This window comes from Furipterus horrens, unplaced genomic scaffold, assembly GCF_987537825.1.
Source record: "Furipterus horrens unplaced genomic scaffold, mFurHor1.1.pri manual_scaffold_11, whole genome shotgun sequence".
Classification (NCBI taxonomy): Eukaryota; Metazoa; Chordata; class Mammalia; order Chiroptera; family Furipteridae; genus Furipterus; species Furipterus horrens.
Window position 1 is genome coordinate 801,478 of NW_028327181.1, and position 61,540 is coordinate 863,017.

General features: G+C 53.2%; 2 protein-coding genes and 1 long non-coding RNA gene across 7 annotated transcripts; 1 reads left to right on the top strand and 2 right to left on the bottom strand.

Moving 5' to 3' along the window:
• Positions 1 to 17,864: 17,864 nt before the first annotated feature.
• On the bottom strand, positions 17,865 to 22,160 carry RAN (RAN, member RAS oncogene family). Of its 2 annotated transcripts, XM_090291643.1 has the most exons (7): positions 22,068 to 22,160; positions 21,492 to 21,537; positions 21,215 to 21,299; positions 21,020 to 21,145; positions 20,010 to 20,197; positions 19,674 to 19,844; positions 17,865 to 19,582 (listed from the first exon to the last, which is right to left on the bottom strand). In XM_090291643.1, exons 2-7 carry the CDS (start codon positions 21,525 to 21,527, stop codon positions 19,538 to 19,540), a joined length of 651 nt encoding a protein of 216 aa, XP_090147769.1. In that variant the 5' UTR covers positions 21,528 to 21,537; positions 22,068 to 22,160; the 3' UTR covers positions 17,865 to 19,537. The 2 variants fall into 2 exon arrangements, with proteins under 2 accessions (XP_090147769.1, XP_090147771.1); XM_090291645.1 differs by lacking the exons at positions 21,020 to 21,145; positions 21,215 to 21,299; positions 21,492 to 21,537; positions 22,068 to 22,160 and adding an exon at positions 20,639 to 20,806.
• A 6,699-nt stretch (positions 22,161 to 28,859) lies between these two features.
• Positions 28,860 to 32,944, bottom strand: LOC149996697 (uncharacterized). The gene is made up of 3 exons (XR_016513934.1): positions 32,820 to 32,944; positions 31,493 to 31,686; positions 28,860 to 30,303 (listed from the first exon to the last, which is right to left on the bottom strand). It is a non-coding gene; the product is annotated as an uncharacterized LOC149996697 (long non-coding RNA).
• On the top strand, positions 32,318 to 55,462 carry STX2 (syntaxin 2). Of its 4 annotated transcripts, none has more exons than XM_090290682.1 (11): positions 32,318 to 32,445; positions 38,424 to 38,498; positions 39,539 to 39,638; positions 43,163 to 43,237; positions 44,320 to 44,393; positions 45,147 to 45,255; positions 46,962 to 47,035; positions 47,153 to 47,290; positions 49,389 to 49,499; positions 51,778 to 51,903; positions 55,015 to 55,080. In XM_090290682.1, the coding sequence occupies exons 1-10, from the start codon at positions 32,416 to 32,418 to the stop codon at positions 51,856 to 51,858; spliced, it is 867 nt and encodes a 288-aa protein (XP_090146808.1). In that variant the 5' UTR covers positions 32,318 to 32,415; the 3' UTR covers positions 51,859 to 51,903; positions 55,015 to 55,080. The 4 variants fall into 4 exon arrangements, with proteins under 4 accessions (XP_090146808.1, XP_090146809.1, XP_090146806.1 ...); XM_090290680.1 differs by lacking the exon at positions 32,318 to 32,445 and adding an exon at positions 33,339 to 33,357; XM_090290683.1 differs by lacking the exon at positions 51,778 to 51,903 and having other exon boundaries at positions 32,320 to 32,445; positions 55,015 to 55,462.
• Positions 55,463 to 61,540: the final 6,078 nt, after the last annotated feature.

The window sequence follows — 61,540 nt, forward strand, 5'->3', positions numbered from 1 at the left end:
CTTTTCTGATCATTCCTACAACGGCAGGGTCGGCCCTTTTAAAAAATTTCCCCTGTACGTGTGCTCAGACGTTATCAGGCAAAGGCGATGCCAAGCGATGCTAGGAATGCAGAGAATAACACCACTGCTAATCTGTTTCAACGAAAGATATTAAACCACCGAACAGTACGTCCTGCCGAGAGCACCTGGTGCAGGTTCCAAATCACGCCCCGCTGTGGAGCCGGCCAGGCCGGCCAACGTCCACTTGAAAACTGGGGTATGTCCTAGGGCCAAAGGTTCCCAATCCACGTGGTGACAATTTCAGGAAAGTCTTTCCAGGGTCAGAAGGCAAGACCTCCACGGAGTACGAAGCGCTCAGAAGGAGGGTCCGTGGGAAGAGTGAGTCCCTGATTAGAAGCCAGCAGGAGCCCATGAATGTCTACTGTGTGGCCTGTCCGCCTGGCTCAGCCCCGCGGGGGTGGCTGGGACATCGGGGGCAGCCTCGCTCTGGAGGTGCTGCTCCGTCCACAGCCTTTGGAAAGGAGGGCGGCCGCGGAGCTGTGCAGCCTCTGAGCTGAACATCCAGAGGAACACAGGCGTGAAGGCTTCTGAGCCGCAGGAGAGGTGGCAGGGTAACAAAGTGGTCACTCCTGGAAAATGAGGACAAAGACCTGAAACCACGACCTTTCCAAGATTCTTAACAATGAGCTTATTTTTAGTTTGCACTTAGACTTCTTTTGTCTCTGTGTCCATAACACAGAGCTCCTCAGCCGGGCCGACTATTACACCAGACGGGGCGGTGCCGAGTCTCAGAGATGTGGATTGCTTATCACCTCTTCTTGGTCACCATCTTCATCATCATCATCATCGAACACTGTCATCATTAGAGACGAGATCATGTTCATCACAGACACCATCATCATCATCATCATCACCTCTGCCATCATCCCTGAAGCAGACACAGCGCAATCACCACGTGCAGCGCGTGTTCTACGCGGTCACGCACAATCATCCACGGAGTCGTTACAACAACCCTAGTGAGGTCCATGCTATGTTTGAAAATGCTTCACTTATTGATTTGAGAGAGAGAGGAAGGGAGAGAGAAACATTGAATTCTTAGTCCACTTACTGATGCGTCATTGCTTGACCTTGTATGAGCCCGGACCAGGGTCGAACCCACAACCTTGGGGCAGCAGGATGACGCTCTAACCCACTGAGCTCCCCGGCCAGGCCTGAGAATGCTTGTTTCTTTAACCTACTTTTTCAAAACCTACTTCCTTGTCCAGCCCTGCGTGGACTATTTTAACAACAATCCCCTCTCGTTGGCCACAGTAATAAAGCATGAAAATCCCTGGCCAGTGTGCCCGGCAGTATCCTCACGGGGAGACAAATAGCACTCCTCACGCTTGGCTTCACCAGAGCTAACGTCTGAGGCGCCCGATGAAGAATTTTAAATCTGTGAATCTGTGTGGCACCAGAAAACAGAATCGACACGCTACAGAAATGTTTATAAAAACTTGCAGGGTGCGTGTTTATTTGAGGTAAGGGGAAGACCATGATGTAGAGGTGCTCAGATGTAAACTTCTGGCAGGAACTCAAGGCTGCTGAGCGCGAAGACACCTTCGCGTCTGAGGAGGCAGCCAGACTCCTCTGTGTGCCATTTGTCCAGGATGCTTGAGCGGAGACGGCTGTCACATTTCTTGCCAAGCAGGTGATGCTGAAGCTGCACAGACAAGAATTTCTGCCAGACTGGGGGGCATGCGGGGTGGCCACGTTCCCCAAGTCAGATATGAAGTAACACACAAGTACACACGGTAACCGTGACGCTGCCGGACAGCGAGGATTTCAGCTGTGCACGGACTGCTGACTGTTCTCGGTCCTTGGCAAGGTTTAAACGGTTCAGAGAAGCCAGACGTCACAGAGGAAGACAGAAGCTCATGGAGAGTGCTGAAACTGGAAGGACACGTACCAACAGAGTGACAACTCTGACCTGAAGCTCTGTCCCCAAGGGTCGCATGGCTGCCACCCCGCTGGGTGAGAACACAAGAAAATGCCCAGGGCCACAGAAGGGAAAGGCCAGCGGAGGCGGGCTGCAGGCACGGCTGGATCCAGGACCTTGGGTGAGTCCTGAGCACAGCTCTGCCCTCCCGGTGCTGGCCCCGCTCTAAGACCTGCTCTCAGGGGAAGATGCAGGAAGAAGCGGGAAGAAGGTGACAGCCGGGGTCCCGCTCTGACTCACTGCAGCTGTGTCTTCATACCAGTTTCTCATCAATGTCACAGAGAAACGGAGGTTATTTTAATCTCAGTCACCAAGGAAGGAAATGGGAGAGAGACTAGCAACTAATAAATCTAGGCAAGTGAATATCCATGAAAACGGGGACCTCACAGGGCAGCAACAGGGGCAGAATGCTACCATTTTTCCAAAAAGGAAGCCAGATGTGCTACAGACGCTTATGTGAAAATCCTCAAAATGACAGGGATTTTAGGAAGCCAGGAATGGCAGCAAGTTGTCAAATCGTGTGAATCCTAGAGGCTCCTGATTCCCCGAATGCTGCAGACATGGCTGAACTCACTGATGGACGCCACGTTTGGCAGTTCTGGGCAGTGGCTAAAAACATGAGCAAGACATACCGGTGCTAACACGGGAGGGTCTCCAAGACACATTGTGTGAACGTTTCAGAAGCCCTTTTGTACACGTGTGCGCACACACACACTTACACAGCCTTCCTCTGTACCCATGCATGGAGAGGCATATGGAAAGTTCTGGAAGGAGGGGCAGCTGGCAGAAGACAAGAGACTTCTGGAAAACAGAGGGAGGGGCCAGAAGTCAAAGAGGGCCTCTCGCCTGATGTGGGTCATTTCCCATCTTCGCCAGAAGAACGGACCCGACACACGACCTCACGGACACCCCGTTTCGAAGGTGTTCAGCACGCACATTGGGGCATCTCATTTGACGAAACCAGCCCCTCGCACTGAGGTTATGTAGCCAATTCTCCGCGCACCTTGTTTTCCGAATACACAGTGTGCCCTTGGAGATGCTCAGGAACTTGAGATCAGGGCAAAGAAGCCTCTGTCCTCGCAAACCACACAAACCAAACGTACCCGTTACTTTTGCTCAGAAGCAGAAAACAAAGACTATTCTTTACCAGTTTGGAGACTCTAAAATCGCAGATGAGAGGGTGCCTTATGCTCTGAAAGCTCCTGACCTCTATTTACGTCTATATTTAGTGCGAGGTTCTCTGGATGAGTAACTGCCTGTTAGGGGAGCCTCAGCAGCCCCGGCGCAGCACCGGCCTTCCTTGGGAGAAGCATCTATGTTTGGAAAGCCACACGCCCTGACTGCTGCTGCCTGGCTGGCGCCCACTGCCATCCCCAACCCTCGGAAGCAAGACCAGGCACGGAGCACGGTTCTTCGCTGGGGGCCGGGAGGAGCACACGTCACTACGACGGCCCACGCCTACCCCCCAGAGCTCACAGTCTGGTGGGGGACAGGAGGGACCGAGGGACAGGGAGGGAGACCAGAGAAGTAGGGGGAGGTCAGCAGCTACCGGCCAATGGCAGCCAGCTCAGGGGGCACCTCTGCTCACTGCAGAATATCACGAGGGTCACAGAGGCGGCAGGCTGCTCCCACAGCACCCTGGCACCAAACCCTTGTCGTTGTGTGAAAGGACGCCAACCTGCAAAGACGGTACCCAACTGGCTCCAGTCGGGTCCCCCAGAGCAGGGTGTCTGCCCTCTAAAGACGGGGCTGCCCGGCGAGGGCTGGTGCCCAGGAGGGCTGTGGAAGGATGGCCCAGGGGTGTGGGAAGAAGCTGGAAGGCACAGGGACACTTCAGAAAAGATGAGCGGCAAATGGCCAGTCCGCACGTGACCGATGGCGCGACACCAGTCATCGTCGGAAAAAGGCAAATCAGAACTGTGACGACGTGCACCCCACATGCTCCTGAGTGGCTAACGTCACAGGGACAGATGACCCCCAGTACTGGCGTGGGCGTGGAAGCGCGGACCCTCCCACGCTGCCGGGGGAGGAGCTGAGGCGCTGCGGGGACAGGGGGCAGATAGGTGTGCCGACGGAGGAAGGGACAGCGCTTGAGAGCCGGGGCCGCCGGGGAGGGTGAGGACTCCGTTTTTGCAACATCTTCTGATTTTTGTGGAGTTTTGACGAAGAAGCTGCAGATTCTAAATTTTGTGTAAAGCTTTCTTATTTCTCAACACTCACAGCGAATTCAAATATTCTGAAAAGATGGACACAGGCCGGAGGAGGCCAGTTGTCAAGATCTGTACTATCCAGCAGCTCACAAAAGGGATGTGGCAAAGAAATGAACACCACCCGGGTCAGAGGCCATCATAGGCATCAAGGGGCCCAAAGCCATGGCAGGCGATGCGTCCCCACCCCTAACCCGCCCGTGCTCGTGGCTAAATGACGCTTGCTAGAGCCGAAGGTCCCCTTGCTGCCTGCCCCTCCGGAGCCGCCCGTATAGACCCGTAGAGCAGCCAGGAGTCTCGGCGCGTTAGGACCCCCATGCCCGATGGCACCAAGCGGTGGGAAGCGGTGTTCTGTGAACGCTAAACCGTCATTCTCCACTCGGGAAACGGGACTGTCAGTGCCAAGAAAAGACTGCGTTTCTACCTCAAGCTTTTTCCGGAGAACTTCGCGTCCCCTGGCGGCGTGAAGTGCACTCGGATGGATGGTGGGAAGCAGTGGGCAGACGACGCCCGTCTCCAGCTGCCGCGGGGCCTCCACACCCAGGGCTGCGTTTCTGCAGCAGCTGAGACCCAGGCCCACGTGAGCGCGCCGTGGGAGGCGACCTCTCTGCATCTTTCTCAAGTGATTACAGTCCGTGCACTTTGCCAGAAGGCCACCGCCTGGCCCACTCTTGGCATCCCTCGCCCTTCATTTTCTCTTTTTCTTTTTCTATTTCTGCAATTAGGTCAATAGTGGATGATGGTAACTGCTCGTATCTCAGCCAGGCCATTTCCCTCTCCCGCCCTCCCCGGCCCCCAGCCTCCCAGCTTTTCCCAAAAACCCCTCCCTGTGGGGAAGCCCGATGTCTGACCCCAACTGCTCACTTTTACTGGTTGTGGGTCATCTGGATCCAAACTGCAGACATTCCAAACCCTCCCAGTGAGTAGTGGAGATGTCAGGTCCAGGCCCGAACTGGTGACGCTCACCCGGGGCCGGAAGTGGCGGGGCTGGGGCTTTGGAATGAGCGAGCCCAAGGCCTGAACCCCAGCTCTGCCGTTACCTGAATAACCCCTGCAGCCTGTCCCCTGGCTTCCCTCACGTGGAAAGAGCACTTACCCCAAAGGCGCATGCGAAAGATTAAGATTGTATTTGCAAAGTGCCCAACATACACTGTCAGCAAACACAAGCCCCCCACCCTGTCTCCTCAGAGCCGCAGAAGGACGGGGTTCCCCAATCGCACACACACGGGTCCTGTCCTGGGAGCTGACAGCGGCCACTTTCCTACCCATCCAGAGCCAGCCACCCTCTCCTGGCAGACCCTACAGCAGGCCTGCTAGTGCCCCCCCCCCACTTCCTTCCTGTCTGTATCTGGCCCCTCATGAGGTTACATTAGCCTCGTCACCAGGCAGGGAACGTGAGCCACCCTGACATGGTCCATTGGTCCCCTTCTGCTCCTGTCCAGGCCGGGGCTTTCAGACACCCATGAGGCGCCTCCTCTCTGTCTTTTCTGCTTGGAGGCAGGGGACCCGGGTGCACTGGAGCCCCCACAAGAAGGGCCTGGCTCCCCGCGTCATGGACAGGCGTCACCAACAGCGGGTCCCTGCCATCGAGTCCAGGACCAAAAGGAAGAAACTTTTCATTTTAAATTGTTTGCAGGAATGTGCCGTTGGGTGTGGGCACAGCAGAGGCAACATCCTACGCACCCTGGAAGCTGAAGGGGGCAAGATCCCCCAGTGCCCCAGGTGGGCACGCTCCAGAGCCCGCGACGCAGGTCCCACGAGTGACGGCAATGTCACAGCCTGGCCTCAACGGAGCCGCCCGCCATCCAGCCTGCCCGGCCCCGGGAGGGCTCTGCTTTCCACGTCTGACCCTCCAGCCCCCCAGCGATTCTGTGAACCCTCAAGATCCTTCCACAATTTCCGTCCTGCCCAGAAAGCCAGGCAGCCTGCGGCCCCCACCCCAGGCCCTGGCCAGCACGCTCGCTATCAGCGGGAAAAAATGTGTGCACAGAGCTTGTTCCCAGCCCAGCGCCGCCTTCCTCCCCCAACCAGATGTGAGGCCACGCCGCGGGGCACGCCCTTGGCGCGCCTGCCGAGCGCGTCTTGCGAAGTTACGGCCTGGGCCAAACAGCCAGGCCTGGTCATCACTTGGCAGAGGAGGACCCAGGAAGGAGGGGCTGAATTCCAAGAAGGTCGAGGCCAGGCTGCCTTCCGAGGGGACGCAGCACACAGGCCTCCCCGCTGACGGCGGGGTCTCAGGAGAGGGAGCCTGGAGGGACAGTCTGTCCCGCGACCCAGCCCCGCCGTGGCCCCCGGGACAGGCTTCCCGCGGTTGACCCTCATAATGCTCTGCCCCTGCACTGGGACGAAACCTCGCTCTCTACAAACTACACGTTGTAACAACAGAGCCGGGAGGGGAAGCGCCGCACGGGGAACGGCCAGCGGTGTCGTCGCCACTGTGTGTGGTGCTGGGTGGGCACCCACGACACGAGGAGGAGCGCTCCGTGCGTTACGTAAACGTCCGATCGCCACGCCGCACCCGACACTGACATGACGTCGCACAGCGACTGTAACTGAAAATAAATTTAATTAAAAAAAAGGCAAGCTCCTGGGTCAGACCATGCCAACGACTGTAGCAAGCAAGCTCGGCACAGACGGACAGATGTGTACTCCTGGTTCCCACACGCCCCACGCGGGGCCCCTGCGCACCAGATCCGGGGACCAGACGCTCTGGACGGCTCGTCTGCACCAGGCGGGCGGTAAAGATGGGAAAACGGCTGCTGCTCGTCCTGAGAGACCCACGGCCGCACCAGCTGCCCCGAGGGGCCAGGGCAGGAAACCCTGTGTCCACCACGAGGAGAAAGCAGAGGCCCCCCAGCGGCCCCGCTGCACAGAGACCCCCGGCTGGAGCGAGCGGACCCGCCAGCAGCCATCCTTGCGTGTCGCCCAGCAGGTCTGTGCTGGAGACCAGGGCACCAGATGGGACTGGCACTCTGGGCGGTCCCCTGTCCTCTCCTGGATGAGACAAGAGATTCGGGGACTTTTTTTTTTTTTTTAGGGCACCAAGATAATGAGCTGCGGGATGTTGGCGTGGGAGCCCCCAGGGTGACGCCCAGTGCTCTGAGGTTATGGGGAAACCTGCAGCCCTGACGTCTCCACCTCAGCCAACAAATAAAGAAAACGGGAGAAAGAAAACTCGTCACATGCCGCATAGTGACGTTTCGGTCAACGACAGACCGGAGACACCAATGGACCTGAAAACCCTCATCACCTTGTTACGTTTGTGACATTGTGGCCATGGTCACATGGTAGCAAACCGTGTGTCTGGTGACGCTGTTGCAGACAAACCTTCTGGCTGCCGATCACGTCAACGCCTGGCAGGTGCAATGACGGTTGGGGGCTGTGCCGTGCAGGCTGGTGGAAGTCGCCCTGCAACGTTCGCAGGACAAACGTGTCCCTGTCATCGACTGGCTGTGACTCGTGCCCTAGTTCAAATGGTCTCCTTCACGGCCTAAGGTGGCTGTTGGCAGTAAATTGTTGCCCCCGGAGTCTGTTTCCTTCTCTTTGGGGGTCTGTCGACCCTCGGGTCCTTTCTCCAAGTGCGGAAAGGACGAGAGAGTCCCAGAGCCAGGCACAGCCAGCCTAACGCCTCCAAGACGGGACGAAGCCACGGCACACACAGTGTGTGGGTACCTGTCCCCACAGCCACCCCGGCACCCGTGGGTGGAAGGCTCCTCCGCTCTCCTCAGAGCTAAATCACAACCTTGTCACCATTCCCAGCCCGCACACGTCAGCGTGGGAATTCATGTCCCGCTCCGGTGAGACCCCAGGGTGATGGGGACACGGTGCCGTCCCTGACCACTGTGTCACTTTCACCGGGGAAGGAACCAAATAGTACGTGTGGCCGTCTACGGGGGTTTCCAGCTTCTACCGGCCCTTCCAGAAAAGCAGTGTCAGAAACCCGGGGCGACCCCTCCTCTGCAGGCTCACGGTCACCGCCTCCTGCCCTCGGCTCTGCTGCCCCCGTGTGGAGACTCCAGCCCGGCTCAGCTTCTGTGGCCCACGTGACCTGCCCATGCTTTGCAAGGCTGAGTGTCAAATGCAGACATGTCACATTCACTGTAGTCCCCGCTTCCCCGTAAATATGTAGTGCTCTTGCATTTTCTAACCGGGCAGGATGACCCGGGACTCAGGGGGGAACCCCCACGTCCTGCCAGGTCCCTGCATCCTCTCCAGGCTCAGGCCCAGAGTGTTTCCACCCTCATGGTGTTCCACTCACAGGGGCCTCCCAGTTCTTCCAGGAAACCCACGTGCCTCCTGCCCCAGTGCCTTTGCACACACAGCTCTGTCACCCAGGTGGTCTGTGCCCACCTCCCCCTGCGGCGCCCACATCCCACCAACCCCGCTCGTCCTGCAGGCCTGTCAGGAGTCCGATCCCTCTCAGGCCCTGACGTGTGCGCAGCCCCCGGCCATGACCATGGCCGTGAAAGTTGGCAGTTGTCATTCCCGCGATTCCTTGTGTCTGAAGCTAAAATAACGGTTTCCTCAGTGCTTCTCTCTGGGCTCTGGGACAGCCAGGCCCCTGACCCAGGGTGGGCACTCGGTGACCGTGAGCGGACTGAGACCACAGCATCCAGTGTAGCTGCAGAGCCAGTGGCCGCAGCAGCGTCGGCGGGGCTGGTGGGAAACGCAGAGTCCCCGGGCCCCCAGCCCCACTGGGTCCGCGCGGCTGCTGGACAAGCTCCCGGGGGGGCCACACTCATCGACCTGTGAGAAGCACTGACGTCACCTCCAAAAAGCATGAAAAACCCGGGAAACGGCTCAGCTCTCGTCTGGGTCCTTTTGCTAAAATACTGCCCTGGCCTGGTCCTCAGCACCGAGACCTGGCAGCCTGCCAAGTCTTAGGAGCCCCTCAGACAGCAGCACTTGACGGAGCCCTGTCGTCCTAAGGCCACCCTGGCACCGCAGAGGACTCCTGGCTTCCAGTGGCTCACTGGGTGACCCGCAGCTAATGTGCCACCGTGACTTGGCAGGGAAGCGGCCCCCCTTCAGGAGCCTCTGGAAGCCTGGCCTGCGGTGCTGATGTTAAATGTCCGGTGACTGGTCTGCCAGAGACGCAATTTCATTAACCGCAGGCCCCGGGCCAGGCGCGCGGGACCGTCCTTACCCCCCACCCCCAAGCGCTCAGGAGGACAGCACCTCGCCAGCAGGACTGCGCCGACTTTCCCGCCCTGGACGCGGGGGTGGGGTGATGGCGCGGCCCAAGTGGCCGAGGGCGCGCTCTGCTGGTCCCGTGGGCTGCCCGCAGGACCTTGTTAGTGAGGAGCGGGTAACGCTGGGTGCAGCCCCTCACCCCCCTGAGCGGCCTGGGGGACTCAATCTCAGCTGCTCGCACCCCATACTCTGTGCGCCTTTGGGCCCTAGGGACTTACAGACCCGCACTGCGGTCGCTCCTAACAGGGCTCCTGCGGGCCCCCTTGGCGAGAAGGTAAACTGGAGGGGCACGCGCCCTGGACCAGATTTCTCAGCTCCTCACCACACGCGTGTGGCCGCCAGCATGGAGTGTGACTGCCCCCCGGTGGCTCCCAGGGAGCTTGTCCCATCAGGGAGTGGGCCCAGGGTTCTGGAACCAAGCGAATAGGACGGGTGGGGTCCGGGCGCCCACTAAGCGCACCTTCTAGCGGACAGTAGGTATTTGGAACGAGCAGAATGCATGCCTGGCAAGCCCCCCAGGACAGGAGCCTGGGCACCTGGAACAGGGCCAGGCAGGTGCTCAGCCATGTGCATTCAACAGGTAAATGAAAATAAGCACAAGAGAGCGGGGCTGGCGAAATCGTCGTGTGTGGCTGCTACGGCGGAGCAGGACCAGGGTGAGGGGTGACGCAACGCTGGGCCAGAGTCGCGGGGCGAGAAGCAGCAGCTGCCAGGGCGGCTAGAGGGCCCTGAGCTCCTCGGGGGCGGGGACAGCAGTGCAGGCGCTCCGTGGCGGCCTGCTGAGCAATGGTCCCAAGGATGTCCCCATCCTAACCCAGAACCGGTGAGAATGCCGCCTGACAGGTGACGGGCTGTGCAGGTGGGACAGTCAGAGGAGAGGTGAATACGGAGCAGCGGTCAGGGTGGGGCCGCAAGCCAAGGAGTCTGGGAGCTGAAAAGGCGAGGAAATCTGTTCCCCTGAAGCCTCCAGCAGGAACCAGCCCTGCTGACCCTTGACTTTTGACTTCTGACCTCAAGAACTGTTAAGACAATAAGTTTTAAGCCACTAAGGAAAAAAAAAGGAGAGAAAAAAAGAGAGAGATTGCAGAAAAATGCCCATGCAGCACAAAAAAAAAAAAAAACAGAAAGAGCAAAGGGGTGGTCACACATGAGGACCAGACAGGCCACGAGGGAGAGGGTTTGGGGAGGGGGCACCTGCCAGCCTCAAGCTCCAGGACCATGGCCCAGGGGGCTTTAGTCTCAGAGGTGATAAGTAGTGTCACTACAGAAATAACTTGAACTTTAAAAAGGTCTCTGGTGAGGTCTGAACTTGTTCCTGGGCCCAGAGAAGTACAGTGGGACTGGCCTTGGCCGGGAGGCGGCTGGGCCCAGCCCAGCAGGTGTCCCACGCACGAGGGACGTGCTGGGTGTTTACACCACTGTCGGACCACAAGGCAGATCATCAGCGAGACAGGCCCTTTGTCGTACCAGAAGGAGGAGTTATCTCAGGGATTTTCCGAACTTGACTGATAGTCAGGTAATTTGGGGGGCGGGGGGCTGGAGTTGGAAATTACCGATGCCCAGACCCATCCTCTGAAGATTCCAAATTTCTCAGGACAGGGTAGAGTCTGGGAACTTTAATGTTCAGCTATGGTAGACGTGGTTTACAAAACAGAATGGGAACACGCCGATCACGACTCAGGTCGTTACCTGAACCACTAATCGGACCTCCAGCAAACAAAAGTCCGGGACTGGGGCCTCATTGGGGCATCCCAGCAAACACTTCAAGGAAGAACCAACACCAACCCTTCTCAAACTTTTTCAAAAAGCAGAAGAGGAGGGAAGCCTCCCTAGCGCTCTACGAGGCTGCCACCACCCTGACACCACCGCCAGACAAGGACATCACAAGGAAGGAAAATGACAGGCCAGCATCCCTGATGAACACACGGGCGGAACCCTCCAGGGAAGACGAGTACGCCGGATCCAGTGACGCCTGAAGAAGATCAGACTCCATGGTCAAGGGGCATTTGTTCCTGGGAGGCAAAGTTGGTATAATACCTGCAGATCGAGTCACATGATACACCCCGTCAGCAACATGAAGAATAAACCACACAGTCTAATCAACAGACACAGAACAAGCAGCTGACATAACCCAGCGCCCGTTGACGGACAATAAAGACGCTCAGCAAAGGGGAAGCAGAGGGAACAGCTCAACGCAGTGAAGGCCAAAGAGCTTTCTTTCCAGAACTGGTTTTCTGACCTTGAAGTCAGGAAAGACCCACTGCTCACTACAGTTCTGTTGGGACGACCCTCTTAAGTCTACACACACCATTGTGAACATGAGATACAGTTCCAGCGAGTGTTTTAATATCCTCCTGCAATAATTTCCATCACGTCCTTATCTGGACTGCCTTTGGCAGAATCATCATTCCCCTTGTTAGGGGTCATGCTTTCCCCGCTTTTTTGGCACGCCTGGTGGCTTTTTAATGGTCGCAGAGCGTGGCAAATTTTACACTGTGGAGTCAGTCTTGTATCCTATAAATATTCTTCAGCTCTGTGCGGGGGTATGTTAAGTTATTTGAAAACAATTTAATCCCTTCAGGTCTTGATTGTAAGCTTTTAGGCAAGATGAGAGCGGCTTTTAGGTCCAAGTCCAACACTGCAGTGTTCTGAGGCCAATCCCTTCAGTACTTCACTTAATGCCGATAAATTATGACATTTTCCTTCTGGCTGGTGGCAGCAGGAGCTGTTTCCAGCCCTGTGCGCCCTGGGATCGGTCCTGCCTAATCCCGTCGAGTGGCTCTTTGGCTTGGACAGCTCCCCCGGATGCGCGTACCAGGACTCAGATGGAGACGCGCGGTGGGACCCGCTGCCGACCTGCGACGCTGTCCCTGTCCGGCTCTCTGCCAGGACTCTGACCTGCCCACCCGGTCACGTCTGCCTCCACCTCGGGGCTGCTGGGCTCCACCCGGCCACTGTTTCTGGGACACAGCCTGGAAGCTTTCTCCAGGGAGAAGCTGGAGTGTTTCCATTGCAGAATTCACTGCTTTTCTCTGTTTGATGTTACAATGCCTTAAAAACCATTGCTTTATCTATTTGTCCAATGTTTACTTTTTTCGGGGGGGGGTAGCCCCGCTTCTATTACTTCTTATGGCTGGAAGCCGAAGTCTAGACTTCTCCTGACATAGAAATAAATACTCTTTATTAAAGCCACTTTAATCTAGATTTTCCCTCATGTGCAACAGTAAATGTACCCTCAGAAATATGCCATCCACAACGCATGGTTCCATTTCAATTCTATTAAAGTGCCTTAAATTGAGGATGCTCATGAATTACCAAGACTCTTTTCTAAAAGCCAATACTTCTGGTAGGAGGGAGGTACTATTAACATTGTCACACATTAATGCAGACCATCTCTGATGGCTGAGTGTCACTCCAAGTGTGATGTGTGGGGGCCTCGCACCCCCCGAGTCCTCATACCCACTCGTATGGACCAGGCAGCTCAGAGGGAGGGAGCAAGTGGCCCGGGACCAAGCTGGTTGGGGACAATGCGGCCTGAACCCAGGCAGTCTGTACTGGAAGCCTAGCACCCAACCCAAAAATGATATGGAAAACTAGCAAACTATGGACCAATCTCCTTTAGGGATCTAGACACAAAAATTAACAAAGAGAATTCAAAAATGCAACAACTAAACACCAAGACCAAGCAAGGTATATTCCAAAACTCAAGGATAAGCAGTATTAGGAAATCTCTTGATATTAGAAAGTTACATCAAACAAAGGAGAAAAAAGTAAGTCAGGAGGACTAGATGCTGAAAGGCAATTGCTAAACTTCAGTAAGCCCTTTTAATAAAAATCTATAAAAATAAGATTCTTAAATATCTTAAAAATTATTGCCCCAAGAACAAGAATAAAGATCATTTAATTCAGTAAATACTAATGCTTTTTGCCTTAAAATCATGAGCAAGACATTGATACCCATAATTACATTGTTATTCAAATTAATTAGAAGTTCCAGCATATCCAAAAATGAGACAGTAACATAATCATGATAAATATTAGAAACATCATAATATGTCTCTTCTTGCAAAATATGATTGAATATCCAGAAAAAGCAAGATTTATGGAACAAATTAAAGAAATACAGGAGTAGGTTAAGGCAATTGGATTGAAGATAAATACAATTTACAATCTTCTTCTGTATATTAAAAATAACCAGCTAAAATAAAGGAGAAAATATTCCATGTGCCTAAAGTGATACAAATATTAAAATAAAGGCAAAAGAAGATGGAGTTTTAAACGTAGTGTCTCCCTGGAGGATGTGAAGCGGCATCTTCACAAAGAGAACAAGAGACTGTGGACTCAGAGTGGAGGCGGTCGCCAGTCCCAGGGGAGGGTGGGGGAGGGGGATGGTCAAGGGCACGGAAGTCCGGCTCTAAGATGAAAGTTGCTGTGAGAGTAGGTTGTAAATGCTTCCGCCACAATAACAACAATAGAATGGTAATCGTGTGAGGGGGAGAATGTCTGTATGGAAAATAACACAGTCATCAATAATAATAATACAAGAATAAACTGTTTTGGGTACTCATAACTGCAAACCTACTTTTGCCACACCCCGGACGTCAGTAAGGAGTGCCTCCCAAGAAGACACTGAGTTTAACTGTAAATCAAAACCAGCTGACCCCCATTCCCACTGTGTAAAAGGCTCCGCGGATCCCGCCCGGCTGTACGAGCTGCCGGGTTAATCTGTCAGACTCGCGGGTCCCATGCCCTGCACACTCCGGCCCTTCGCGAAGTTATTTTCTACTTGCTTGAGTTTCGTGAAACAAAACAAAACACTGACTGTACGCCCAGCATGTGACAAACAACCCGGGCATGCCACCGTGCCCTGGGTGTGAGGCCTTGGCTGGGTGACAGGCTATTCCGAGATCAGATGACATACAGGAGGTTCTCACCATCCGATATCCCTCCCAGAGGTTGTGCGTGACATGAACATTGTATCACACACATCACTCCCAAACAGATGCACTGTCTGCACAGACACGTGTTCTGTGTCATTCACAGGTAAAGAACATTTAAAACCACAAGTGCAACTTTATCACAAGACTCGACAACTCCAGTAGCCTGCACACAGAAGCGAACAGAGAGAGCTCTTTAAAATAAAAATCCACTCCGCCCTGGCCAGTGTGGCTCGGCTGGCTGGAGCATCGTGACCCCGTAACCGAAAGCATGAGGGTTCGATTCCTGGTCAGGACACATACCTAGGTTGTGGGCTCAGCTGCCGACCCAGGCACACATGAGAGGCAACCAATCGATGTTTCTCTCTCTCTTCTGCGCTCTCTGAAACAAGCAATGAAAAATGTTCCCGGTCAGGATAAAAAGAAATAGATAAATGCATACATAAATAATCCACATTGAAGACCTGGTAATCCCACGTGAACACTGTAGATAGGTCTAAAAATATCAGTCTCCACAGAGTACCCATCACAGCCACGCCCAGCATGTGACAAACAGCCCCGGCGTGCCTCCGTGCCCCGGGTGTGAGGCCTTGGCTGGGTGACGGGCTATTCCGAGATCGAATGACATACAGGAGGTTCTCACCACCCAATACCATCCAACATCCCTCCCCGATGTTGCAGTAGGAGCGGAAGTCGCCAAAACGCAGCATCAGTCACTGATGGCTGTCCACAAGATCACCGCTGAGCTCTTCCCTGTCCTGCTGGTCTGTCGGCGCCAGTGCAGGGGCCAACACCTCCGTGTGTGGTGACTGTCTGAGTCATGGGATTGTAGTGAAGATCGGAAAAGAAGCCGGCAGAAACCAAGAGCTGATACTTCTCGTTACCTCTGAGGAGGGAGGAAGCAGCAGGGAGAGGCAGCAGGGGCCTCTGCCAGGCTGGCTGCCGTGTCTAGAATGTCTCTCCCCAACAACTTTGTTTCCCATCTTCCGTGCCCAGGGGATCAGCAACTAAACTGTCGCACCGGACAGCGCCCCTAAATGAACCGCTGCTGAATTTGTACAGCAGTAACTACGTAGAAATACACCTGGTTCCTGATCATTGGGAAGCTCCTCAATTTTACCCACGTGTCCGAGCAGCAAACGTATTCACAATAGCCAGGATACTGAATCCCCCTCGGTGGGTGAGGAAGCTGTGGTCTATGTGCACAATAGAATATTACTCAGCCTTCCAAACGCAAGCCTGTCGCTTACAACACGGACGAACCTCGAGGACATCACGCCAAGTGAAATAAGCCAGGAGCAGAAAAACGACCAGTGTGGCAACAACTGTATGTGGAATCAAAAAAGGGGGGACGCACAGAAGCAGAGGAGGGTGGTGGGTGCCAGGGGCTGGGGGCGGGCGACAGGAGACACTGGTCGAGGGTGCAGTGTGACACAGGGGCAGTGCGCCTGGAGAGCTAACGCACCGCATGGCGACGAGTTATGGATGCCACAGTAACTCCCCCGTAAATGCAGGGACGTCTCAAGAACCCCCGCGGACGCCTCAGACCATGGTAGCACCAAACGCTTTTTCCTACAATACATCCTTCTGAGAGTTCAATTTGTAAACTGGGCACAGTAAGCAATTAACAATAACAGATGATAGTATCACCCTTGATATGTGCTGAGGGGGGATTGACGTGAAGGATGCCACCGGCATTGTGACATCGCATTAGGACATGTCAGGAGGGTCACTGAGCTGTGACACTCGACCGGGTATCTGAGACTGGGTAGGACTGTATTTGAAATTTGCTAAGAGAATTGTCTTAACGGATTTTGCTACACACAGAAATACTGAGGTGCACATACGGTGCAGAGCTTGATTGTGGCGATGTCACCTGAGTTCCTTCACGAACACATCACAGTGTACACGTAAATATGGAGTTTTTGCTTGTTGATCACACCTGAACGAACATGGGGGGCGAGCGCAGTGGTTTGGAAGGAAAGATGGTGCCTGGCGTTCACAGCAGATGCTCATGGGATTGAGTTTCCACCGAAATGCTTATGGCAGAGCTTTTGTCCTGACACGGTGTCCCCCCCTTTCCTGGACACTGCAGTGTGGATGGCCTTGAGGGAACAAGGCTAGACCGTCACGCTTGCTGGGCACCCCCTCTGACCCTCCACGGCTCCTGCTGAGCTGTACACAGGCTTTGAGAAACCCTGCCCGGGCCCCACCCCTGCCCCACAGCTGTCCGTCCCCTGCCTCCCACCCACCCTCCTTGCACACCTTCAGTCCCGGCCCAGGCCTCTCAAACAGGTCCACTGCTGGGCAGGCTCTAGAGCGTCACCTACGTCCCCACCTTGGCAGGACCACGGCCACCGCTCACTTCTGCCCCACCCCCGGGACGGAGGCTTCCCAGGGACGCTCTGGGCCATCACCACCTTCGAGCACATGGCTCCGGGCGCGTGGGCAGGACCAGCCACCTCAGCAGTGGCCTCCTCGCCTGGAGGACCCCGCCCCACTCCGTCTCTAGCCCCTAATTCCTGTCCTCCTCGGGGGTCCCACAGACAAGTTCAGGGACACTGGGGCATGAGTGGGCACAGCAGTGAGACCTAGCAGGGGGTACCCCAAACTTGCCCTTCCGCCTGTGCTACAAGGGCCACAACCAGCTTCCGGCCAGTCTGGGAGAAGCGGGGTGCTCACTGCCTCCAGGCCCAGGGGCCCGCGCCCTGGAACCCTTCCCAGTGCGCTCTCCTGGGCCCCAAGACCCTCCTCCTACCTCGAACTCGACTCCTGAGCCCACGCAGCCACGCTGGCTCACTTCCGCCCTCTTCCTACCCGAGAACCAACCCCAGGAAGGCTGCAGCAGCAGGGGGACTGGTCAGGGACTGCGCCCTTCAGACAGCGCGGCACGTTGACAGAAGGCGCAGGACTTGGGTTATTGGTGTTGCCAGCCTGGCCCCTGCCAGCCAGCCGTGCAGACTTCAGAGCATCCGATTGTGGCCGGCAGGGCACGGCCAAGGGTTGGCGTGTCCCACACACGAGTCAAACCAGTTTCACTGTCACTCCCTTTGCTTGATCTGTCATTTCCTGAGGGTCGTGTTTTCTCAAAGAAACCAGAAATCTTCACTGCTTGAGTTACTTCAGGAACACGTGACCAGCCAGGAAATATCTGGAGATTGAGACCCAAAACCCATACTGTAGCTTTTCAAAATACTGACCATGCACACGAGGACACTGCTTTCCAAACACCCACCTTCCTCAGTCTGACCAGGGCTCTTTTTAAATTCTGCTTTGTTTTATAAAATAGTTCAGCAAACGGAAGACGACTCCTGTCCCCTATACAAACGACGCTGCTAGGTTCACCGCGTATCACTCTTCCTGATTTGCTCCAACACATCCCTAGCTCAGTAACCCAGGTCTTCAGGTCAAGGCTTCTCGCGTCAGACACAGACTTCAAACACTGAGGACACGTCTCCCCCCGTGTGTGTGAGCCAGAGAGAAACCTGCCCCCAGCACGAGGATGATCCGTGCTGTTCGGTATCCCACAAATAGCAGAGATTCAGAAGAGCCGAGCCAAGTACAGGCAATATATTTTGCAGCTGTATTTTTTCCAATGACTTGTAAATCCTTTCCCTTTCCCACCCCGTATTAAACAAGCAGCTTCCAAAATTTAAGGGTTACATTTAAGATTCAGGGTATCTGTTACACTCACATTCTACAACACACACACACGCCCCTTAGGTTATCTGAGAGGTTTCATTCCAATTTTGGGAAGGAACTTCTCACGTCTCAGACTGTTAACATCTGGTTCTGAATTGGAGAGCGAGCAGAGTGTACACACAGCAACTCAAACCTTAAGAGACTGTACTGACGTTTATTCAATCTTTACTAAAACTTAATCAATTCTACCCTTCGCATCTTATTTTACCGTATTATTTGAGTGATCCTTTCCTACCCTTGTTTTTGGTAAGAAAGTAACCAATTAAGGAAAACCGGCCAGTTGAAGAGCTTTGGTAAACTGCACTAGAGCAGCACTTGTATGTGTAAAATAGCTCACACTCGTGAATCTCTGAACTCTACAGTCTAATGTCACTGGGATCAAACTCAGGCAAGACTGATTCATGCTTAACCGTGGAAACCACACAAAAGGTCACCGAGGAGTAAGACCTACCTCTCTTGCTGCAGCGGGTTTCCTGGTTATCAGTCTGTCCTTGCACCGCTCACAAGAATCACTCAGAAAAAGAATTGTTTGAGCTGTGGTGCGTCTAACTGAAATCCTTCATTTTTGGCGTCTTTAAAGCGTGGCAGTACTTGAAAGCAGTGCGTAAGTACAGAACATCTTCCTAGGATATCTTTACATTAACACCTAACATTAAAACAGCAAATAAACGCATAACCTATTCATTTCTAACAGACGAGACTTCCTGTGAACTCCTGCTACCATTTGAATGGTTTCCTGACTTTGAAAAATTCTGTACCAGCAGACAGTTTACTTCAGCCATAAAATAAAAGCAACTACAGTTCTACTTGGAATGTCTGAGACGCGTGCCGCTTCTGCTCTGGCAGGCCGTGTAATCCTGAACGCGCGCTCCCTGGATGCCACTACCCAGCCAGAAAGCAGGCGGGAGATGTTATTTCAACTTAACTGCACTGACAATATTTACACCTCTTAACTTACCACATAAAATACTGCTGACCTGTCATTTCATTGGTGTGAAATGACACATACAAAAAAAAAAAAAAAAAAAAAAAAATTCAGGACAAGAATTATTCAACACAATTGACTTCAAATTAAGTGATAACTGTAAAGACAACCTAAATAGTAACAGCAATTTTCCTTGTTAGTGGTCTTAAAATGCTTATTAAACAAGGGATGAGCTCACTTGCTTAGATATTTGAAATACAACTTTATTCTGAATCTAAACGAAAAGTAACGGGAATGACAGTAACAAACAAGGTTTCACCACTGAATGTTGTGATGTGGCTGCAGCGGCCTTAGAGCTGACGCTCCACGAGGAAACACCTGCGCTCCAAGACAGCTAGGTATGCGAGTCCAACAAAGGAAGGTATCTCTAAACGGCCACACGCACTCGAAGCCCACTCATCTCTCAGCGTCCCAAAGATCAAGCACAGATTCTGCTTAGCTATGTAATAAAGTGGCAGACACGCGGCACCACTGACATCACAGGACAGCTGCCTATAAAACTAGACTTCTGACGCTGGGCTCCAGCTTCCCGTTCTCACAGGTCGTCGTCCTCGTCCGGGAGAGCGGTGGTCTGGGCAACCTGGAGGGAGACAGGAGAACTGTGACGCCCTGGACCATAGCCGGCGGGAACGTGGCCCTCCGGCAGCAGCCCCTGGGCCGTCAGCACGTACCTCGAGGTCGTGCTCATACTGCGCTGCCAACGCTGGGTCCATGACGACCTCCGGGGGGGCAAGGGCGGGCATGGCGACAAACTCTAAGTTAGGGTCTCCGATCAGTTTTCTAGCAAGCCAGAGGAAGGGCTTTTCAAAGTTGTAGTTACTTTTGGCGGAAATGTCGTAGTACTGGCAAAAATAGAAATAAAATTATACTTAACTGATCATTTCAGGGGATGCTTTGAGCTGGAAGACAAAATTCCTTCCATCCACCCACATTTCTGAATCACTTTAATGGACTCGCGTTCTAATTTTATCCGATGGTCATAACTCAATGAGTGTCACGAAACAAACCTGAAGGTTCTTCTTTCGGTGGAAGACAATAGATTTTGCCTTAACCTTCCTGTCCTTGATGTCCACCTTGTTGCCACACAGCACGATGGGGATGTTTTCACACACGCGCACCAGGTCTCTGTGCCAGTTAGGCACATTCTTGTAGGTAACTCTCGAAGTGACATCAAACATTATGATGGCACACTGGGCTGCAAGACGGATTGACAGCAATTAGTACATTCCTGGGATTCTACTACATGAATGAAACATACTTAACAGTGAATTCGAACCGAAAACCTCAGGCCAAACTTGAAGTCATCTTAGATGCCTCTCACCCAATTTCAAGGTCTGTTCCAATTCTAAACCTCTTAAATTATTGTAACAAATAACGTTTAAAATTCCCATTTTACAACACGTAAGAAATGTGAAACACCACCTTACCCATCAAAGCTCGCTCCGTGGAGTATTTCATCATGGGTTCTACCTGGTCCCAAAAACGCATCCCAAGGAGGTTCCCGACAAACCAGCGCTGCAGAGCCCTGACCTCCCGTTATCGTGAGGGCCTAGGAATGGGTCTTTAAAAGGCCCCTAAATGGCTGAATGTCCTAGAACATCTTACACCCGTTTTAGAAAAAGGAAGGTAAGTGCACCTGTGCCGACCTGGAGCGCGGGCCACGGTCAGGTTGGCAAGTTTGCCCGGCACGGCAGCGTTTAGCGCGACAACCTGGGTGCGTGGGAAAGTGAAAGGCACCGAAGGGCCCCCGACAGAGCGTCCAGAATGAGATCCCAAGAAGCGAGCACTTTCTTGTCGTCTTTGGTACAACGAACACTTACCTCCTTCGCAACGTCTGAACCGAGCACTTTGAGAAGAACTGCTCTGCAGCCGGAGCACCACGACAGAGCAGGCGGCGGCCCAGCCACTGCCCAGCACCACCCCCCGGGGACCCCGGCGAGCCCAGGGCTGCGGCCCGGCACAGCCCGCCCGCCCGCAGCGCCCGCACGACCCCGCCCCCCGCGCGCCCCGGGCCCACCTTGGATGTAGTAGCCGTCGCGCAGCCCGCCGAACTTCTCCTGGCCGGCCGTGTCCCACACGTTGAACTTGATGGGCCCCCGGTTGGTGTGGAACACGAGCGGGTGCACCTCCACGCCCAGAGTGGCTGCGGGGCGGCAGGGTCAGAGACCGCGCGCGGCGCCCGCCCCGCCCCGCCCGCGCGGCCCGCACGTACCGACATACTTCTTCTCGAACTCCCCCGTCAGGTGGCGCTTCACGAAGGTGGTCTTCCCGGTCCCGCCGTCGCCGACCAGCACGAGCTGCCGGGAGACGCAGGGCTGAGACGGGCCCCGGCCGCGCGCCTCCCTCCGGGACCCCGCCCCGCCACCCGACGCGCGTCCGGGGGCCCCGGAGCCCCGCCGTCCCCGCAGGAAGCCCGGCTCAGCACGGCGCCGTGAGCCCCCCAGCCCCGCGCGCTCCCCGCCGCCGGCGCGGCTCCGAGGACGACGTACTTTGAACTGAACTTGGGGTTCTCCTTGGGCGGCCATGGCGCTGGGGCTGCGGAGCAGAGAGGAGGGCGTCGGGCCTGGCGCACGTGGCGGGCGGGCCCACGTGCCGCCCACAAAGGCCGGCGCCCCGGGCCCCACGTGCACCCGCGGGCAGGGCGGCGGCGGCACGAGGGCGCGCAATGGCGGCGGGTTCCCTCCCGCTCATTCAGCGCCGGGCCTGGCCGCGCGCCCGCGGGGGAGCCGCTCGGAGGCCGGCCCGCGGAAAGCGCCTGGTCACGCGGCCGGGCCGGGCCTCCCTCGCCGGCCCCCCCGAACCCCCCCACGGCTCGTCCCCGCCGCCCTTCCCGGCCCCCCCACGCTGAGACCCCGGCCCCGCGGCCTCCGCCGCCACCGGGAAGGAAAAGAACCCGCGCCCGCCTCCCGCCGACGCCTGGGCCCGAAGTAACCGTCAGCTCACGGGCGCCGCCGGGCCCGCCGCTGCGACGCGCCGGCGCGGCCCTCGGCCCCCGCTCCCGGCCTCCGTCCTCGACCCTCGTCCCCCGTCCCCGGCCCCCGATCCGGCCCAGCCGCCGCCGATACCTTCCAGAAGCGTCTCCCGGCCCGTCTGACTGAGAGCTGGGAAGATGGCGGAAGCGCAATTCAAATGCCCGGAGACGCAGCCGACGCCGGCGCGCGCCGATCGGGGCGGGGCAACGGCACCGCGCGGCTCTCACGTGGCCTGGCGCGCGCGCGCACGGGCGCCACCGGCCGCACCCTTCTGCGGACGCGGGGAAGGGGCGGGGCGCGGAAGGCGGGGAGGGAGCGCGCACGCAGGCGGCCTGCGAACCACGTGCGCCCTCCCCCGGGCGCCTTCCGCGCGCGCATGCGCTGGCGGGCGGCGGCGCGCCCGGCGGCCCTGGTGGTCCCGGGGCTGGGAGGGGGCGACGGAGGGCCCTTGGGCGGGAAAGGCTGGGGAGCGGCCCACACAAAGCCCGGGGGCCTCCCGCACAGACGCGGGCCTGGCAGTCCCCGCCCCTGGGTCTCCATCAGGACCTCGTGGGGGGGAAGGAGAAGCATCTAGTTGGTCAGGAGACTCTGTGGCTGTTTCCCCGCAACGGGGTGATGACGTGGGGCTTTCGGGCTCGGCGCCCGGCCTAGTTGCAGGTCTGGACGCGTCCGCGAGTGTTTAGGCTGTCAGCCCGGACAGGAGCCGGGCGCTCAGAATCTGTCACTTGTCACTTGCTCCTCGGATGCCCGCCTTACGGGGCCACCGTGGCTAGAAAGTGAGACGAGCCACAAGCTCAGCACGGACGGGTCGCTTCCAGCCAAGTGGGCCGAATGGAGTCCTCGTGTCCTGTCCTCAGTCTCAGGCCGGCGTTTGGCATTTGTAGGGACAGCCCCAGATCGTCAGCTGATGCCTGGGTCCCCGTCCCGGGCAGGCATGCAGGGGCGGCAGCAGGGGCAGGTGGGTAGGAGTCCCGTCCGGGTCACGGTCCTCGGGAAAGGCTCGTGGTGACCTCCCGGAGCAGCAGAACCCGCGGCCAAGGACTTCGCCACTAGCCCTAAGCGCACCCGCAGGCAGGTCTGTTGGGGACCCCGGTGGCGCAGACTGGGCACAGCCCCTCCGAACACCCGCCGCTGGGGAGGAGCTCAGTGCGGGTGCCCCAGAGGGCCCTAGAAGACGCCCCGCAGGGCCGCATGCAGCTGCCGGGAGTGGAAACGGGCTTGGCCTCGGGGAGAACAGAAACAAAAGATAAACGCCCGGCGCTCGCGGCCGTGGGTTCATGTCTAGGAGCCGCGCTGGGGCTGCGCTCGCACATGCGCACGAGGACACCGGAGCACGACGCTCACGGTGACGCTCGGTGACCTCTGGAGTGGCCCAGGGGCCCGGCCTCAGGCTGCGGAGTGAAGGGCAGCCGGTTAGGTTCCCGGGCCCTTGGGGGCACATGGGAGGCAACCGGTCAGTGTTTCTGTTTCCCGCCCCCTCTCTCTAAAAGTAAATAAAGTCTTTTTTTGTAATACTTTAATTAAAGTATATTAAAATCAAGCTCGCTTGCTTTTCCTTTGGCTTATCAAATGTTTTTTAAAATAGACCTTACATAATGCTCACTGTTACAGAAACAGGGGAGTCCAAAAATCCCCAGAGTTTGCGGCTGGGGGATGGGGAGAAGGACGCAGCCTTCAGGATGCCTCCGCGTGCCTGAGGCTAGTGTCTTTCTTATGCAAAATGGCTTTAATGCATCCAAAGCCTCAGGCAGATGGGAGGGGACTTGGACCAGGGGCCGGTGTGGAGAAAGCGTGCGTAAGGTTCCGTGAATGGTCAGAACTGTTTGCAACACCCACTGCGTCAGAGGACGTCAGAGGACGCACTCAGGGCTTTATAAGCAGCTGCGGACATTTTAGCTCTCCCGCTCTCATGTGCTCCCTCCATCTGCCTTGGAGCAGGGGTCTCCAGGCCGCTTTAAGAGGCTCTCGCCATGTGGTTTTGAGAAGGAAAGGAGATCCATGCGGTTTGCAGGAAGAAGGCAGTTTACACGGAGGCTGAGAACCCAGGCAGCCCTGCATTGAGAGCTGGAGGGCACCACAGCACAGAAAGGACCTCCCCAATCAGAACTGAGTGATCGGCAGCTGCTGGTAAAGCTGAACTGTGTTTGGGACGTAGGGAAACGGTGTTTCTGACCTTCCTAAGACTGGCCAGGTCTGGGAGGGGGGAGGCAAGGGTACGTGTTTATGGGTGTTTTAAAGAGCATAAGACTTAACAGCAGAAATCTGCAAATAATCTAAATCTATATAACTGTTAAATAAACAATTCTTTTTCTTTTCACTAAACTCTGGTATTGAGAGTTACAAGTCTGGGGGCGGGCGATCGGGCCCCTAACTAAAGAGCCCGTGGGTTCTGTTTAAATTGGAGCAGCTCAGGGGTTCTGTAACACTGTGACATAATAAAAAATGGAACTTCTGTAAATGTCCAATAGGGAAATGTGTAAGTAGAAGATGTTATATCTATATTATGGATTACTGTACAGTTTTTAAAAAGGAATAAAGTTCATTTATGACACAGGGTCAGTAGATCCCAAAAGGAAAATATTGAGAAAAGAAGCAAGTTCAAGAAAGACATGATAGTAGCTTTATATAATCTAACAATACAGAATATAATTTTATATCGAGGAATTATATATAGTATAGCACTATTTTTTACAAACACGGGGAACCGTATTATTTTTTGGATATGTATGTGAATTTGTACAAATTGACTGCAAGGATATAGACTGAATTCTGATGACTGTGGCTTTGACAGACCGTAGAAAGCAGCGTGACGGACCTGGGCAGAGAGGGCAAAGGAGACTTGATCTGCAGTGTTCTAGTATTTTTAAGGCCATGGAAGCAAATATGACACTATATTAACCATTATATAATCCTGGGTGGTGACAACACCAGTGTTTACACCTTTGGTATTTAAAATGCATTTCCACCAAACACCACAGGGAACTGTGTCAAACCGAGAGGAACAGCTGTTCTCAAAGCAGCCTTCCGGGTGGTTTGTTCCTTGGCTGCGAGTGTCTTTAACTGGCCCAGTCCCACAGCTTCTAAAGATCATCACCTTAAGGACCACAGTGAAAGGGAGGAAAATATACTCAAACTGGCGGACATGATGCTTGACCCAATAAAACTGCCCGAGCCCCCCCAACTGCCAGTGCCTTTAGTGCAGAGGTACTTGCTTATCTTTGCCGCCCAACATGGACTGAAAACCCATGCTTAACCTGTAGTTCAACATACCACCGCCACACACGCAAAGGGGTGTGTGCGCAATTAACGACAAAGAAAGGTGCAGAAGTAGCACAAGGAATTTCCGCGTCTGTTACTGTTGATGTCCCCAAATACTGACACTGCTTACTTTATCATTGGTCTTTACCATTCTCTCCTCCTCTTTCTCTCTCCATATATATATATGTGTATATATATATATATATATATATGTGTGTGTGTGTGTGTATATATATACACATATATATATGATTTTTAAAAATACGTATAATTTCCACCCCTGAGATACTTGAGAGTAACTGCAAGCAGGATGCGCCTCAGTGTGTATTTCTTAAAACTGAGGCCATTGTTCTGTAAGCACGGCACACTCACCCGGACCAGGAAGTTGACGTGGTTCCATCACCTTGCGGCTTGCATCACGCCTCTCCTTTATCTGGTGCGGGATCCACCCAGTTGCACGCAGTACCTTTAACTCTCCTGGCTTCGCTCTCAGTCCTGAACAGTGCCCCTGCCTTTGTAGTTCATGACCTCGACACTTCCGCTGTGTGTTTTGCAGGCCTGTGATGTTGGAGGAGGTCCCTCTGTTTGGGTTTGTCCGGTGCCGGCTCAGGATGAGATTCAGGCTGTGCAGCCTGGGTCGGGACGGCCCAGAAAGGGTGTTCTGTGTCTGTCAGCATCTTATCAGGAGGCACAGAGGCATCTTCTGGAAACCATGCCCGCTCTTCAGTGCAGCAATGATTTTGTCATGTCAGAAGTCCACAGCCAGTCAGGTCCTACGTGATCTTGTGCCTACTCTCCTGACCCGTCTCAGGCCTCTGTCCCTGTCACTGTGTTGTAGCCACACAAGCCTTTCTGAGTCTTACCTTGGCCAGGTTTGCTCCTGCCCCAGGGCCTTTGCACTTCCTGGTCCCTCTGCCTAAAATGCATTTTGCTCCACACCCTTGTCCGACTGGCTCTTTCTCACCATGCTGGTCTCAGCTCAAAAGTCACCTTCTCAGGAAGGCCCACCCTGACCACCCTTTCTAACATTCCAGCCATTGCCATCTCTGCACGTGTTTTATTTTCCCCAAAGCTCTTACTGCTTACTGGAAAGGTCTGCTTAATCATTTACCAGCTTGCTTTTTAATGTGTCTTTCCCTCATTAGAATAAACAAAGTACCTTGTTGGACCTGGCATTCAAGGGATCTAGCACAGTGCCTGGCGTGTAATAGCTGCTCAGTCAACATTTGTTGAATCGTCCAGTGAATTACTCTTAACCTCATCTGAGTACGGAGAGAATAATCAGAGAACAGCATTGCATTCTAATAATAATAGTAATTAAATATATAAGCTTATTAGAATGTTAATGTGGTCGCATGTTGGAGACTAATATTAAGCAAATTACTCAAACATTTACCAAATACAAGGGCCAAACTTTTCTCTTTGTGTGGTTTCCCTAACTTTGCTGAGTTTGCAAACCAATAAGGAAGCGATTCTTAAAGACTTCATTGTCCAGCTGGTGCATATCGGTCACTTATCACAGGAGATAATGTCCCTTATCTGATACTGAATTTTCTATGTAGGGAGCACATCTGGGCAGAGATTACATGCCACTTTTTAGCTTCAGCACGGAAATCATTTTCTTTAAAAGAAAAATGGAGAGACACCATAAATTCATGTCATGTAGCCTTTCAGGCTTCTTCATATAAGGATCCGAACTGTGCCAGGAATGCGACCCAGCCTTCAGCTGTGTCGTTTGTCCTATTCTGGGGTGGGTCCCAACACGCTCTCTACCTGAACTAGTCGCCCCATTTTAAAACGTGCTGGCCTTGAAATAAGTCCACGCATTCTCTGATACTTCCCACTTCAAAAGGTTGAGCCTAGCTCTCCCCTCTCAGGTGTGAGCTGGACTTAGCGACTCACTTGCAACAAAGGGAATGTGTCAGAAGGGACAGTGTGACAGCTGAGACGAAGTCACAGAGGCTCTGTGGCTTCCACCTCGCTGTCTGGGATCACTGAAGCCAGTGGCCACATTGCGGGGACAACAAGCACAGCCGTAGGAGCTTGCCGGCCATCAGCGGACCCTCTCGGGAGCGGACCGTCCAGCCCCAGTCGAGCCTTCAATGGCCGCAGCTCCTGCCTATGTCATACCTGCAGGTTCAGAGGCCTGAGTCAGAGGCTCCTGGATGAGTCACTCCTGGTTTCCTGGCTCACAGAAGCTCTGAGGCAATACTGCTTATTGCCATTTCAAGCCATTAACTTCTGATGGAATTGGCTATGCAGCAACAGATAGCTGATATAAAAGATCAGGGCATTTTACATAAAAGTTCACATGTCTGGTTTCTTTCGGAAATCAGGATTGGAAGGCATTGGGCCTGTCTTCTTGCATGTCCACAGCCCGCTGGGGTAAACGGCCACAACCCTCCTTCCCCCCGACACACACACACACACACACACACACACACACACACACACGGCAAACGCTGCCACTGGCCTCTGGCTTTGCCATTCCCCATTACATCTCAGGCAGGACACCTGGTTTCATTTGCCCCTTGTCACCTGACACTCAACCTGTGCTACTCACTTGTCCTCCTGAGCCCTGAAATATTGACATTCACAACCTCTAGTTCAGTGAGTCTAAGACACTGATGAAAAATACAGGCTCCTTCATCTATTCAGGTAATATTTATTGAGCACCTGCTCTGTACCAGGTGCTCCCTAAGGACCGGGGCAGTGACAAAGCAGACCTGACCTCATGGAGCTTCCATTCTAGAAGGAAGAGACAGGAAATAGACTTGTAAGTAAGTGAAGTGGATGAGACAGTGCCGGTCCCTAAGATGAACAGCGCAGCAGGTAAAGAAGATACTGGAGGTCAGAGGAAGGGGTGACAGTGAGGGGTGGGTGGGTGGTGGTGACCAGCAGACCTTCCCTAAGACAGTGACACTTGAGCCTGCTGAAGGGGAGAGAAGGAGCCACACAGATATTTGAGGGGAGAGACTCCAGGGAGAAGGACTGGCCTGTGCAAAGGCCCTGAGGTAGACCTGGCCTGGAGTCATCAGGGACAGCAAGAAGGCAAGGGGCTGGAGGAGACGAGCTCACGGAGGTTGGGAGGGGCCCGCGTTCTGACCGTGCGTCTGTGTAAACAGGGGCCCTTCTGTTAAGAACAACCGCTGCTTCTTTTTAGCAAGAGGAACTTTGAAAGCAGACTGTTGGCAGCCCGGGGTAGGGCAGATGCTCTCTGTCAAAGGGACTTTCATTCTGTGTCCCATGTCACCTTAGGAGAGTCTGGTCTAAGAAAAGAGGATAGAAAATGTCATAAAGATACAAAAGTATATAATGGGACATAGCAGGACTTTCCAGAGGTTGAGACAGGCCTGGGACACTTTCTAGTGTCTATCCATTTATCTATCTTCAGATATCAACATATTTATATTTACCTCCAGATATAAAGAGATAGATATAGATCTAGTATCTCTATGCTATATAGTACAGTAGCTGCATAATATCTATCTGTATACAGGTAGATATATTTATTTATATATGGGTATATACATAAATTTGGAAGTATATATATATATATATAATATAAATTCCTGTATGTATATATTTACAGGATTTCAAGATTGATGTACATTTTAAATGCTTGCTTTTAATGAACCAACTCCTATAAGACACAGTACTCACCAATGCAACATAACTGTGCTATTTACGAGGTAATTACAGGGTGTATTGGTTTCCCAGGGTTGCTCTAACAAAATACCACAGACTGGGTGCCCTAAAATAACAGAAATTTATTCTGTCACAGTTCTGGAATTCCCCAATCAAGGTGCAGGCAGGGCCCCACTCTCCCTGAAGGCTCTGGGGAGACTGTTCTCGGTGTCTCTCTCAGCTTCTGACACTGCTGGTTGTCGGGGCATCGCTCCAACGTCCTCCTGCGACATCGCGCAGCGGTCTCCCTGTGTCCTCACCTGGCCGTCCGTGTGTGTGTGTCTGTGTCCTCCCCTCCTTAGAAGGACACCGCCCTCCTGACCTCGTCTTAACTTGACTATATATACACACATATAAATCCCGAGCTTCGTCACAACAGCTCAGAACTGGGCGAATGCTGAAGGCTGTGCGCGGACGTTTTCCTGGTATCGATCCTGACAGCTCGTCTCAGGGCTGCCTGGACAGGTCTCTGCCCTCGGATGGAGGCTGGGAACGCACGGGGTAGGTGTCTTCCCACGCTGCTGTCCGTGTCACGTACCCGGCACCCCACAGCGACTCCCACGGCACTCAGGCCTGCCGCTGCCAGTAGACAGGCTGGTGTTTCTTAGGTTCTTCCCACTGAAACGATGTGGGTGCCTCGCCTCAGGCTATATATTTGCATCCTGGGCTTGTATCAGTGCGGAACTTAGATTCCTCGAGAAGAACTGTGGGTCAAAGGAATGTGGAAGTCCTATTTCTGTTTTCCCAGAAGCTGGAAAAAGGGTCTTGCTGTAGTTTGAATCTGCTTCTCCTGATTATCAGGGGCATGTGCTTCTTTTCCTTCCCAAGTGCCATTTCAGTCCCTTAGTTCAAAAGGTGGCTCCTCGGAAGGGACCTGATTGAGACATATCAAGCTTTCTTTTTCCTTCTTTGTCTTAGATGACATAAATCCTAAAATGAAAATCATGAGTCATACTTGAGAAGGATTTCATCCTGTTTCCTTTCCATCCCCACAACCAAATACATTGAATGATTCTCTGAAAAATAAGCCAAAGGTGTGTGAAGTGGGCAGAGCAGTGGCCGCCAAAGGTGTCCATGGAAACCCTGACTCTGTTCCCTTCTGTGGCAAAGGGACTGTGCAAATGTGATTAACGGTGTGGACCTCGAGATGCAGAGGTTATCCAGCTGGGCTGGTCCAATCACGTGAGTTCCTCAAAGGGGGAACTGGCTGTGGTCCGAGCAGAAGGTGTTCAGTGGAGGAGGGTCCGAGCGATGCTGCTCTGCAGGCTCCGGAGATGAGGAAGGCGCCTGAGCCACAGAATGTGGGTGCCTCCAGGAGCTGGAAGAGGGAAGGAAATGGAGTCTTCCCCGGAGCCCTCAGAAAAGGAGACATCTGCTCCCACAACTGTAAGATAATAAATTTGTGTGATTTTAGGGCACCAAGTTTGTGGTGATTTGTTACACAGCCATAGGACACTAATACAATATGTAACCTCATAAAGCTATTTCCAGATTATGTATTCAGCCCCATCTTTAAAAGGATAGCCTACTTGCCCTGGCTGGAGTTGGGTAGAGTGTCATCCTGATATGCCAAGGTTGCGGGTTCGATTCCTGGTCAGGGCACATACAAGAAACAGCCAATGATTGCATAAATAAGTGGAGCAACAAAGTGATGTTTCTCTTTCTGCCTTCCCCTCTCTCTCTAAAATTGATAAATTAAAAATTAAAATTTCTATGCTATTGCATTTCCCAAAACCTTGAAAGCTTCACTTTCATTTAAACTTACATTAGGTATGCAGGATCAAGAGACAGTGAGTTCTAACTCAGTCTTCAACTTACAATCAGAACAAACACTCCTATGGTCAATTGACAATCACTCAATTTCTTAGGGGTCTGAACTGAAATGGACTCTTATAAGTTCCCCTACTATTACATGAAGTGCAATAAAAATAAATTAAGTGAGAACCACAGAATTTTAAAATAGGCAGGAACCTTGTTGGGGAGCTGGGGAACAAGTACAAACTCTGCTCTCCTGGTCAGAGGTGTCATTTCGGGGGAGCTATTTGAAACCTTTGCGCAATAGTCGGCTTCCCAGGGGTGGTAGCCACAGGGCTCCTCACAGGGGTACGAGAGGCTGAGTTCGAGCATTGTGTACACCGGGGAGCCCTTGTAAACCGAAGCCATTCATATACCTGAGATAACATGCTCATTCTGCAAAGGAAGAATGTGAAGTTTACTGCGCATAACTTTTTCATCCATTTAGCACGTTTATGAAACACCTCCTACGTGCTGGATCCCATCCTAACTATCAGAGATAATTAGTAAAGTGGGAAAAAATCCCTGCCCTCAGTGGATTACAGTGGTCTGTTCTTATTCCCGGGGGGTCTGTTCCAAGACCCCCAGTGGATGTCTGAAATCAGGGACAGTACTTGTGTTTTTTCCTGTACCTGCATTTAGCTATGGTACAATTTAACTTATAAATTAGGTACAGTAAGAGAGAAACTAATAAAATAGAACAATTATAACAATTCGCTGTGATAAAGGATGTGAATGTTGTCCCTTGCTCTCTACATATATTATTGTGCTGGACTCACCTTTTCACTTAAAGGAGGCACTGTAGGGCTTCTCTTTGGCGCGTCTGAACTGCAAGGATCACAGATCAAGGATGAAAACTCTGCATATTCCCATCCCAGGCCATTTCGAGTTCTATTCCTTAACTTCATGTCCTTTAGACATTGTGTGCATTACTTATCTCTTCTCCTTTATGCATGAAACCCTGGTGTGGATCCTAAAGAGAAGACCTGTTCAGGGTTTATACAAAGCTGCACGCGCTCATTTCCATAGCCTTGCTACGTTTGTCATCAAAATTGTCACGATTTTAAGAAAAGATTTATTTACTTTTTAGAGAGGGGGTAGGGAGGGAGAAAGAGAGGTCCCCAACTGGGGACCTGGCCTGTAAGCCAGGCATGTGCCCTGGCTGGGAATCGAACCCGTGACCTTCTGGTTGGCAGGCTGGCAATCCACTGAGCCACACCAGCCAGGGCACAATTTTTAAAAATAAATAAAATGAATATGAAAGCACAACCAAATCAAGAAAGGAAAAATGGCACATATAGTTAGTCGGGCCAAGAGGCGACCAGAGTACAATTTGCCGGGCACCGCCCCTGCTCGGCTGGGCTGCCGAAGAGGCCTCACCGTTCCCTTTCTCCGCCAGGCCCCGCCCCGCCCCCGCAGGCCCCGCCCCACCCCTCAGGCCCCGCCCCATTCCTCCAGGCCCCGCCCCCGTCAGGCCCCGCCCCGCCGGCCGCAGCATTCCCCCTGGAAGGCTCCCGCAGGCTGCGAGGGCCTGGGCGCGGCGCGCGCCGGGCATGCGCAGAGCACGCGGGTGCGGTTGCCGTGGCAGCGCCGGCCCGAGGGGAGGCGGCGGGCGGGCGCGGCGCGGAGCTTGGCGACCGGCGGGCTGAGGCGGCGGCGCGGGCAGGCCTGAGCGGCGGGGCGCGACGTCCGGCCCGCGGGGATGCGGGACCGGCTGCCGGACCTGACGGCGGTGAGCGGCGGGCGGATAGCGGTTCTGGCCGGGCCGGGCCCGTCCGGGCGGGGCGGGCGGAGCCTGCCGGGGGCACCAGGGCTCCACCCGGCCGGGGTGGGGGGTCGGAGAAAGGCCGTGGGGGGCGGCCCCGCGGGGTCGGGGAGGCGGGAGTGGGGCGCGGAGCGGGGTCGGGGGGCTCTGTGTCCGGCGCGTCCCGGGCGCCCCGCGGGCTGACTTTGCCCTGACGCCGCCCGCCGCCCCGCGCGTCTCTGCCCGGCGCCCGCGCCCCCGGCCTTGGCCCTGCACGCGGCGGGCGCTCCGGGGGTCGCGGGGAAGGCGCGCTCGGGCCGCCCCGGTACCCCGTTTGCGTTCCGACAGCGGGGGAGACGCACCAGCCAGTGGCCGTTCACCGAGGAGTGTCCCCGAGGACGACACCGCGAGTGACACCGTGTGGGCGACACGGCGGTGGCCGCCGAGGGAACGGGCGCGCTCAGGCCCGGCCCGTTGTGTTCCCCGGGCGCCGCCGTACGTTGCGTGCAGGGCCCGCCGCCGGTGACGAAGCAGCTCTGGCCGCGGCTCCTCGGGCCGGAGCCGGTCACGTGCCCGCGTGGGCAGGAGAGCGGGGCGCGCCCGGCGGGCTCTGCGTCCGGGGTCAGAAGGGCGGGGGCCCGGCGGCCCTCCGCGGGGATGCTGCTTCCTTCCCTCCGCATCGGGGGCGGGAGCGCCCCGCTATTCTGCCAGCGGCGGGCGCAGCGAGCGGCGCGCTCCCGGAGGCAGTGGCCGGTGTCCCCCTCCAGAGAAGGCCCGCGAGCCCGCGCCCGGCTTTGCCCACGGCGGCCGTGGGGGCTGTTTCGGGGACAGGGGAGTGCCCTTGGGGACTCGGGAGGAAGACGCGCCGTGGGGCAGAGAGGCAGCCCCCGCGGGGCGGCGGTGAGCGCGCTTCCCGGGTCTCGAGCTGCCAGTGACCGTGCGCCCGCCCTGCGCTGGGGCAGAGGCCGCGCCAACGAGCGGGTTTTCCGCTGCCGCCGTCAGCTCTCCTGCGTGTACAGGGTGGTCATCGCTCGCCTGCGGGTGGAGGGCGGTGCGGCGGCGTTCGCTCCTCCGGGGCGGCCCCGGGCGGGGTGGGCAGAGCAGCGCCCTGTCGTCGCAGGCGCGACCATGCCCGTTAGCTCCCGTGGTGTTTTCGGGAGGGTGTAAAAAGCAGCCTCCCCTGCTGTAAACCATTAGGTTAAAGTTGCATTTGGCGTGCTCGAAGTGTGGTAGCTTTTCATATTTAAAACGCATCTGAAAGGGACCAGATGAGAGTTGAACACTTCTCCCCCATGGCGTGTCCTTCCAGGCAGTTCCTGGGGTCGCCGAATGTCGCTCACAGCTGTGTTTCTAAACGGCTGTTCCCCCAGGTGACACCGAGCATTTAATCTCGGCGGTCGGAACCGCGGTGTCTGTACTGACACAGTATTTGTGACGCCTCCCGGAAGTCTCCTGCGCTCTGTCAGTGCTTCTCCTGGGAGGGGGTTCTCGCGGGCGACCACTTGGAAAGGCTTAAGTCGTTTGCCCGATACAGTTTGTCAGGCGGAGACTCAGCCGCTTCTGACCCGCGATTCTCTTCTCGAGCTACCAGTTCATGTGGGTGCCCAGACTTTCAGTGACGTCCCCAAGACCTCCCAGAAAGATGTTTCTGATTCCCAGCAAGTAAAAGGACCACTCAGGCAAAAGACCCTTGAGTGCTGGTCTCAGCGGAGGCCACGCACGGGGTGCGGAGAGGCCCCCGGAGGAACTGGGCGCACGCTGTGGGCGGACCCAGCCCGGGAAGGAAGAGTGAAGGAGGCGCCATGAAGTGCATTTCAGCGCATATGTCAAGCCAAGTGGAATGGTGATTCTGCAAAATACTGGCTCAAAAACAAGTTTGGCTGTGCAGACGGATTACTTACCGTAGTTAAGGATAGAGAGGGTACAGGTTTCAGCCGTTTGCAGGGTAACAGACACAGACACACGGGGGCCGTGTGCCATTCCTGAGCAGGCCTCAGAGGAGCGATGAGGTTGTTATTTTCAGGCCCTGGGTTCATGGTGAGGAGCAGCAAATATAATTTCGGAAGGGCAGGAGAGACTGCCCAGATATTTTTAGTGACTTTTTGACAGCTCGGATTGCATGTGTAGTGCAGAATGTTATAGAGAGGAGATTCGGATTCTGATTTATAAAATAAAACATTTTTCTAACTACTTCCCTGAAACTTAAAATACTAACGCATATGGTTATAGTTCAGAATTTCACGATTTATTCAGTCTGGACAACTTTTCATGTTTTGTTCATCAGCATACAGACAATTCCCACAGTTGGAATCTAGTTTATTAAGTATATTAAATGTCTGTATGTATTATGTGTTCCTTTTTTTTTTTAAGATGGCAGAACCTCTGCATTCACACAATGAATGCTTCCTGTTTTTACTTCAAGTCTTTTGGATTTCGGGAATAGAGACCCTGAGAGATAACCAGTGTGTGAAGGGCCTCCTCTTCCGCACACCCTAACCACCACGGCCTTGTCCCGTCACAAGATTCAGCCACTGTTCCTGACACACAGCCCCCCCGTGGCTTCACCCTCGCCACCCCACGTGAACACCCCAGATGCTGTCTCCTTCCCTGCCAGCCTCACACCTGGAAGTCTTCCTGCCGTCAGCCCCCTGAGGTCCCCAGAGATGGCGTCTTACTGGCTCTGAGTGCAGGTGTGGTCCTGTTTTCTTCCTGCACCCTCCCTGAGCGGCCGTCCTTCCCAGGGCAGACAGGCGCCTTCTTTTGTGAGGGTTTTTCCCAAGATGATCTAGTGTGGAGGGCGCCATGGGGTGAGTGTCCAGGTCAGACAGGAGAGGTAGGTCCTCATCGATCCAGGCGACTGGTACATCCAGGGCTCATATTGTTCCTGTTCTGTTATGTGTTTGTAATGGCCCACAGCAAGGAGTGAAACAAAAACCAGGCAGGCAGCTGTGAACCTGGAATGACTTTCAGTGGGAGATGCGGGACCCACGGGGGTCACGGGGGCAGTGCATTCTCATCGCCCTCGGGTCTGGGCCACAGGGAGACTCGCCAGCCCTCAGAGTCATCTTCACGTCCACCTGTCCCCTTCCTGTGCCCATTGGGGTGGATTCACAGGAAGGTCACTGCTTACATGGTGGCTCTCCCTCTCTTCATCTGGTCCCGAGCTGCACAAGACCCAGCCTTTCCTTCAGAGACGCCCTCCAGACCAGCAGACAGACTGCACAGGGAAAACAGTGAAACCAGGGCCCGACAGGGTAGGTACGGAGCCCGCTGTCACGAAGGCGAGGGGTGAGGCCACCCCCAGGCTGGAGGAGTGCTGGGGGCTGCTTTGTCTGGAGGCCGGCTGAGCGCCCGCAGTGAGGCTCCCTCCTCGGGAGGTGGCGGACTGTCTGAGTTTAGGAGCGAGGGCGGTGGCAGTCAGACAGGGCGGTCCCATCACTCCCTGGGGACAATAAAGTGAGTGTGCGGGGGGCACCTGAAGTTGCCTGAGACTGTGAGCTGCAGGTAGAGGACAGGCAGCTCCTTGTGTTCTTAAGAGTCGGCATCTTTGTCAGGACAGTTTTATAAAGTCACAGACCTGGATTCACACCTGGCCCTGTGCTACTTGGCTCTGAGACTTCGGGCACATTACTTAGCCATTCAGGCTGCTCTGCCGTGGGACACGGAGGTGACAGGACGTGCCAGGTGGCGGCTGTCAGGGCCCAGGCAGAGGGAGCGCCCGCACTCAGCACCAGTCAGCAGCTCCTTTTCCCTCTGGGACGTGGGGTCCCGCGGAGGAGCCGCAGGGTTTAGTCTGTTGCTTGCAGCTCAGGGCCAGCTGCTCTGTAAGTGCTGCTGCCAGGGAAGTGCACGGGCCGGAAGTGAGTTTCAAAGCCTCTTGGTGTGCGCGCTCGCTGTGGACATGCCCCGTGTCCTTACGGCCACCCCTCTGACGGACGTGGGCGGGCAGGCGCCCTGGTTCACTGGCTGGGAGGGGGCGCAGCTGTGAGCAGCTGGAGTGCAGGCCCACCGCCCCCACGCCGCGGTCGTTCCCCAGCTGACACTACCCACACGAAGTGCCACAAACGGGGTCTTAAAACAGCAGACACGGGAGCTGGAGGGAGCGTCCAGACGGGCCTCCTCTGGCTTCCCGTGGTGCTACTGCAGTCTCTGTCCCCTTGTCACCACCGTCTTCCCCGCTGTGTGTCTGTCTCGTAAGGACCGAGTCACGTGGGGTCAGGGCCTACCCAGCACTACCCTCATCTCACCTCATTACAGCTGCACTGACCCCCTTTCACATGTGGGCCACACGCTGAGGTCCTGGGGTTAGGGCTGCAGGGCCCGCTTTTTGGGACCCAGTCCAACTCCTCACACCCTGTTGACAGAGTACAAGAGCTGTGCCATGCGAGGGCATCGCGGGAAAGCTGCCCAGGACAGCGGGAGCCCGTGGGCAGTAATCACCGGGCGGGCCCTGCCCCGTGTGCCGTGCGCCCGGTGAGGCTGTGTTGTCCGCATGGGCCCGGGAAGGCCCTTGCGTGGGAGCATACCCCCGTCCGTCTCAGAGACACGCGGCGCTTCCCTCCCCCCACCCCAGGCGTCCGATGCCCAGAGCGCCCTGGGCTGGAGCCCACGCTGAGCGGCCCTGAGAGGTGGCGGTTGATCACAGGCCAAGCCCACGTGTCTGAGCGAGGGTCCTGGAGGGGCGGACGGAGGGCTTCTTGTGCTTTCGTAAGACACGTACTGAATTCTTCAGATGTTTGTTAGCTAAATTCTAGTCGAATTTGTTTCCAAGTTATTCCTGGGTTGTCCATCAGTCAAGCTGCATAGTTCCGCCTTCCCCGAGGACGAGGAGAGTCAGAGACCCGTCGCTGCAGCTTCCGGGTGGACTGGAGCTGCCATCCAGTGTGTCCCGTGGGGACGGTCCGGGCCAGTCCCCTGCCCGCACTTGCTGGCAGGTTTCCCGTCTCAGCCCCGGCCCGCCCTCGGACGCTGCAGTGCCCGTTGGGTGCTCTGAGGGCTTCCTGGGCCTGGTGGGACTGTCTCCTGTTGCTGGTGGTGTGCTTCCCATGGAGACCTCGTGCCGTTAGGTCATGTGTCTGCCTAAAGGGGAGCTTCTCCAAGTGGGGCCCCTGCTCCAGCAGCATCCCCTGAACTTGTTAGAATGCAGTAATATTCCGGAATGGTGAATAATGCCTAGATTGCCCCACCAGACCCGCTGAGTCAGAGGCCCAGCTTTCTGGGGGATTCTGATGCAACTCAAGTTGGAGAACCATTGGCCTAGAATGTTCCTCATTCTTTATTCTTTGATGTGATTTTAAATTGCAGTAAGGTCATGCTGGCCCTCCCCAGGGGTCATTGGCGCTGCCTTCTCCCGTGGTTTATTCCCTGCGGCCTCCCTTAGTGAGCCTCCCCTGCTGAACGGCTGATTGATTCCCGTGTGGGCACCAGCTGGAGTCACTCCTGGGAGGAAAGAGCGCAGACGTTTCCGGACTGTTGTCACATTCTCTGGAAGAGCTGGCTGCTGCGTCAGCACTTCCGTCTTTAGAGGAAACGTACAGTGTGAGCGGTTTCACTTCTCGCGGTCGCAGTGACGCGCCTCGCAGGGACGGACCGAGAGCGAGCGGACGATGCTACGCTGCTTGTTGTCCTGCCTGCCCTCACTGGGACTGCTCAGTGGACATGTGGCGGAGTCAGGTCGTCCCGGAGCGTGGGGCCGTAGGGGCTTGGGGTGGTGTGTGCTCCCGTGGGCTGAGACCCTGGAGGGCTGCGTCGCTCTTTTTGTTTTTATTTTTTAATACACCTTATTGATGGTGCTATTGCAGGTGTCCAAATTCTTTTTCCCTTTGCCCCCTCTGCCCTGTGCCCCCCTTCCCTCCAGCAATTCCCCCCTTAGTTCTTTTTTATTGTTCTCTGAGTCGCTCTTCTAATTCACTGTGTGAGCCCACGTGAGAAGTTATTAAATCTGGATTTTCCTTCTTTCATTGCAGTGTAGGAAAAACGATGACGAGGACACAGCTGTCGTTGTTGAGAAGGACCATTTTATGGATGATTTCTTCCATCAGGTGAGGGGGCACCGAGCTCACTGGCAGTGCTGGGAGCTGTCCACGCCCTGCTTCTCCGCCCCACCCCCCCCATGGCAAAGACAGCAGCTGGGAGTCTCACTTCTGGGTCAGGGGGCCCCTTCAGGAGCTATACCTCCACCTGCTCTTCTAAGTACACTTGGGATTATATCGAGGCCCCCCACTTCACCCCAGAGGATGCAGGGTCATCTCCCCCTTTCCAGAGCGGAGCTTTAGTTGAGTCACGTCTGCAAACTTTCTGGTGCCAAGTAAGCTGACTTCTTCTGGTTCTAGAGATCGGGACCTGGGCATTTCAGGGGACATTATTCAGCCGCCTGTAGAGGGTTAGGGAGATAATATGAATCCATCTGCACAGATCTCGCTAATGAGTACATTTAAAAATGAGTACTGAATAGTTTAGACCTTTAGGGGTAAAAAATAATGATTGAAGGCTCACCCTTATCAAGTATAAATGCCTCCCCAGATGAGACTATGATTGCCAGCACATTCTGTGGGCTGAGCTTCCTTGATGCGCGAGTCCCCTCTAGTGCTGCGTGAGTGCTGCGTGTACCGTGTGAGGACTCAGGCACTGCATAAGTACTGTGTGAGTCCTGCGTGAGCACTGCACAAGTACTCCAGTTCTGCGTGGGTACCGTGGGTACTGTGTGAGTACTCTAGCACTGCGTGAGTGCCGTGCGAGTCCTGTGAGTGCCGTGCAGTACCGCACGAGCGTAGGCGTCCCTAGTGGTATGCTTCCGTTGGCATCATTGTGGTAACATTTGGGTCTTGACTAAACATTTTTATAAGTAATAGGTTTTGCTGGTCAATGTTGATTGATATTGCCACAGTCATAATTTAATATGTTGCATATTTTTTTAAATTGATAATCAGTGTGTGATGGGAAATGGCTTTTTTTAATGTGTAATTATTCACCTATTTCCCTTCCTTATCCTTCCCTTCCTAGGCATGGAAAGTGGTAATGAGTTGGAACTTGCCACTTTCCACTTGCCACATGGGGATGAGTGTCTCTCTCTCTCTTCTAGGTTGAGGAGATTAGAAATAGTATATCTAAAATAGCTCAGTATGTGGAAGAAGTGAAGAAAAACCACAGCATCATTCTTTCTGCACCAAACCCAGAAGGAAGTAAGTCCTGTCTGTTTGTCTGTCTGTCTGTGTGCCCATCCCTTGCTCTGGGTGACATAGGCCTCATCCCTTGCTGCACAGGCAGTGCAGCCAGGGGCTTGTCAAACGCCCCGGGACCCAGCGGGCCCACCTCAGACTGTGATGGGTGTGGTTGCGTGAGCCCCAGGGGACCTGTCCACACACTTACAGACAAAGCCAGGTGTCCGGTCCCTAAGAGGCTCTGTAGAACTCGGGGCTGTGGCAGGGATCGGACCTGAGATCTGTGTTGTGTCCACAGCTGAACAGGAAGGAGAATTTGGTGTTGAGATGAACGATGAGGAGGGATTGATTCTGAAAACCCCACTAGCTAGAGCAGGTTCAGAGATGAACCTACGGAGCGGGGGTGGGGTGTGCTGTGTCAGTGGCCGCGAGGGTGGCATGGAGCAGGTGGTGTTCAGCGGACGGTGTCATGTGCAGGGGGCAGCGAGGAGGAGGTGTTTCCTGGACCTGCTGGTAAGTTTTGGAAATGTGAAGATGGGTCTGGGGGGCCAGAGGCTGCAGGGGGTCCATAGACCACTTTGAGGCACCACTGATATCTTTGCAGCACAAGTCTCTCCGCCCATGAGAATGCTCTTTTCCTCTCCCGTCGAATCTTCTTTATTCGTGACTCCTAAGAGGGGTGGTCTCCCACCTGTCGGCAGTATAACGGTCTCGTTCGGAAAAGCTGACATCGGCGAAGGACTGTCACCTAAGCCGCAGTCCGAGTTCTCGTTTCCAGAGTTGTCCCCGTGCTGCCCTTTGTAACTCTCTGGACCCAGCCCAGACACTTGCGCAGATAAAACGGGCGCTGTGATGGGCTGCGCCCTGGCCATAGGACGTATCCTCTTATCTCCAGAGCCACCTGCGCCTTCCCGTGTCCGCTCCGGTGACACGAGAGCCTGCCTGCCCGCCCGCTCCCGTGCCCGCACAGGAGGCCAGCTCCTCTGCCACGCTTTCTGTAGCCTGCGCTGCCCATGCGTCTCGCCTCTTGTAGACAAAGTGGAGCGGGTTCTGTCTTGTCTGGTGTTACCCTTTTCTTGTCTTTAATCAGTGCTTGTGGTCTGTTTAATGAAATTGCTGATATGTTGGGGCTGCCATTTATAACCTTACTTGCTTTTTATTTTTCTAGCTTGTTCTGTTACTTTTCCTCTTTTCATGCTGTCTTTTGGATTGGTTTTAAAGAATTTTATCCTCACCCCGATTAGCTGGCTTGTATGTGCTCTATTTACTGCTTGTTGTTTTAGTGGTTAGTCCTATAGAGCACAGTACGCGTTCTCGGTCTGTTAAAGCCTCATGTAAGTCTTTATTTTTACTACTTGCAAGTAATACAAGGACTTAGGAAACTTTAATTCATCTCTTTCTACTGATTGGCTATTGTCATATATGTGTGATAGATAGAAATAATATATGTGTATATTTATATTCTGTATTGTTTTATACAATTAATAGGCATCTGGACCTGCCCTGTTACTTACCCATAACAGGGCTCCCCATTTCCCATGTCTCAAAACTTCCGTCTGAGATCTTTTTTTCTTTCTAAAAACGCCTGTTTATTTCTTCCTTTACTCAGGCTCTGGTGTAGTCTGAAATTATACTTATTTAATTGCATTCCTGAAGGATATTTTCACTTGAGTGCAGAAGTCTAGTTTGGAAGTTATCTTCTTTCACCACCATGAAGATTTGAAGGTATTTTTCTATTGTCTTTTTTTCTTTTTGAAAGTTAGTTGTTCAGTGGTAGCTTTTAAGACATTTGGTTTTGGTCTTTGCATTTAGCAATTTGACTTTGATGTCTCCAGATGTGATTTCCTTTGTACTTATCCTGCTTTTCAGAAGGTTCTCGAATCTTTGCATTGATGTTTTCTGGCAGTTTTGGAAAAATCTTGACCCTTTTTTCCTTCAGAAATGATACTTGCTCCATTTTCTGTTTTTTTTTTGTGTGTGTGTGTGCGACTTGCGTTATACTTGACACCTTTCCATTGTCCCCTTTATGTCTCCTGTCCCGTTTTCTGCTCTCTCTTTATTTCACCTCATATTTTGTTCCGAGATCTCTCCTCAGCTGTTTTCTTTCTAGTCACAGAACCTCTCTTCACCTGTTGAATTATTTTTAGTTGAAGTATTTTTCAGTTCTAGAATTTCATTTGGTTCCTTCGTATACTGTGCTATTTTCTGACAGGATTCATGATCTTGTATCTTATCCCTTTGAACCTAATTATTTTAATGTCTGTCTCTCCGGTGACACCGTTAACTGTGCCCTGTGGTCTGGTCATGTTGTCTCTTGTGCTTCTTGAGTTTACTTGTGCTTATTCTCTCTGTTTGCCAGGTTTCTTTTGACTGAGTACTGTGCTCTGTATATGAAACGGGCGGTAATCGCTGGAGTCCCTGGTAGTCCTTTCTTTTCAGAGGTGGCTTTAACATCCTGTCCACGGTGACTCGGAGTTCGGCTCAGCCCTGCCGGCCCGGCCTCTCTGCTGCCACGCTCGGCTCCCCTCTGGGTTCTCCTCTCCTGGATTAACAGATTCAAAAATGTTCTGTCCAGCTCTTCTGATCGTCTCAGCTGGAATTACCCAGCCCATGAAGGGGAAGTCCCCAGTGTCCCGTTCCTTTCACAGTGACTTAAAGTGCCACCCTTCTCAAGTACACCTGAGGACTGGCTTCTGTAGCCTAAAGGATTGAGTGTGGTGACGCCCCTTGTACTTCCCTGACGCCTGAGCCCTGTGGCCCCATTAGCAGGACGTCCAGTGTCTCCATCTGAAGTGTCCCCGCCCTGTGTGGTTACTTAGCCAGAGAGGCGGGTCCTGCTGCACTTCGAGTGCCAGCTGCAGAGCGGCCAGTCCTCTCCCATCCTTGCTTCCGCAGCTCTCGGCCCTTTGCCACAGGGTGCGCAGTCGGGGTGGCCTGGGCCGGGGTCGGGCACTCCCGGGGCCCAGTCCAGCACCGTTTCTCCTGCTCCATGTGCGTTCTCACTGAGACGCCCGGGCGTGGCGCTGGGCCTGGGAGGGGGCATTAGCTTCTGCCTCCCACAGCGCAGGAGCCGGTGTGCGCCCAGGAGCCTGCCTTGATTGCTCAGTGGAGAGCAGAAGAGAAATCAGACACACGGCAGGCTTTTCTTTTTCCGGAGTGTGGTTCACGTTCCGCTTTCCTTGCCTGGGCCTGGGTGTTAGTGGCGGGTTCAGAGCGCCATCTTACCCAGTAATCGGTGTAAAGCAGCCGTCTCAGGCTTAGGTGCGCACCAGCATCACCTGCAGGGCTTAGCCCCTGCCCTGGCCCCCGCCTGGCAGGAGCTGTTGGGTGGGTCTGGCGGTCCGAGGACATGCGTCTCCTGCGCTCCCACCAGGCGTGGAGGCTGCTGGCCCGGGAACCGCGCTGAGAGCCACCACTGGTGCGACCCACAGCTTTTTCAGAGAGACAAATGCACTTGAGCACTTTCCAAATGTTGTTCCATTTAAGTGTTTTGGACATTACTGATGTTGGGTATTATAGCTCAGTTGACTTTTTTTATTTTAAAGAAATAAAAGAAGAGCTCGAAGATCTGAACAAAGAAATCAAGAAAACTGCTAATAAAATTCGCGCCAAGTTAAAGTGTGAGTTTAAACTTTTGGTTATGTTTAATCATTGATGGTGGGACTATAGGTAATTATCATTTTTTAAATAATTCTTAAACTCATATGTTTTCAAAAGGTAAAATGGTGAGCACTTTAAAAGTAATTTGTATGTATGTACTTGGGATAGTAAACCTTTGCGTAAGCTATTCGTTATCCTAGAAATTTTAAACTACTAGCTTTAGGATTGCCTGTGAGGAGCGGAAGCAGATGTTTGTCAGCCCTTAAATCTAGGAAGAAGCACCGGTTCACAGTCCACAGGATTAAGCACTTGCTTCCAGATTGTTCATCTGTATATCTCCTGCCACTTCAGCTAACTTGCTAACCTGAGGAGGTGACTGGTCTTTAAAATGCGCAGCGGGGCCTGAGGCTGCGGCTTCCCTGTGGGACACAGGGAGGGGGTGTGTCCTTGACGCGATAGACAGACATTGTATGTAACCTCTGCAGGCTAGCATTCAAGTCAGGAAAATCTCTGTGGATCGAGAAGGACTTTGTATCATGGGAGATTTCCGACCTGTCTTGAAGCAGGGAGGTGACTGCCATAGCCCAGTGTCCCCAGCCATCAGCGCTGCCCTTCTCAGTGGCTCCTGCCCCGCACAGATGATTTCAAAGCCAATCTCAGACTTCGAGGCCTTCATCTGTTCCTAATTTAGTGTGTGTTTCTAAAACATAAGAATTTCAAAATAAGCACCGTGCACTGTGGTTGGTTGGTGCGTCACTTAAGGTTTTTAAAAGTCAGATTCTGCTTCCACTTTTGTCCCCATGGAGAAACCAGACGTTTGCCATCGGGTCTGCCATGCCTCAGGGGTTTCGCCAATTTCAACCTTATAACATGGTCTCACAGGCTCCCAGGTCCTCTGTGGTTTTTGTAGGCTGATAGTTAAGTTCTGCAGACTTGATCAGGTGCAGGTGTGTTTTTCTTTTGCATGGTTAACATGTAACACCTGGTTTTATTTTGTAACACTGTCAGCAATTGATGATTATTACCAAGATCCATACCTTTATTAGGAACTGAAAAGATAAGAGCACTTTGAACTTTGAGGTAACTTCCCTGTTTGTTTCAGCTATTGAACAAAGCTTTGATCAGGATGAGAGTGGGCCCCGGACTTCCGTGGACGTTCGCATACGGAAAACCCAGGTTTGAGTACCAGCGTCCGTCAGCTAGTCCTTCTTTCATCTGTACTGTGACATTAATCCTCAGGTTTTTCCATAAAAAAGATACAGTATCACTTTATTATGAAGAAAAAAATCTATTTAGCCCATCAACAGAATTCTGTTTGGAAAAGCAGAGAATTATCTGACTCGTTTTAGTGTCCGTGGTGAGGGCCTCACCTCTCAGAGGTGTACGGGGCGGCAGAGTGGGGTTCCGACAAGTGGTGATGAAGCGTGCAGGCTCTGAGGACAGTGGGTCGGCCTGTCGTCGTGGGCTGCCTGACCTCTCTCTCTTTTAAAAAATTTTATTTACTTTTAGAGAGAAGGGAAGGGAGGGAGAAACAGCAGTGTGTGGTTGCCTCTCATGAGCCCCTAACTGGGAACCCGACCCGCACCCAGGCTGTGCCCTGACTGGGTATTGAACCAACAACCCTTCGGTTCACAGGCCAGTGCTCAGTCCAGTGAGACACACCAGCCAGGGCCTGACCTCTCTTAATCGTGACTTTCCCTTCTGTGAAGTGGGGGATACTAGTATAGGAGGGTTTTTGTGAAATGAAATAAGACAACGCATGGGAAGTTCTTAGCCTAGATTCTGTTATAGAGGAAGTTGCTACTGCTCTTATTTTCCATTTGGAGGAGTAGCTAATAGTTTGAATTTCCGTAATGTGATGTTTTATGTATCATTTTCAATAGAAGAAATGACTGTTATATATTAATCTAATTTTTCCTATGTTAATAGCATTCAGTACTGTCTCGGAAGTTTGTGGAAGTTATGACAGAATATAATGAGGCCCAGACTCTCTTTCGGGAGCGAAGCAAAGAGCGGATACAGCGTCAGCTGGAAATAAGTGAGTTCATGGAGACGCCGCCTGTTCAAAACATCTTTCTGTCTCTGACATCAAAGTACTGTAACTTCAAAAAGTCATTCCATCTGTTTTTGCCAATCTTATAAAACCTGAAGCCCTTTCACAGCTTCTTGCTCATTGAATCACAAACTGTTACCTTTTTATGTCCTTCAGAGAATTCTAGGTTCGTGGACTTTAAATGACTTCTAGTTATCATTACTATTGGAGTGTTAACCATATTTGGGAAAACTTTCAGCCATTATCTCTTCAAGTATTTTCTGTGTCCCCCATCCCTTCCTGCCTCATCTTGGGGGGTGGTTCCCTGTGGGTCTCAGGGTTCTGCCTGTCTGGGAGCAGACAGTAACTGCCCATTTGCCCAAGGCTGTCTTTCGAGGGTGTCTGTGCAGCAGTCAGCCTTGCAAGATGGAGCTCGCGTCTCCTTGGGAAGATGGCAGTGTGCTCACTCCCATTATCAAAAGTCGGGCTCCTTAGTGGTGACACCCCACTGCAGGGCAGCATCCAGGACTTGGGGAGTGGGGCACAGCTATGAAGGTGAACCTCATTAAATGCCCTCTCATCAACTTCGTTGGGCTGTAACTAACATCCCATGTGGATACTCAGTCCCAGTGTTTTTTAGTATAGGGCAGGGCAAAAGTAGGTTTATAGTTGTTCATATGGAAAATAATACAATAATTAATAATACAACAAACTGTTTCATGTACTTACAATGGTAAACCCACTGTTGCTCCACTCTATATATTAGCACAGTCAATTTCAGAACATTTTCCTCACCCCAAAACACAACTCCACACCCACTCATTATCTGTCCCTCCCTGTTTTTCTGCTCTGAGCCCAGGCAACCACTTACATACTTTTCTATTTCTATATATCTGTCCATTTGTACATTTTGTATAAACAGAACCCTACAACATATGGTCTTTGTGGCTGGCCCCTTTCACGTCAGGTTTTCAAGGTTCCGCACGTTGTGGCAGGTGTCAGTACTCGATCCCTTTCTGTGGCTGATTCTCGTTCCATCGTGCAGATGGGCCGTGTTCTGTTTATGGTTCATCGTCAGAGGATGGACCCTTCGGTTGTTTCCACTGCTTGGTGATAACGAATAATGCCGCAGTCAGTGTTCAAATGATAGCTTAATTACTATGATGTTTATCCATTTAATTTTGTCTTTTGTGGCACAAATTGTGAAAAATAGTAGTTACCAATTTGTTTTTTCATAGAGCGTTAACACCAGAAAGCCAAGGTAAAATATTAACAGCCAACACATAGGACGTACTAAAGCACCTGCTCTGAGCATGCCGTCTTTATCTGGCCTGTTTACATGGCGCAGGACTCCGCTTTCCCCCTTTTCCATGAGCCAGAGTTAAACTTCCAGGAAAACTGATGTGCTGAAAAATTATGCATCTGTTTCCTCTTTATAGTCGTTTCTCATTCACACTAAATTAGATTTTATTCTTCATTCCATTTTAGTTAGGGGGTTGTTCCCGAGTGTTTCCAGCTCTTCCTACTTCTCAGTCTTACTTTAGTTTCTCTTATCATTAACACTTGCCTAAGAAAATATGTCTGTTTGAAAGGTTAGAAAAACATTGTTTGAAAATGTTAACCACTCAGATTTTCGGTGCTGGCTTAGGGCGGAAAAGCCATTTTCATACATTCCCCCATTCTGAGTGTGGTTTTAATTGTTCGCCTCTCAGCTGGAAAGACCACGACCGATGATGAGCTGGAAGCCATGTTGGAGAGCGGGAACCCATCCATCTTCACGTCTGATGTGAGTGGCCCGTGGCGGCGGCGGTGGCAGTGGTGGCGTGTGCATGCGCGCCTCTCCTTAGGGGCTGGAGCAACCTTAAGGTCACCAGCAGTTCTCTTCTGTTTTTGTTTTTCAAAGATTATATCAGATTCCCAAGTGACTAGACAAGCTCTCAATGAAATTGAGTCGCGTCACAAAGACATCATGAAGCTGGAGACCAGCATCCGAGAGCTGCATGACATGTTTGTAGACATGGCCATGTTCGTGGAGACTCAGGTAACTGTGGACACCGTCCCCCCGGCCCCCAACTGGAGAAGAGGCGTTTGCAGCACCCTGTGCTTGACTCCAGCAGCCCTGGGAAAGCCGTTATTTTGGGTGCAGTCTCCAAATTCAAAAGTTAATTGTAATGTTATTGCAACATAAGGTTGAAATGCTGGAAACAGCTTAAACTTTCCGTGATAAGGGACTGGCTCAGTTTATTTAATTATTAGGGTGTGTTCATAGGACAGCCTGTTAGGCAACCAGAGGGAACATAAACTTGTTCAGGGAGGACTTTTAATGAAATACACAAATATTGTACTGGAATTTTAAGCTAAGAGGGAGCTATAAAACCTTACGTGTATACATATATACACGCGTATAAATATATACAACACACATGTATGTGTATACATACATACACATATATATCACATGAACTTGGCTACATAAAACAGTATTCACAGAGGGAAAGAAACATACCAAACAGCATAACAACAGTGGGACTAGGGGAATTTAAATGTTCTTTTCTAAAATATGTTTTCAAGTTTTCTACAAGGAGCATACATTAATCATTGGAAGGCATGTTTGAAAGACTGAGCCCCAGAGGGGATGCCATCCATGACACAAATGAAAGCTTGTGCTTACAGACGGTCTTCTCATTTTGTCCAGTGACACAGGCAGGGAGTGAAGAGACCCCTGTGAGGGGACTAAAGATTTTAACGCAGTTTTTAAAAACGACGTAAAATTTGGGGTACAGTACCAGCTGCTGTTTACGGTTGGGTATGTGGATGTTCACCCTGACTTTGTGGCACTAGGGGCCCCGTCATTCTGCAGTCGAGGGCCCCTTAGAATTCAGCAGAGCCCCCGACGTGAGCATGCTCCTATGGAACCGGCCAGCGCGGGTAAGTCGGGGCCTCACTCCCGCAGAGACTGCTGGCGGCATCTGCCCTGGCGGGACAGTCCCCGCAGAAGTCCCCGATCTGAGCGGCTCATTTGCCTGATTGCCTGGGTCAGTATGGAGAGGACACTGTCACGTACACGTCATTCTTCCCAGGCCTCAGTGACCTTTTGAAGGACATTGTTTATTTTGAGGAACATTGTCATGAAAGCAGGTGTGAAAAACTGAGGTCCTGTGCATTTGCTAGGAGGAACCAACATCCGAGTGGGGTTTGACTGGGGTGGACCAGTTGCCATTCATGGAACGAGATGGAGAGTTGGGAGTCTGGTCTCGCAGCTTCTTGTTTTCTGAAGGAAACCAAGCAGACTACAAGAACACCGTTATTTTTGTAATTACTAAAGATTTACTGCTTTAGAGTTTAGTTATAATTGCTGTACACCAAATGTGTTGCATTAAGCTCCATTAGAAAACGTTTTATTCTTAGCCCTGTTCCATGTTTCCTTTTCAAAGTCTATTAGCATTGTGTTATATTGACTCATCCAATTCAAAATATGTGTATAGTCACCTTAGTAGTGAGTTTGAGCCTGCAAATGAGTGAGTTAATTGTACATCCTTCTTCAATGCCTTACCGCTCACTGCTGCAGTCATGTCTGCTGACGGACAGAAAACCAGGTAATGGGGTCCCCGCCCTGACACGGCACTGCCTTCACCTCACTTTATATTCTCGCTTGTTAATTTAGTCAACTTAGTGGCAAACATAAGCTATTCGTAGTTTACTGATATTTTAAAGAAATCGCAACCATTTTCTATCCATTAGAAAAAAATGTCATTCCAAGTACTTTGTATTTGTGTGCATAATAGTAAAATATTAGTTCAGCCTCAGGCAGCTGCCTTTGCTGCTCTGTGCTCACCTTTAAAGAGTGTTCACATGTTAAAGTGTATCTCACAGCTTATCTGATATGCCGTTAATTATCTGCATTATTTTCCATCCCTTTTAGTTCTTTTTGAAATAGATATTCATTCTGATTCCTTTGCATTGGTACATTTATAATGGTCTCATCTTTTTGTGAATGTCAGAAAGAAATTCGGTATCCATTCCATCCATGCACATCATGTTCCTGTGGTGAAACCTTTATTGATGCTATGTGGCTGTCTTAAGATATGTAATTAAGTCATTTGAAAACATCTTCTAAGTTTGAATCTTGTTGTTTTAAGGGTGAAATGGTCAACAACATAGAAAAAAATGTTATGAATGCTGCAGACTATGTAGAACATGCCAAGGAAGAAACAAAAAAAGCTATTAAATATCAGAGCAAAGCAAGAAGGGTGAGTTTGGTTTTTAAGAATTAAAGTGGGTTTTTCTCTTTGGTTTCAAGTTATAATATGTTGACATAAGCTGACTTAAAAGGTATTCCAAGAAATAAAAATTTCTTAATGTTTCATTTTAAAACTGAAGTAATTCTTTTTTGCTAAAACGTTTTGAAGTTTGTTGATAAATTATGTTGACATGTAATTACAACCCTTCACAACTAGAAGGGAGCAGTTTCCCTTTTCTGGGTTGGGTGGGTTTAAATTGTAGAGTTCTTTGTTTTTTGGGTCATTATTGGAGGGAAACTAATGGGATTGGAAGTACAGTCTTCCCTCACGTATCGCGGGTATTACGTTCTAGACCCCCCGCGATAGGTGAAAATCCACAAAGTAGGAACCTTACATTTATTTTAGTATTTATTTATATTTTAAGGCTTTATAAACCCTTCCCACACACTTACAAACCGTTCCCAGTTTCTTACTAACCGTTCCCACTCCTTTATTAACCTTTTCCACACTATTATAAACACTACTTATGTTCTTAAACATATTCTGCACTCTTAAACTTACGTAACTTAAACAACATATGTATACAGGACTGCAAAATCCCGTGATATAGTGAAAAATCCGCCATAAATAATTAAATATAATAATTTAAAAAAATCCCACAATATAGTGAGGTTGTGATAAGTCAACTGCAACATAGAGAGGGACTGCTGTACTCCAGAATTCATTGATTACATACTTTATGCAAAGAACACTTCATTCTTTGTTAGGTTATTTGCTAATCATTTGGTTTGGGGAGAATTATTTGAGACTGGACCTGAGGTGTTACGTAGCATCCGCATTGAAGCTTTGTAAGTGACTGAATATTTTTATCTGAATCTTAAACGTGTTGTCTGTGTGAGCCAAAGCCCTTCTAGGAAAACAGGGAAACTACAGATTAAGTTCTGATTTGTGGACTGGAAAGCTGTGTATGTGTGTCACTGTGTCCTGGCTCACCAGTTCTTGGCTCTATTCTTTGACAAACACCAAGCTGCTGCTTTCCGTGTGGTTGCCCCCCGCCCCCCGGAAGCTGGCTGCATGGGTCTGCAGGGCTGCACAGCCGCCTGCTCAGCATCGGGCTGGGGAGGGCCAAGTGCCATGTCAACAAAGGCCTTGAAAAGAGACAATTTCCAAATGTTTGGAAGAAGTGAGGAGTGGGGTTTCCTGTGCAGACTCACCTGCAGTGGCTGCACACGGACCCTCCCCGACAGGGCACATGTCGGTGTCAGCCTGCAGAGTGCCTCCCTGTGCTTTTCCTGCGCGTGCCTGACGTGTCCTTTACCTGGGAAATGGCATGCACGGTTTCCCACGTCATTCTTTTTTATCACTTGGTCAAGCACTGACGCTTAAAGTAGAGCCAGGTGATGATGTTCACAGTAAAGTGCTTAGCCTAGTTCCAGGCACAGAGTGGACTTTCACTTAAAAAATCACCAAGAATGGACGGTTCCCTTCCTCTTCTCCATGACCTAAGCATCGCAGCAGTCCAGTGAAAACTTAAATGGAGAGTTGTTGGTTTTACAGAGATAAACGATGGTGGAATGATACATTTTCATTCTAAACCTGCTCAGTGAGCCTCGCTTGAGGCCGTGACAGGAGCTTGGCGAAAATGTGACACCTGATTCAAAATGTTCACTCTCTTTTCCTGTTAACTAACTGCCTGACGTCTGAAACCACACGTCTAGTCTGACTTGTCATTCTGCTCCTCAGGTGCTTTGCTGCTGCGTCTCTTAGACGCTGGCTGTCCCCTCTTCTGGTGTGTGATTTTTATTCCCAGAGCAGCATGGTGTGGCCCCTGAGAGACCAGGTGGCCGTAGTGGAGTGACTGATGTTACACGGTGCGGCGGGAGCAGGGAGGGCTCTGACTGCTGGCCACAAACAAACAAGGAGAAACAAGAGTGTGGGGCTTTCTTAATCGAGCACTGATTTCCTTGCTGATGGGCTGGCTACATGGCTCTGTAGACGTGAAAGCATCTTGTGTATCTCAGCCCATCAGAAATTGACTAAAATATGCGCTCATGCAGGTCTCTGATAGTCTAAAAGTTCTGTAACAGTCCACTCCAAATAATCTGACCTTAAGTTAAAAATCACTCGTTTTGACAACTAAAATCTGTGAAACAGAATTAGCCAGATGTCCTATAACTTAGATTTTAAAATGAGTTCTGATGGATAGTTTTATTTTAAATGAGTGATATCTTCTAATGTGGCGATAGGAAGTTAACCATCATGTAATCAGCTTGCTTTTCTTTGACAGAAAAAGTGGATAATTGTTGCTGTGTCGGTGGTTCTGGTGGCTGTAATTGCTCTAATTATTGGTTTATCAGTTGGCAAATAATGATGTGGATAATGTCAGTGTGTATGCCTCTCTGCTAGCACAGCAGTAAGTAATCAACTAATATACTTATTAACTTTCTCAATTAGCTAACAGTAGTGCTTGCCCAATTTTAATATGCTTAGAAGTGGTCTGAGCCTGCACTGGAGCCTCTAGGCTCGCTAAGTTCCAGCCTCCAGCCATTGCATGAGAAGAACCAGGCTGCGTGGTCACTTGCTTTAAGCCCAGGACTTCTTACGTGCTTTTTTTAGAGCATCCAGGTTTACCTACGTTACTTGGATGTGATATACAGCAGCTAACGGCGCCTAGGTCTCTCCCACCTCTTATTTTCCATCCGGGAAGACCATTTCACTCCGTACAGTGGGCCCGTCATTAAGCGTAATAACCATAGCATTGAAGGTTAATTCTCAATTAAAAAACTAACACTTAATATTTTAACTTATGTCTTACATTTTAACTTTTTGAATAATTACAACCGAAGCTTGCTTTGTAAATATATTTACCCATCACTTTACTGTGGGATTACAGGGATTGGAACTAAAACTGGGAAAAACATTCAATGAAAATAAAACTTTCATCTAACCTTATCCATCTAGTTTATTTAGAAATATTTCCTTATTAAACAAAACCTCTGTTTTTAGTTAGCATGCCTGTTAATTCTTAAACGATTCTGAATATAAAAGGCATTCAGTTATTTAAAGTATCTCTGTTTTTGTTCACTATGTGAGTATCACCTTTTTCCAAACTCAGTAGATTTTGTGTTTTTCCTCTAGTTTTCTCATGCATTTGGAGTCCTCCGGAAATTAGAATGCTCCCTGGTGTATTAAATTTGAATACACCAGTCATTTCTCTTAAAATGTATTTTTGGCATAATCATTGTGATTAAAATTGTGAAATGCCCCAGGGTATCTGGATTGTGACAAGTAACCTTTGATGACTTCACTATTTTATTATGAAAGTGACTGCTGGCTTGATAGACATTTGGCACTTTATTTAAAAAAATAAGATACCATAGTAAACGGATCCCAGGTATGGTCAGGTTTCACTACTGCTGTTCAATTTTGAGGTATTTCTCAGTGAGACTGTCGTTGCACTCAGCACGCACAGTCGTTCTCATATTCATGAAGCCACAGCATTGCCCTCGACGTTTCTTCAGCAGTGAGCTCTGGGATGGTGAGTTTGTAATGGTCCATTCTTTAGCAGGCAGGCAGAAGGGACTCCGAGCATGCTGCTTGTATCAGGCAGGAAGTGCATGTATTATTATTATTGCTTTCCTATTAGCTCTGCTGATTTTTCTTTCCTAATATAATGGTATGTTCTTATTTTTTCCTAGTGGCCATAATACGGTTAGTTGAATGTGGTTATACTAAGATAAAATTAATTTTTAGGATGGACCCGGTGAAATGGGCTGCTTCTTCGTGGGTGCTCTTTGCCAGTGCTGATGAATAAAGGTTCCTCTCAGTGTCATTGTCGGGGAGCAGTGGAATTGTTCTGTACACTGGTGCTCTCGACATGAAGGAACACAAAATAGTCCTCATTAATAAAAAACACATCAAAGTGCACACCACAGCTTTTTTATATAAATGCAGTGGTTGATGTTTTTAATTATACTTTTTGAAAAGTTAATTTATTCTTTCAGCAAATAGTTCAGCCAAGTCTTCCTATAGGCCAGGCATGCCGTAGCACTTTGTGGAGGTGACCCCCATGGCCCTACAGCATAGGTGGGATGCTCGGCTGTCTACAAGGGGACAGACTGGGGAGCACTTTGCCCAGGATTTATGTCTAGCTGGTGAGAGCTGTGACTTGAACTCATAACATGAGGGACTCTCAGGGGTGTGCTCTGTCCACTATGGAGAAGTCATAGCAGTTGGCTAGAGCTGTTAGCAGGGTTTTAGACAAGAACAGTTGTTAACTATGTGGCACTTAGGGCAGGAATTCAGAGCATCACTGAAGCCAAGTGTAGAGGAAAGCGCACAGTCCGAAGGTCCGGACACTTGGCAAATACCAGAAAGCGGTGAGAAGCAGAGCACATGTGTGGGGCAGCTGGCTTCTCAAAGGTGGTTCCAGGGGTGAGGGTAACAGGCACCTGCACAGGTGCTGGAGCTGGAGGCTGGATGCTGATGGAGAGGACGTATGATAGGACCAAGGAAACAGCTATTCTAGGAAGGTACTGAGAGAACTGCGTAGGAAAACACGGGAAGAGGAGATTGGATGGCTGGGACTAAAGTCCCACTTTTGAGGATACACATAATAGTAACAAGTAACGTGAAATCTGAAGGAGAGGTGATACCCTGAAGGCAGTGCTCCCTGGGTTCCGAGTAACGGACGTCAGAGTTACCGAGGGACCTGGCCACACTGCCCTCGTAAAGCTCCGGAAATTAATGAAGCCCTCTGCGCGCTAATGCTGGTCTAGAGCTGCACAGTTGCAGTGGGTGAGCTTTCTCAGGTGGGGGTGCAGCATGCGTTTGGTAACTGGTATAAAAGGATGCATCTCCGCTTTATGAAGAGACCTTGGAGCCATGCAGTGTGCTGTGCCTTTTGTCACTGGGACTTCCTTATCTTCTCCCACAGACAAGATTCCTGGAGGACGCTGAGTTTCTTAAGCCAGATGTTGTCTAGCTTTCAATTGCACAAGGATGCTTGTTAAGTTTAAAACAAACAAACAAAAAAACTGTAAAATGCTCTGTGGCCCTGCTTTTGGGCTGTGGAGGCCATCGAAGCCTGAGTTAACTCCTGACACTTGTGCATCAAACCTCAGTGTAGGAAATGTATAAATAAGATGTTTTCAACACATGAGAAATAGCCACCTAAATTTTTAAAAAGATGTACGGTGCATCCGAGAAATAGCAGTTTGGAATTTTATTATGATCAATAGAAAGTGTCTTTAAAGAACACGTGGTGCCAGGTAGACTTGCCTTTTCCCTCAGGAGCAAATAACTATTTGACAACACATTTTAATTTATTTATTTAATTTAATGTACATGCATCTGTAACTTAATGTTTTGCCTTTGGAACTTTCCTTCTCTACCCCTCCCTTTTCTGTGACCTGTGGAGTTCTTATTTTAAACTCTCAAATTCCAGAATTTTGTTAGGAAATGATGAATGATTTCTTTCCTTTGATATCTTGCAAATTAATTAATGTTTTTCTTTATCTTGCAGAAAATGATGTTCATTATTGTTTGTGTAATTATTTTGCTTGTGATCCTTGGAATTATCCTAGCAGTAACATTGTCATAGCAACCACAGCCCAAGAGCCATCTGTCCTTGGAGTCAGACCACATCTGCAGCAAATCAGCATCCTCCCATTTCATGAATGAATCCTAGACATTGTGACATGTGGCACTGAGTGCTGACTTTTTCTTAGTGGATTGAAAGAGAATACACAACAGAATGTATTGTTCGATGAAAAAGCCATGAGCAGAAAGGATGTGATGAGTCAGCCCAAACATCCTTGGACTCTAAATAACACATCACAAAACTAACAATGTGAAACTTGTTTCAATGGCCTTAAAATAAGAAATTATTGAAATTTTCAATTTTTTTATATTTCAGTGTTAAAAATATATGTATGTGAAGTTTAATAATTAGGAATATTTTACATTCTGAAGCCATTGGAGTTCAGGTCTAAGACTTTCTTTTCTCCCCTTCAACTAGCTAACAAGCTAGACGTTTTTGTATTATGTTTAATTTGTGTTTGTTTATTGTTAGCAAAAATAATTTTTATTACAGAGCTGTTTTGTAAGATACCTGTAATTTTAAATGTTGATAAATTAATCGTTTAATATATTAACATCTTTATTTACTCCATTTTTATATATTAAATATTGCCTTTTAAAAGAAATAGGAAACTTTATGATGTGAGAGCCATCTTTGCACAGTTGTTTACAGAGTTCGCCATTGGCATAGAGAACATTGGTTGCAAAGGACCCTAAAAAGCCTTTCAAGTGCCTTCTGTTGACACTGGTTTCAATGTGCCTGAGGCCCCCGAGAAGTCTCAGTCGTGCCCACCGCCACTTTCCCGGGTCCCGCTGCCGGACAATAAATTGGTTCCTGCCCGGTGACGTCGACGGTCTCTTCTCTGTGTTCATTAAAAATAAGGTTTGTTTCCCTGTTTACATGAATAAAGTCTGAAGTTAAGATGGTAATAGAAACCAAGACTTACTTTCTGAACTCGAGGAAATTGTTCCTACACATTAAGTAATTCTTCTAAATTTAAACTGTCGCGTAGATCGCTTCAGTGTTCTTGTTCAGTACGCACTGTTCTGCTGAACTTGGAAGTCAGTTCCCGGAGTTGATGCGACGACGGTAACAGACGTCGGCACCGCTCGCGGGTGTCTGCGTAACAACCACCCGCTTCGGGCTGCGGGAGGGGGAGCCTTGACCGGCGGGCGGGCCTGTCGGGCGGCGGCCGTCAGAGGTGCGGGTGGGGCCCGACCGCGCGAGCGCGTGACGGTGTGTTGTCGGTTCGTGTGACCCCGAGCGGTGAGCGTGAGTGACACGGGCAGCCCGGGAGCGGCGACCCTCACCTGACGCCGCGCGGACCGTCCCCAGGGACCCGTCCGACCGCCCGGGGACCGGTGGCCCCGCCGCTGCGTCTCATCCGCGCCCTTGCGGCCGCCCCTCCCGCGTGTCCAGGGCGCCCCCCTCGGCGCGCAGAGCTCCCCGAACCTGCGCTTTTACGGGCGAAGCCGCGGGAGCGGTTTCTGGTTTGTGTTCGGGTCGCTCGTCAGAGGCCGCGCTGGGCTGCCCGGGCCTCACGCGCGGTCTGAATCGGGGGTTAAGACCGTCCTCACCGGCTCGTTTGTCACCCTCCCGTTCTTCCTCTGACGCCTCATGTTCACATTAAAGCGAAACCCCGGCCGCCCCCTTCCTGCCGTGTCGTGTCTGGGGCAGCGTCGGGGCGCACTTGTCGCCCATCCGTTACCAGGCGGCTCTGAGGAGACCGCCCTCCCGTGACCGCCATTAAGTGCGCGACGTGACGCGAGGCGGCGGCGTGAGCGCCTCCGGGCCGGCGGGCTCCGTGCCCCGTCATCGCGGTCAGACGGACTCCGATGTTCCCTCGTGGGGCGCCCCCTCCTGCCCCCGGGCTCCCGGCCATGGCTCCTCCCGCCCCTCCGGCCGCGTGGGGCCCCCCAACCCTACCCCCGCCGGGCCCTGACGCGGCGCCTCCGTTCGCTCTGGAGAGCGAGGCGCGTTCCTCAGGCGCCACCGGCCGGCACCCGCCACCTGTCGTCGTCACCCCCGCCCCCACGCGCCTCGGGGTCTCACCGTGTCGGGCCCCGCGGCCCAAGTCCCCACGGCCACGGTCCCGCGGTCCGCACACGCCGCTCTGTCGCCGCGTCCTCGGCACCGGCCCCCGCCGCACAGTCCAGAGCCGGCCTGCTCGAGGGACCCCGGGCCACGTCCCCTCCGTGACCTCCGCCCGCGTCCAGCAGCCTCGTCACTAAGAGGGGCGTCCCGTCGTCGCTGGCGTCTGAGCGACGGAAGCGGACGGTGAGCGGCGGGGGGCGCCGCCCTCGGACACTGTTCCGCTGTCACCGCGCCGGGGCCTGGCGGGCGGAGCTGGCGCTGGATGGACGCAGCGGTCGCCCCCAGAGCGAGCCCCGGCCGCGTGGGCAACAGCCTGACCCTGGCGTTCGGTCCGGGGCAAAAGTGCAGGAGCCCCGCGGGGCTGCGGCCACTCCGGTCCTCACGGTTCCGGCTTCGCAGTCCTCGGGGTAAGTGCCCCGGTTCCTGAGTCAGTCCCGCGGTTCCTCAGGGCCGCGCCTCGTGGTTCCTCAGGGCCGCGCCTCGTGGTTCCTCAGGGCCGCTCCGCTCGGTTCCTCAGGGCCGCTCCGCTCGGTTCCTCAGGGCCGCGCCTCGTGGTTCCTCAGGGCCGCTCCCCACGGTTCCTCAGGGTCTTCACGGGAGAGCCGCCCGCAGTCCCTGAGTCGCCTCCGGGCCCTGACGGCAGGGGGGAGGCACCAAACCCAGGGCCATGACCGCCCGGCGGCCCCGGGGCCCCCTCACCTCCTGCGCCCCTGGGGTGGTGAGCCTGGGCCGAGGGGCTGGGCGCGGCCGGCCTCTGGGGAGACTGAGGCCCGAGGGGACAGAGTTCTGGGCTGTGCGCAGGGTGGTCAGGGCGGACGGGACTGAGTGGCGGCGGAAACGCGTGGGAGAGAGTGGGGTCCGTCTGGGTTTCAGGGGAGACCCCGTGGGCAGCGGAGCAGCGTGTGCGAAGGGCCCGGGGCTCGCAGGGGGCTGGGGCGGCATCGGCGACTGTCGTGCGTGTGCCCTGCGGGCCGCCGTCAGGACCGGCTCTCACGCCGACAGATACGGGGCCCCGGGGGCGCGTGCCCGGCCGCCGATCCGGCCTCCCTGCCTGAGGCGTTGCTCTGCCTCCTGCGCGGGGAGGGGACCGGGGCCTCCCACAGACCGAGGGCCACGTGCCGCAGTGTGACCGCCGCGTGTGAGCCAGGCCTGCCGGGGGGGCGGGGGGTGCGGGCTCCCCGAGAGGCTCCCGGCCACAGCGGCTGCGTGTGCGACGGCGTGACTCACGCTGCGGGCACCGCCGCCCCCGCCGGCAGCTGCGGACGCCGAGCCGGGAGCGCGGTATTTTGGGCAGCGGCTCAGCGGGGGCGGCGCCGGCGGGCAGCGTCCTTCCATCCCGGGAGAGGCTCCCGGGCCTCCGACTGCGGCGCAGGGCTCCCTCGGCGGGTCCCCGGGGCGGTGACGGCGCGGACTGGGCCCCTCGGGCGGGGCCCGACCCGTGACGCCGTGAGTGCCTCGGGCCTCGTGAGGGGCGGTTTCCTCGGAGGCCGCGCGCGTGTGGGGTTGTGAGCGGGAGCCGGGGTCTCCGGGGGGCCGGGGTGTGGGCTGGGGCGGGGGACACGCGGGGCAGGGCGCGGCTTCACGGTCTCTGACGCCGGTGCCGTCGGAGGGGGCGGACGTCCCTTCGGGGCCCAGAGTTCACGGGCCTGAGACGCCGCCCCTCACGCTCCGCGGGCCTGAAGCTGCGCTGAGCCTTCCGTGTGCGGCGGGTCGCGGTCCGAGCTCCGCGCCCTGTGTCCCCTGCGGGCGCGGGGACGCGCCGTGGGCAGCCGGTCGTCGGAACCTGGAGGGCGCGGGACCCCCTAGGGCGCAGGCGCGGCCGAGCTCCGTCGCAGGGTCCCCGGAGGGGCCCGTCCGCCCCCGGGGTGGGGCCTCGTCCTCAGGAGCGCGGTGCTTCGGGGCCTCGGGCCCCCGGGGAGGCAGGAAGCGCCCACCGTGTCCGCGGTCGGGCAGCAGCGGCCGTGGCCCGAAACCCCGACGAGGTCGGCGCGGTCGGACGCCTGGCGGCCACTGTCCTTCCGGGGTTCGCGCGAGAGGAGCCGGGGCCGTGGGCGGAACCGCCGCCTCGCGTCAGAGCCCCTGCCCCGGCGTCCGCGCTGCAGCCCCGCTGTCGGAGCGGACGACACTCGCCGTGTTTGATCCCGTCTTCCCGCCTGTGCTCGTCCGGGACGGAACGAGCCGGTTCAGTGCGCGGGACCTTGTGCTTCCTCGCCCACAACGAGCGGTCGTCGGGGCCGACCCCCAGGCCTGCTGGGGACCGTTCCGTCACGTGCGGCCTCGGCGGGCGTCGCTTCAGAGCCCGGCCCGTCCGTGGGAGACCGGGCCGAGGTCTGCCGTGGGCCGGCCCTGCGCCCGCGTCGCGGTTGGAACCCCCTCCGCCCACGGAAGCGAGTGTCGTGGCCGGGACGTACAGCGGGCGGCTGAAGCCCGAGCCGTTGGAGCCGCGCGGTTTTCATGTCACTTCCGGCCGTAGCGGCTGCCGGTCGCGCGCGTTAATGAGGGGCCGACCCCGCAGACCGCGCTCCGGCCGGCGCCGCAGGCAGGTGGCCCGGGACCGCTGCGCTCGGGCCGGTGTCCGTGGAGAGCCCACGCTCGGAGGAGGACCCCGGCTGCGGTTAACGTGCGTTGTTCTGTGCGCCGCACACCGGGCCTCCTTACCCCCTCCGTGCCCGTGTGGGAGTGGAGAGCCACGGCTCAGGGCCAGGGGCGCCGGCCCGGGCGCCGGCGGGCGGCGCTGCACCCGAACAGGCCGGCTGCGGCCCTGGCTGTCGGGGGGCTGTGTTCTCTCCCACGTCTTCCTCCGGTAACGGCTCTCCGGGACCGCTTGCTTCCCAGCGTCGAAAGACGTACGAGTGTCAGAAACACTTCACTTTCTTCCAGCCTAGTGGTCAGTGGAGCGGGCGGGCGAGCGGCGACTGTGCTGCCCCCAGGGACGGAGAGGCCGCTGTGGGCGTGCAGCTCCCGCGGGGCCACAGCACAGCCCTGTCGGAAGGGGCGCCTCCCGCAGCTCTGCTGCCCACCGCGGCCTGCGTGCGGGGCAGGGCCGCCGGCCCCTCCAGGCTCTCGGGACGCGCTGCCGCCCGGGCCTGATGCAGGCCTGCCCCGCGCTGAGACGCTGCGGCTGACTGAGTAACAAGCCTTCCGTTTCATCGGTCCGCGTGGGGCAGACGCAGGGGTGACCTTACGTGACACCTTCACTCCCAGAATGCGGGGGCATGTCCAGAGCACAGGATCTGTGCCCACTCAGGTAGCTGGATGTGTCACAGCCGGGAACACGAGCTGGACGGTGATAAAGGGGGGACCGGGCTAACTTTAACATGGACCGATCTCGGCACGGCACGGGATCTCCGGGCACAGGCCCTGTTTCTGGGCCCCAGGAAGGCAAGATCGGACTTTTTCCATGGCAGGACGGATGGAGACCCAGGGAAACTCTGATTTTGCATCTGGCACCACAGATAGATCTTAGCACCAGACCTCATCCTCCCTCGTGGGCCTCCTGGAATGCTTTCCTTGCGACATCACAGAGACCCCACTTCCGCCGGCAGCATCAGGAGGTGGGAGGCGCGGTGGTGGTGGGGGGCTGGCCGTGTGGGCAGGGACTGGAGAAACCAGGGGCCTCCTGCCTGGCTGCTGGGAATCCCAGATGGTGCAGCTATTTTGGAAAACAATTTGGCAGTTCCTTCAAAAGCTCGACAGAATCTTATCCGACCCAGCAAGTCTACTCCTAGTATTTACTCAAGGGAAATGAAAATAAACGTTCACACAAAGACTTGTAGGCAAATATTCACAGCAGTGCTATTCATAATAGTGTTTCCGAAGCTAGAGACACCTGAATATGCACCTGCAGGGCAAGTGTAAACCTGGGCACACCCATACTGCGAACAGACCCGGCGGTTAGCAGGATGGACACTCCACAAAGGGGACAAGCCCACGCCGCGCTGCTTCCTGCAGGAGGGCCCGTGTATGCGATTCCAGGGCGGGCAGACCCACAGGGACAGGAAGCAGGTCTGTGGCTGCCTGAGGCCGCGAACTTTCTGGAGGACGGAGGTGTTTTAGGACTGGATTGTGGTGACAGTTGCAAACCATAAATGCACTAAAACCATCCAACTCAGCCTTTGCAGGAGGTGCACTTTGTGGTGTGTGTTATACCTCAGTAGAGCTATTTAGAAAAGTCACAGTCCCCTCTCTGCACAGGGCTTGGAAGTACGCGATGGTCCTGAGGACAGCCAGCCTGTCGCTGCCTTTCAGATTTCCCGACCTTGGCTCCAGTGGCCTGCAGAGCAGGGGACCAGCAGCAGAGGGCGGCCCCCCCCCCCCCCCCCCCCCCCGGTCCCAGGCACTGAGGCCAGGCTGCCTGCCCAGCTGTGGAAGGAAC

Excerpts from the sequence above, each read along its gene's own strand:
- RAN (XM_090291643.1), bottom strand. The coding sequence starts at position 21,527 with ATGGCCGCCCAAGGAGAACCCCAAGTTCAGTTCAAA. Across the intron at positions 21,300-21,491 it reads AACCCCAAGTTCAGTTCAAA|CTCGTGCTGGTCGGCGACGG; the intron begins GTACGTCGTCCT and ends GTCTCCCGGCAG. Across the intron at positions 21,146-21,214 it reads GTTCGAGAAGAAGTATGTCG|CCACTCTGGGCGTGGAGGTG; the intron begins GTACGTGCGGGC and ends GCCGCCCCGCAG.
- STX2 (XM_090290682.1), top strand. The coding sequence starts at position 32,416 with ATGCGGGACCGGCTGCCGGACCTGACGGCG. Across the intron at positions 39,639-43,162 it reads TGCACCAAACCCAGAAGGAA|AAATAAAAGAAGAGCTCGAA; the intron begins GTAAGTCCTGTC and ends TTTATTTTAAAG. Across the intron at positions 44,394-45,146 it reads TTCGCATACGGAAAACCCAG|CATTCAGTACTGTCTCGGAA; the intron begins GTTTGAGTACCA and ends CTATGTTAATAG.